The sequence below is a fragment of the Neoarius graeffei genome, chromosome 1, assembly GCF_027579695.1.
Source record: "Neoarius graeffei isolate fNeoGra1 chromosome 1, fNeoGra1.pri, whole genome shotgun sequence".
Classification (NCBI taxonomy): domain Eukaryota; kingdom Metazoa; phylum Chordata; class Actinopteri; order Siluriformes; family Ariidae; genus Neoarius; species Neoarius graeffei.
The window spans coordinates 56,388,089-56,449,261 of NC_083569.1; the positions used below are offsets into that span (position 1 = coordinate 56,388,089).

General features: G+C 41.7%; 1 protein-coding gene across 3 annotated transcripts; it reads left to right on the forward strand.

The window, feature by feature from the left end:
• Positions 1 to 20,124: 20,124 nt before the first annotated feature.
• Positions 20,125 to 57,375, forward strand: ccdc149a (coiled-coil domain containing 149a). 3 transcript variants are annotated; one of them, XM_060935279.1, is made up of 12 exons: positions 20,125 to 20,282; positions 30,138 to 30,299; positions 30,455 to 30,493; positions 33,697 to 33,804; positions 35,816 to 35,932; positions 36,752 to 36,924; positions 38,266 to 38,338; positions 38,442 to 38,526; positions 38,727 to 38,871; positions 40,042 to 40,118; positions 54,388 to 54,510; positions 55,280 to 57,375. In XM_060935279.1, exons 1-12 carry the CDS (start codon positions 20,166 to 20,168, stop codon positions 55,879 to 55,881), a joined length of 1,821 nt encoding a protein of 606 aa, XP_060791262.1. In that variant the 5' UTR covers positions 20,125 to 20,165; the 3' UTR covers positions 55,882 to 57,375. The 3 variants fall into 3 exon arrangements, with proteins under 3 accessions (XP_060791262.1, XP_060791270.1, XP_060791278.1); XM_060935287.1 differs by having other exon boundaries at positions 54,391 to 54,510; XM_060935295.1 differs by lacking the exon at positions 20,125 to 20,282 and adding an exon at positions 20,294 to 20,452.
• Positions 57,376 to 61,173: the final 3,798 nt, after the last annotated feature.

Consider the following 61,173-nt stretch of genomic DNA (forward strand, 5'->3'; position numbering starts at 1 on the left):
GGCACTGGATGCTTATAAATTTCCTTCTGCTTAACTCTGACAAGACTGAAGTACTTGTGCTAGGACCACATACAGCTAGAAGTAAGTTTTCTGATTCCACAGTAACTCTGGATGGCCTTTCTGTTTCTTCATGTGCAGCAGTAAAAGACCTCGGAGTGATTATTGACCCCAGTCTTTCATTCGAAACTCACATTGATAACATCACCCGGATAGCTTTCTTTCATCTCAGAAATATTGCAAAGATAAGAAATTTAATGTCATTGCATGATGCAGAAAAACTAGTCCATGCTTTCGTTACCTCCAGGTTGGATTATTGTAATGCCTTACTGTCTGGATGTTCCAATAAGTGCATAAACAAGCTCCAGTTAGTTCAAAATGCCGCAGCAAGAGTCCTTACTAGAACTAGAAAATATGACCACATCACGCCTGTCTTATCCACACTGCATTGGCTCCCAATCAAATTTCGTATTGATTATAAAATACTACTATTGACCTTTAAAGCACTAAATGGTCTTGCACCACAGTACCTGAGTGAACTTCTGCTCCTCTATGATCCGCCACGCCTACTTAGATCAAAAGGTGCAGGCTATCTGCTGGTACCTCGTATAGTGAAGGCTACATCAGGGGGCAGAGCCTTTTCTTACAAAGCCCCACTGTTATGGAACAGCCTTCCAAGTAATGTTCGGGAATCAGACACAGTCTCAGCATTTAAGTCTAGGCTGAAAACATATCTGTTTAGTCAAGCCTTTTGTTAATGGTGTTTATGAGGTAAAGGAGTAGATCTGGAGGGTCCTCAGACATAGAGTGTTTTGGTAAACTGGGATGTTTGGATGCTGTCAGTCCCCACTCGCTTGCTCACTCGAGTTTGTTGACGGTGTAGTGGCTGGCTGCTTTATGTCCCGGGGCTCCCTCATGCCTGTGTTACCTTCTGGCTCTCTCCTTTTAGTTATGCTGTCATAGTTAGTTGCCGGAGTCCCTGCTTGTACTCGGTGCAATATGTATACTGTTCCTACTTATTCAGGTGACATTGGGCATACCTAACCACCTGTGTTTTCTTTCTCTCCCCCCCACCCCAAATCTGTCCCTCTGAGTTACATGGAGTCAACAGGAAATCTTTTGGTGGAGACGGTGGGGACCTCGACTGGCTATCGTAGCCTGCAGGGAATCGGCCGTCAGACATTCTGTCGCATGTCCCAGACCCGGTGAAACGTAACTGAATTGTCTTGGCCAGGCCTAAGGGTCCCATCTGCATCTCATCATTGCTGAGGAGTGTGCTCCCATCACCCAATCAAGCATCCAGCCAGAGCAGGTCATGATATATTTTTTACCATATTAACATGCCATTGTGTGTTATGCTTGATGTAAAGACTCTCGTCTCTGCGAGCCTACCACACAGATTTAATACTTGTCATTTTTAGGGCATACCTAACAACGTGTTTTCTTTCTCTCTCTCTCTCCCCCCCCCCCCCCCCCCCCCCCCCCCCATCTGTCCCTCTGAGTTACATGTTGATCCTGGGATTGAGATGCTGGCCTCTTCTGCCCCTCGGACCTGCTTGATCCATCCTGGTGCCCTGTGTCTGGTCGGAGTTTTATCGCCCCACTCCTGTGAAGGACGGCCCCATGAGGACAGTTGAGGGTTATACCTGTTAAAACTGTTATTATAGTCAGGCTGTCTGTTGTTGCCCAAATGAGGATGGGTTCCCTTTTGAGTCTGGTTCCTCTCGAGGTTTCTTCCTCATGTCGTCTGAGGGAGTTTTTCCTTGCCACCGTCGCCACAGGCTTGCTCATTGGGGATAGATTAGGGATAAAATTAGCTCATGTTTTAAGTCGTTCAAATTCTGTAAAGCTGCTTTGCGACAATGTTTTTATTGTTAAAAGCGCTGTACAAATAAACTTGATTTGATTTGATTAAAACTACAGGGAGTGCAGAATTATTAGGCAAGTTGTATTTTTGAGGATTAGTTTTATTATTGAAAAACAACTATGTTCTTGATGAACCCAAAAGACTCATAAATATCAAAGCTGAGTATTTTTGGAAGTTGGAGTAGGGCTTTCTTAGTTTTAGCTATCTTAGGAGGATATCTGTGTGTGCAGGTGACTATAACTGTGCATAATTATTAGGCAACTTAACAAAAAACAAACATATACCCATTTCACTCATTTATTTTCACCAGGGAAACCAATATAACAACTCAACATTCACTAATATACATTGCTGGCATTCAAAAACAAACAAACAAAAAAAACAAATCAGTGACTAATATAGCCGCCTTTCTTTACAAGAACACTCAAAAGCCTGCCATCCATGGATTCGGTCAGTGTTTTGATCTGTTTGCGATCAACATTGCGTGCAGCAGCAACCACAGCCTCCCAGACACTGTTCAGAGATATGTACTGTTTCCCCTCCTTGTAGATCTCACATTTGATGAGGGACCACAGGTTTTCTATGGGGTTCAGATCAGGTGAACAAGGAGGCCACGTCATTAATCTTTCTTCCTTTAGACCCTTTCTGGGCAGCCATGCTGTGGAGTACTTGGATGCATGTGATGGAGCATTGTCCTGCATGAAAATCATGTTTTTCTTGAAGGATGCTGACTTCTTCCTGTACCACTGCTTGAAGAAGGTGTCTTCCAAAAACTGACAATAGGACTGGGAGTTGAGCTTGACACCATCCTCAACCCGAAAAGGTCCCACAAGCTCATCTTTGATGATACCAGCCCATACCAGTACCCCACCTCCACCTTGCTGGCGTCTGAGTCGGACTGGAGCTCTCTGCCCTTTGCTGATCCAGCCACGAGCCCATCCATCTGGCCCATCAAGACTCACTCTCATTTCATCTGTCCATAAGACCTTAGAAAAATCAGTCTTGTGATACTTCTTGGCCCAGTCTTGACGTTTCATCTTGTGTGTCTTGTTCAGTGGTGGTCGTTTTTCAGCCTTTGTTACCTTGGCCGTGTCCCTGAGTATTGCACACCTTGTGCTTTTTGACACTCCAGTGATGTTGCAGCTCTGAAATATGGCAAAACTGGTGGCGAGTGGCATCTTGGCAGCTTCACGCTTGACTTTCCTCAGTTCACGGGCAGTTAGTTTGCGCCTTTTTTTTTCAACGCGCTTCTTGCGACCCTGTTGACTATTTTGAATGAAGCGCTTGATTGTTCGATGGTCACGCTTCAAAAGTTGGGCAATTTTAAGAGTGCTCTATCCCTTTGCAATATATGTCACTATTTTTTACTTTTCTGAGTCCGTCAAATCCCTCTTCTGACCCATTTTGCCAAAGGAAAGGAAGTTGCCTAATAATTTTGCACACCTGATATAGGGTGTTGATGTCATTAGACCACACCCCTTTTCATTACAGAGATGCACATCACCTGGTATGCTTAATTGGTAGGAGGCTTTCAAGCCTATGCAGCTTGGAGTAGGCCAACATGCATAGAGAGGGTAATGTGGTCAACATACTCATTTGCCTAATAATTCTGCACTCCCTGTACAGTTGCTACACTCAGAATTAAGAGACAGACATGCAAGAATGTCTTGCTAATGTAGTTTTATCCAACTTTCCAACATTGGAACAATTCAAGAGTATATGGTTTGAGTATCTTTTCCATACACTGATATTGCTTGGGCGTTACGGTGGTGTAGTGGTTAGCGATGTCACCTCACAGCAAGAAGGTCCGGGTTCGAGCCCTGTGGCTGACGAGGGCCTTTCTGTGCGGAGTTTGCATGTTCTCCCCATGTCCGTGTGGGTTTCCCCCAAAGACATGCAGGTTAGGTTAACTGGTGACTCTAAATTGACCGTAGGTGTGAGTGTGAATGGTTGTCTGTGTCTATGTGTCGGCCCTGTGATGACCTGGCGACTTGTCCAGGGTGTACCCCGCCTTTTGCCCGTCATCAGCTGGGATAGGCTCCAGCTTGCCAGTGACCCTGTAGAACAGGATAGAGCGGCTAGAGATAATGAGATGAGATGATATCGCTTGTTCACCACCAATGAGAGGTAAAGACAATATTAAAGGTCAAATGTTTTGATATTTTAATGCCTGTAGTGAGATTATTTTATCCTTGCAAAGTCTAGATAGTGCTCAATATCATCATGAATCCTATAAGCCATACTTTTCATTTATTTCAGCATTAAAGTCAAATTTATGTATTATATTCAGGTATGTGATTCTATGCTTGTCTTTTTTTTCTCTGTGCTGAGGTAGGTGGCACCGAGGTGGCAGAATCACACCAGCAGCTATCCGTTTATTCTTTAATCATCTGGCCTGTGTCAGCAGGGTAAATTAGCTACATGGGTTGAGAATAAAACTGAAAGCTTCCATAAATTACACAAGTTTGAGGTCACTTAAGCCACATCCCTCTCCTGGCATCCTAAACATGAAGGTGGCTTCCCAAAGAAAGTTGCACAAAGGATACAAAAACTGAAAGAGTTGGCGTAAACTTATAGCATTTACAACCCCGATTTCAAAAAAGTTGGGACAAAGTACAAATTGTAAATAAAAACGGAATGCAATAATTTACAAATCTCAAAAACTGATATTGTATTCACAATAGAACATAGACAACATATCAAATGTCGAAAGTGAGACATTTTGAAATTTCATGCCAAATATTGGCTCATTTGAAATTTTATGACAGCAATACATCTCAAAAAAGTTGGGACACGGGCAATAAGAGGCTGGAAAAGTTAAAGGTACAAAAAAGGAACAGCTGGAGGACCAAATTGCAACTCATTAAGTCAATTGGCAATAGGTCATTAACATGACTGGGTATAAAAAGAGCATCTTGGAGTGGCAGCGGCTCTCAGAAGTAAAGATGGGAAGAGGATCACCAATCCCCCTAATTCTGTGCTGACAAATAGTGGAGCAATATCAGAAAGGAGTTCGACAGTGTAAAATTGCAAAGAGTTTGAACATATCATCATCTACAGTGCATAATATCATCAAAAGATTCAGAGAATCTGGAAGAATCTCTGTGCGTAAGGGTCAAGGCCGGAAAACCATACTGGGTGCCCGTGATCTTCGGGCCCTTAGACGGCACTGCATCAAATACAGGCATGCTTCCGTATTGGAAATCACAAAATGGGTTCAGGAATATTTCCAGAAAACATTATCTGTGAGCACAATTCACCGTGCCATCCGCCGTTGCCAGCTAAAACTTTATAGAAGAAGCCGTATCTAAACATGATGCAGAAGCGCAGACGTCTTCTCTGGGCCAAGGCTCATTTAAAATGGACTGTGGCAAAGTGGAAAACTGTTCTGTGGTCAGACGAATCAAAATTTGAAGTTCTTTATGGAAATCAGGGACGCCGTGCCATTCGAACTAAAGAGGAGAAGGACGACCCAAGTTGTTATCAGCGCTCAGTTCAGAAGCCTGCATCTCTGATGGTATGGGGTTGCATTAGTGCGTGTGGCATGGGCAGCTTACACATCTGGAAAGACACCATCAATGCTGAAAGGTATATCCAGGTTTTAGAGCAACATATGCTCCCATCCAAACAACGCCTCTTTCAGGGAAGACCTTGCATTTTCCAACATGACAATGCCAAACCACATACTGCACCAATTACAGCATCATGGCTGCGTAGAAGAAGGGTCCGGGTACTGAACTGGCCAGCCTGCAGTCCAGATCTTTCACCCATAGAAAACATTTGGCGCATCATAAAACGGAAGATACGACAAAAAAGACCTAAGACAGTTGAGCAACTAGAATCCTACATTAGACAAGAATGGGTTAACATTCCTATCCCTAAACTTGAGCAACTTGTCTCCTCAGTCCCCAGACGTTTACAGACTGTTGTAAAGAGAAAAGGGGATGTCTCACAGTGGTAAACATGGCCTTGTCCCAACTTTGAGATGTGGTGTTGTCATGAAATTTAAAATCACCTAATTTTTCTCTTTAAATGATACATTTTCTCAGTTTAAACATTTGATATGTCATCTATGTTCTATTCTGAATAAAATATGGAATTTTGAAACTTCCACATCATTGCATCCCGTTTTTATTTACAATTTGTACTTTGTCCCAACTTTTTTGGAATCGGGATTGTATTACAATATACACAATTCACACGGAAGACACTTTGTAAAGCAGCTTTAATGAGGGGCAAGTTGAACGACAATCAATGTAGTGGGTGGTGCCCAAGGAGTAGTGATGCGTGGGTCAGGGTTTTTTTGTTTGTTTTAATACCTGCATACACCTGAGCCGGTATGAGACCCAACCCCCACAAAATATGCATTAATCGACCACCCGAATCTGTAAACGGCCAACTTTAGCCTCTATAATGATGGCATCCATATCATCGACTAAGAGATCACATTTCCTTAAGAAGTATACTACATTGACTGCAAACCATAGCCTACTCTATCTTAGTCTAATAGCTTCTGGCTCGAATAAATAAACAGGACTTGTTCCAAATGATGTTCTTTATTGTTGAAGACAGACACGATGCATCCTTTACATCTTCATGCTGAATTTGAACATAATAGCAACCTACATGTATGGGTCTATGCTGTCTTTTTCAGCCTGGAGTTTGTCTGCACTGTGTAGAAAAAGAATGGAGTCCACATTTCCAGGATTTCATTTATTTCGATACACTTTGAGCACATGAAAGTGTGCTCACTGTATGCACTTGTTGCTGGAATTCACATCAGTGCTCAGCCAGCATGGGGAGAAGGGGGAGATGGAAGGGTTAGAGGGGAGGATGGGGAGGGGATCTGTAAGGTGATTCCTCCAAAAGACAAGGACACCCTTGTGGTACTTGCGACAATAAAGGGACTCTTCAAGTAACACTGTATCTCCTCTGGCTCCATGAGGCCCGGGGTGTTTCCTCACTCCATGAGCTTTCTATGGCTTTTAAAGAATGTTCTGGCACAATAATGAATGAGTGGCTGCCATCACTGACTCTTCACAGAATATTATGCTTTAAAGGAATATACCTTTGTGAACTACAGTTCACTTTGCTCATTGCCTTCTGTGTCATTACCATTGATATGTAAGTTTAGGGTGCGTCCCTTCCACAGCCGCCTTCTGAGGGATACCTGATGTGCCTGTCTCCTTCATTAATGCTACAAAAGGTGTCCTAAATTAATCAGCTTCTAGTATGTGTATAATGATTATATCTCAACTAGAATCAACATCTCGTTTTGTAAAAAATAAACCTGTGGTAATCTGACTATGCGGCACGGTGGTGTAGTGATTAGCACTGTCGCCTTACAGCAAGAAGGTCCTGGGTTCAAGCTCAGCGGCTGACGAGGGCCTTTCTGTGTGGAGTTTGCATGTTCTCCCCATGTCTGCGTGGGTTTCCTCCGGGTGCTCCGGTTTCCCCCACAGTCCAAAAGCATGCAGGTTAGGCTAATTGGTGGCTCTAAATTGACCGTAGGTGTGAATATGCTTGGAGAGGAGATGGGCGCCACCAAGCAATCCAAGCCCAGAGAAAAGACATGAGAAATGATTGACTATGTCAGCATCTCTCCTGCCTCCCTACGACCACAATGCGGTTACGGGAATAGGAAGGGAGGAATCTGACTACAGAAGTGCTACATGTAGAAAAGAGCTGGAAATCCCATCAGTAGTGCAGACTTGGCAGCATGGTGGTACCATATAGTGGTTAGCACTGTCACCTCACAGCAAGAAGGTTCTGGGTTTGAACCCAGCGACCGATGGGGGCCTTTCTGCGTGGGTTTGCTCCGGTTTCTCCCACAGTCCAAAGACAAACAGGTTGGGCTAATTGGTGGCTCTAAAATTGTCCATAGGTATGAGTGTGAATGGTTGAGAGGAGAAAAGCTCTATGATAATCCAGTAGAGGGCAACAGGAAACCACTACTGTAATGTTCTCTAGACACTTTGATTGCTGAAGTCGTCAGAGTGGCCACGTCGTTGTAGTGATGTGCCAAAATGAATGGATGGAGTGCAGATTCAGGTTGAGGTCGAATCTTATCATGTGACAAAAATCCAGCAATATGATTGGCTGCTCATCTTTACAGTCTGTAAATAGCAGTGAGACTTCCCCTAAAAAAAAATCAGGTGACGGTAGGGTTACAAGAAGTGAAAGTGACTGGCAGGGATTAGTGAGCGAGGTGAGTGTTTACAATCCGCTGGGCGCTCGAGCGCACTGCAGGCTGCTGCTGTGGTAACATGGAACATATGGAGGAACAGGACACACACCACAACCAGCTGCTTTCATGTGGAAACTTTTAACATGCTGTGTTTATTTATTATGCAGTATCCTATATCAAATGAAGGTAGATATGATACATGGTGTCATCATACAGTTCAATTAGACAAGGAGGCTTAATGCAGGTGTGTGTGTTTAGCCTACTGTGTTTACAGTTTGTTTTGGAGTATAGATCTATCATTTATACTCTTACCATTTTAAACCTTTACCTTAAGGTGACCAGATTTCTGAGAAGAAAACTGGGGACATTTTCAGTTTGGCGGTGAAAATATAATTAAATAACACATCTAATGTTTTCAGGTGGCATGGTGGTGTAGTGGTTAACACTGTCACCTCACAGCAAGAAGGTCCTGGGTTCGAGGCCAGTGAGGGCCTTTCTGTGTGAAGTTTTCATATTCTCCCCGTGTCTGCGTGGGTTTTCTCCGGGTGCTCCAGTTTCCCCCACAGTCCAAAGATATGCAAGTTAGGCTAATTGGTGGCTCTAAATTGACGGCGAGTGTGAATGGTTGTTTGTCTCTGTGTCAGCCCTGTGATGACCTGGCGACTTGTCCAAGGTGTACCCTGCCTCTCGCCCATAGTCAGCTGGGATAGGCTCCAGCTTGCCTGTGGCCCTGTAGAACAGGATAAGCGGCTACAGATAATGGATGGATGTGTTCATCTTTGTAATAAAAAGGGGGGACATTTCTGTTTTTCATGTATTTTGATCATGCATTACATAAAAAGTGGGATTCTATTCTGCAACTGCTTTAGGTTAACATTTAATTAAAGACAATGTGAAAATCTCTGGTATAGGTACATAGTTTAGATTTATAGACTATTGAATTGTAGGCTTGTCGAAATAGATGTTTTAGACCCATGAAAGTAAATATATTAAATTAATTACCATATATGCCACCGGTAATAGACAATGTATTTAAAAAAATATACAAAATGCAATAATTTAAATAAACAGCTTACGTGAACCCAAGCAATTTTAAGGCATGTTGACTTATTAATGGTAATAATAATAAATAATATTATTGAGGATAGAAATGATTCCTGATTTCCCATCGCCTAAATTGTAGCCATAGCTGAATTGACGACCTAGCTTAAATGAGTAGTCTTAATCAAAATGTGTAGTCCACTACACATCACAACAAATTATGCAAATTACTGACGCTTTGGTAACATTACCATAAACCTACAGATTTACATAACTAGCTACTCTGTGGGATAACACACCAATTTGTGTGTAAGTTAGCTTATGCCATTGAGATGTAGTGGTTGACCTAACAAACCGTAGCCTACTATGGCCAGTGCTAGCAGGAGAAAGCTCAGTGCAGTGCCAATCAGTCAGCTGAAGTTGTTGCTTGATGTAACGTTGCTGTAACAGAAATCCAGCTAAGGTAAAATTGTAACAGTGTGACAAGCAATATAATGTCATATATAACATCGCAGATTGGCACGGTGGTGTAGTGGTTAGCGCTGTCGCCTCACAGCAAGAAGGTCCGGGTTCGAGCCCCGTGGCCGGCGAGGGCCTTTCTGTGCGGAGTTTGCATGTTCTCCCCGTGTCCGCGTGGGTTTCCTCCGGGTGCTCCGGTTTCCCCCACAGTCCAAAGACATGCAGGTTAGGCTCACTGGTGACTCTAAATTGACCGTAGGTATGAATGTGAGTGTGAATGGTTGTCTGTGTCTATGTGTCAGCCCTGTGATGACCTGGCGACTTGTCCAGGGTGTACCCCGCCTTTCGCCCGTAGTCAGCTGGGATAGGCTCCAGCTTGCCTGCGACCTTGTAGAACAGGATAAAGCAGCTACAGATAATGAGATGAGATGAGATACAACATCGCAAAATGTAGCTTACACATTTAAAGCCTAAATAACATAGATGACAATGTCACTTAGGCCTATAAGAAAAGACTATGGTTCACCTGTCCAGGAGCAGATGAAGCGATCTGTAAAAGCTGAATGAATGACTTTAGTTTCGGCAAAGATTACAGTGCAGGGGTGGATCCAGGAAAATGGGAAGGAGGGGTATCAATCCACTAAGACCGGGGGTCCAGGGGCTGCCAGGAAGCCCTGCAGTTTTTAAATGCCTAAAGATGCATTTTGAGCTGTCAGAGACATGTTGTAAATAAAATCTCTGAAAGAAAATGACCATATCAAAAAAATTTTAAAAGTAGGAACTTTCAAAACCATTTTATTAGTCACTGAAAGTGATATTGTCAGAGTCGCAGGTTTATGTGTAGAACATAATTACAACTGATATATGGTAATATTTATGAAAGGTGCATTGTCATATAACGCATTACCAGATGTGACACTACACTACAGTGAAGTACACTGACCACAAAACACCTTATATCAATAAATTATTACTATTTTAGCAACTGCAATCTGAGCTCCTGCTCAGGACATTCAATGTACATATAAGACAGTGAATATACCCAGGTAAACTGAGGGAATGTACCGTAAGTGGCCACTTAAGATGCAGCTTAATACCGAGATAACTATAAACAAAGCCTGCAGGAGTTGCATGTCTATAATACAAAGTCAGTAAAAAATCAAAGTGAGACTCGCCCCCAAAACAGCACATGTCCCATGTACATACACAGGGTATAGTAAGTACAGGGATACCCTATTAATGAATACAAGCAGGAGCCAGACAGTTGACACGTGTTCACTGTCAGCCTGCTGCAGCATCTTATCATTTTGGCTTGTGAACATGCGTGTTAACGATACCATAAACATAAAAGGATGACGCACACCCTTTACATGTAGTCTACAGTGCAGTCCGGGAATACAGTATGTCGATGCACAAAGTTCCCGCGCCCTGATAAAAATCTAACAGGACTCGCCCAGCTTGCTTTTCACTGCATTCGTGTCATGAGCGAAAAAACCTAAGCTAGGACCTACTATTAAATATAAATTTATACCATAAACTCTTCAGCTCAATCCCATGTAACTGTTTATTTTGTTATTTTTTTAAACCTTATTAATTTTAAAAAATGGCGGGCATATCTCGGTATCTGCAATACAATCAAGTCACAGTTCCAAGTAGCCATGTATGAAAACTTTTTTTTTTCTTTTGAGGGGGAGGTGCCTGCCCCTCCCGCCTTAAGTCCATGCCAGTCGCGCTCTGCTAAAAAGTTGTTCCTCAGCTCCACTAATCAAAATACTGGAAAGGCTATTGCCAGAGAGGTTCTAGAACATCTCTGCTATCGGCCTGAGCCCATCTTAAAGTGATCCACAAAACAATATGTGACACGTCTACTGAAATCTGGGAGCTGTGTTGGGCTGTTGTTTTTTTTTTTCTTTTTACCCCGGGTCTGTCGGTCGGCCGGCCGTCCATCCTGGGAAGGGTGCTCACCTTCTGAAATTAACTCCTCTCACAACTTTTGGAGGAATTTCACAAAACTTGACAGGATTCTTTGTTATATGTCAGTACTATGCATATTGTAATTTCGTTAAATTGGGTCACATTTTACCAGAGTTACAACCCTTGATTAACAAAATTATACTTTGACAATTTCATGAGTGTGTTTTCCTTCTGAAATCAACTCCTCTCACAATTTTTGGAGGAATTTCACCAAACTTGGCAAAAGGCATTGTTATATGTCATTAATACACATATTGTTATTTTGTTCAATTCGGTCACATTTTACCAGAGTTTGTGGCCCTTGATTAACAAAATTATACTTTCACAATTTCATGAAGGTGTGCTTGCCTTCTGACATTAACTCCTCTCACAATTTTTGGATGAATTTCTTGAAACTTGGCAAAAGGCCTTGTTATATGACGGTAATACAGACATTGCCATTTAATTTAGTTTGCGAAAATTTTACCAGAGTTTTGACCCTTGATTATTAACAAACTCATACTTTGGCAATTTCATCAAGGTGTGCTTGCTTTCTGAAATCAACTTCCCTCACAATTTTTGGAGGAATTTCATATAAGTTAGCAAAATGTTTTTATCCCCCGCTGGCTGAAAGGCTCGAAGGGGGATTATGTTGTGGCGATGTCCGTCCATCCCAGGAAGGGTGCTCACCTTCTGAAATCAACTCCTCTCACAATTTTTGGAGGAATTTCATGAAACTTGGCAGGATTCTTTGTTATATGTCAGTAGTACGCATATTGCAGTTTCATTCAATTCAGTCGCATTTTACCAGAGTTATGACATAGTTGCCAGTGGGGGATATTGTGCTCTCAGAGCACTCGTTGTTGGGTCTGCCTCAGAAACTGGGTACTGTGGGGGTACCCCACTAAATATACTCAAAGTTAATAAACCATACGGTTTTGAATGGTGATGTTGGTTTTAATTTGAAATAAAATGATGAAAGAAATAATACAGATAAAACTAAATCTTTGATGTGAATACTCTATTCAGAATTTGGCAAAAATTCTGCAAATTTGTGGAAAAATGGCGGCTTGATCTGGGACATGATAAATGGTTGACTACATCGCATTCCCTTAAGGTTGTAGTCCACTGAAAAGTCTACAGTTATCACTAATTGTATTTTAAGTTGTAACTTTATACACCTAAGGATTGGTGCGCTCATAGAATAATCATAACCATAATAAAACATCATGCAAAATACTTGATCACCATCGTAACTCCGTTTTCTGCATACCCAAAACCAATACAATCGTGTGGTTTGATCTAAATGGAAAGCCTCAGGGTCAAGGTCACTACCTCACCAAAAGTAGTAACTTAAAATCACTACGCCATATAAAAATTTAGTTATAAATCTGCGATTTTGTTTTTTAAAACGAAAGCTGAAAGTAGGTATAGAATATGCTTTTTACAGACTATGTTACAATGGTAGCTGGTCTTGTATGAATTTCTGAACTATAAAATGAGTTGTGGCCTATTTTTTACCGTAGCGTGTTATTTGTGTGCGCGGAAGGACACACATTAACAATTTGCATATGTAGAATGGAATTTTCCACTCCAACTGTTAGATGTTGATCGTGCTTCCATTTGCAGTCTTTCTGTTACGCAGGTAGATCTGTTCCAGTCAATGCTGACTTACCTGCGGTTCCTGCCACTGCCGACTCACCTGCCTCCACGCCTGTTGTTCCTGTCATTGCCTCCTTGTATTCAAAGCCCCTCTTTCATAGATTATAGGTGAAATTGATTGAAATTTCATATCAAGGAAAAATCACATATATTTATTCTATATCTCAGTAGTTCTTTGTATGTAATTGATCAGGATGAGAAAATGGATCGTTTTGACGGTATGCATTATTGAAAGGGTCATTTTTAACAGTATCACTGATACTGCTTATATTTCACTGTCATTTTGTAAGCAAACCGTCCTATTTCGCCATATCAAATACCCAAAATGTATCATATTATTAAGTGAATAATCAATTCAGTCATCATAAGTTGGCATTTTTAACCCAAACAATCAAAAAGAGGAAATGTATTCAATATTTTCACTCATCTGTGAAGGAGGGGCTTTAATTCTTCATGATGTAGTTATTTTATATGTAAATCAATTTTACAAAAACATTTGAATTGTAAACAAAACATAATTTAACTTTAAGTTGTGAGAATGATTACATTTTAATGCAGTGTTTAAATCTTCAACTTGTTCAGATGTGATCTAAGTAATAATATCTTCACTGTAAAAAGAAACTAGTAAAGAAAAAAAACGTTTCCATATTACATTAGTGATGAAAAAAGCTAATAATTGAATAAATCAATGGGATATTGTGTGACAGTTTCAAACTTTTGTCTGTGTATTACTATTATGCTAATTGATAATTTAGTACAAAATATGGGGTGTATCTACATGACATCCTGCAGGCACAACAAAGTAAAGTTTAATAAAATGTATGATAACTGATGAAAATTCGAAACTAAGGAGTAAAATTTAAAAATAATGATAAATATGTTTTTGTTTTTCTGTCCAATAATTGCATTTTAAGAAACAAATATATACAGAAAAAGATATTCCTTGGTTATTAAAGAGGGTTTTTAAATGCGTACATGTTTCCATGTTACGCGAGTGAACTTCAGAACATCGTTAAAATTTTCCACAGTGGAGGCCAGATAAAGCAAGATGCTATCTTTATTCTTATTAAACATGACAAAAGAAACATTGAGTGTTAAGTAAATGCAAAAAAATAGCAAAATTAGAACATTTATTTTTTGACCATAATGTCCCAAATGAGAGACCAGTTTCTGAGACGGACCCTGTTACTTTTAACAGAATATGTCAAAATAGAATATATTTTGTTGATGTGACTGATGAATAAACATGCTTGTGTAACAGTATAGGACCCCGGGGAGTTTAAAGATTTTTACTGAAGAAAAGTATTTGTTCAACAGTCTTGGGGCTCAGTCTGTTCAATCTCCCCTGCCTTTGAAAAAATATGTTTACATGGATCAGAGAAGGCTAGTTTGTTTCATTTGTATCAGTAAAACCTTTTCATAAAAAACTAAAGCACTCAATACTGTGCACACGGAAATGCCTCATGGTGGTTTAAACTAGTTTTAAAGGGTAATGGTACAGCATTTATACACGATCGACATCTATAGTACAAGCCCTAATTATAACAATGCACATAAGTACAACCACCTCATTAGCTATCAGAAGCTTAAAAGTCCAAAAGCACATCAAGTTTTGTTGCACATGGGCAACTAATATGGTGCACAGGATGTGACAAATTCATTCATAGCCAGGTACCGGAAGTTAAGTGTCGCCAATATAAACATACCACTGAGCTCTCCATAAAAATCCGGAGAGCTCATAGCCTATTCCCTGCTGTAGAGACGAGTGAAGCCATCTGGCTGCCATCTTACTCCTCACATTGCTTATGTGTTAAACCATCGTATCCGATCAAATTTACCCCATGAAAAGTATCTCCTGATTTTTTTTCCTTTAGAGGAACCTGTCTGAGTTCATGTTTAACTGAGTTCGAGTGTGTTTAAGGATGTAATTGGTTACTCCCAGGTAGTGATTCCACAGTTGCAGTGTGGCACCACTATATACTCACCATGTAAATGCCATGTTACATAATCTCAGTTCACAATGTAATTCTCTGTGGCTTAGTGATCTAGAGTGCTGTCCAAGAAAGAAGTAGATTTTGCAAAGTAGGTTTGAATCCTGGTGTCAATGTATTTCTGAGTGGGCTATTTTTTTTATTTATGTACTGTAGCTTCTATCTCTCAATCAGAAAAAGGCTGAGCTCAGACCTGCACAGGTCTTTTTTTTTTGTCCTTCATAGCTTCAGCTGAATGGAGATATTTGAAAAGACAGTGCTTTAATGTAGTTTCAAATTCAACATGGACAACATACAAACTACACGCTAAACAGCAGGTCCTTATAGGTGAAAGATTTTCCATGCACAGGAATCCCGCTGGTGCTCCTCACGCTCGTCCTTGACAAACATAATCCATCAGTGATGAAGAGAAAATTACGAGCAGTCGTTACAGTGACTAATGTATCGGTCATAATTATCATAAGTCATCTTTTATAGAAATCCCTCTGTTTGCTGAAATCCAACCCCAGTGAAGAGACGGCAGGAAGCCAGACTGTAAACCATGAGTGCGTGCTTGTGACCAATAAAAATCGACTACACATAATCACCACATTAGCACCAAGCTTTTGACCAGTCACAGTGCGTCTTAATCGGCCTGGTGTGGTGATGTAATTATCTCTGCGTGAACCGAACAATGGCGCAGTCTGGGTTGATGAAGTTTTTTTGGGCGGGATTTTCCAAGCACTGAGGATGATTTAAGGGCCGAAACATCCACGGGGGAGGCACACTCAGAGCCCCTACTGTCCCCGAGCACATTGGACAGTGTCAGTAATACAGGGGTCAGTGTAATTTAAAAAAAAAAACCTGAAAGTGAGGGGCGGCATGGTGGTGTAGTGGTTAGCGCTGTCGCCTCACAGCAAGAAGGTCCGGGTTCGTGGCCGGCGAGGGCCTTTCTGTGCGGAGTTTGCATGTTCTCCCCGTGTCCGCGTGGGTTTCCTCCGGGTGCTCCGGTTTCCCCCACAGTCCAAAGACATGCAGGTTAGGTTAACTGGTGACTCTAAATTGACCGTAGGTGTGAATGGTTGTCTGTGTGTCAGCCCTGTGATGACCTGGCGACTTGTCCAGGGTGTACCCCGCCTTTCGCCCGTAGTCAGCCGGGCTAGGCTCCAGCTTGCCTGTGACCCTGTAGAACAGGATAAAGCGGCTAGAGATGATGAGATGAGACCCTGAAAGTGCTGCCAGCTGGTAAGCGGCAGAAGGCTCTATGTTTCGGGGGGCGTGGCATGTTGAGTTCCTGTGGCGAACATATGACGTAAAACACTGTGCTGTTCTGTCTTCGGTTCGTAAATCGACGGCAAATTCAGATTCCTTCACTGTTGGTTGGTCCAAGACTCTTCTCGACTCTGTTCAATTGTAAATCAAGTTCTGTGTTGAAGTAAAAGGTAAGGGGAGTCCTAGTATCACTTTTGAATAATTCTCTGCTAAAATATTCTGAAATAAGCTCAAACTAAATAACACTGGGCGGCGTGTATGCCTGGCAATTACTAACACTGGCCACTGGGCGGCGTGTATGCCTGGCAATTACTAACACTGGCCACTGGGCGGCGTGTATGACTGATAATTACTAACACTGGCCACTAGGCGGCGTGTATGACTGGTAATTACTAACACTGGCCACTGGGCGGCGTGTATGACTGATAATTACTAACACTGGCCACTAGGCGGCGTGTATGACTGGTAATTACGAACATAGACATATAAACATAGACGCCGCATTGAGCTGGTGGCCCCGTTGCTGGGATACGTCAGAGTGTCCGCCATATTGGATGTGGCAAATCTTCCCCGTAAACCAATGCAAGTAAATGGACTGGACTTCATAAAGCCCCTTTCTACAATAATATTTAACTCGATGCCTTTTATTCACCCATTAAGACACACACGTATATATTTGGGAAACAAACAGGCATCAAAACAACATATATAACTTTTAATGTGATGGTTATAATGTGCGTCATACCAAAACAAAATACATCACTGATTCCTTCACATTCAGAAAGGTTAAAAACATTCATCATACGTTCAAAAACGTTCATCATAGTGTGGCACTGTATTATCTAATTCTCACTGCTTATAACTATACACCTACCCGGTGGAGATGAGCTGGGAAACTGAAGACTGAAGGAACAGCTCCCTCTCTGATCCTGACTGCCTGACCTGTTCTGTCAAAATCCTCCGTTCTGAAGTGTTCACTGCAGAGCATGGATGACGGAGTAGCAGAAAACCCTTCCCGTCGCACAGCTGTCTCCCACTGCTTTTTCATGGCTTTATTTTTGGGAAACCTACATAGTATGTGAAAAGTTAGCTAAGCAACTAACAACAATTAGCGTAGTTACGAAGGAAATACTTCGTTGTTTGGAGACAGGTTTCACCGAGCGGCTATTATGCGCGAGACTTCATATTAGCCACAAAGTCAGAAAAATCTGTTCGTAAAATTACATTATAATGACCAAATACAATGAAAAGTATTTTTCCAGTCTCACCTGTGAAAGGTAATCCCATGTGATCTCGTTTGGACGGTAAACCTGTTGGTACAGTTAAACGCAGCACATGAATGAGGCATCTTTATTCTCGGCTACTGTCTAGACGCTATACCAGAGACGGTTGAAGAATCTCCACTTTGCCACATCCAATATGGCGGCGAGGATGACGTATGATTCTACGCAGAAGGCGGCGTCTATGTTTATATGTCTATGATTAATAACACTGGGCGGCGTGTATGACTGGTAATTACTAACACTGGCCACTGGGCGTCGTGTATGACTGGTAATTACTAACACTGGCCACTGGGCGGCGTGTATGACTGGTAATTACTAACACTGGCCACTGGGCGGCATGTCTCATCTCATCTCGTTATCTCTAGCCGCTTTATCCTGTTCTACAGTAGTCTGGCTAACGCAACTTCAAAGCTCTGCGAACATTGGTCTGGCATAGATATTAAGCCCAACTATTTCCCAAAGCGCATGGTTGACCCGCCTCCCTGAAATGCCTCAGTTTGCTACTGGTCGAAGCCAGAAAAGGCTGTGACGAAGCTTAAACCAATCACATCACTCTTTCCTCTGATGTATGTGACGCGACGATAGGATTCTCGCTGAGCCCCATTGATTTGGCTACCAGCGGGGCTAACTGGTAGATTAAACTCTTACCGAAGCCGGTCGGGAGCAAGGCGAAAACGTCCTTCCTTTCAATAAATACCTCCAGGGCTGCTCTTTGCTCCGTTTTCAATGAGAACTTCCCGTTGAATGCTTTCAATACAGCATCTACCGCTGTGTCAAAGGCTTGCCGCTGCTCCATGTTCGTAATGTTTCTAGTGAATGAAGCGCTTCCGGCATAGATTGTGTAAACAATCTATGGCTTCCGGTCGCAGTTCTACTACGTCACTGCCTTGAACACGCCTCTACCCAGGGCCGTTGGAGATGCTCAAAGTTGATTGGCTCCCGATTTTTCGGGAGCTTGGAAGAGCTGGAGATAGCTTGCCTTGCCAGACTAAGTTCGCAACAGCCCCCCGTGTTGCGTCACACTTAGGATGGGCGGGCCCAGGCTAGTTCTACAGGGTCGCAGGCAAGCTGGAGCCTATCCCAGCTGACTACGGGCGAAAGGCGGGGTACACCCTGGACAAGTCGCCAGGTCATCACAGGACTGACATATATGGCCCTTTTCCACTACCCTTTTTCAGCTCACTTCAGCCCGACATGGCTCGCGTTTCGCCTACCTCAGAGCAGCACGACTCAGCTCGCTTCAGCCCTGCTTAGCACCCTAAACTCGCACGGTTTTGGAGTGGGGCTGAAGCGAGCCAAACCGAGCCAAGTGGGGCTAGGGGCGTGAGGAGACACTCCCCTGTGCACTGATTGGTGAGGAGGAGTGTCCTCACATGCCCACACACACCCCGCGAGCACGCTGGGATCTGTAAACACCGCAAACCCGGAAGAAGAAGAATTACGAGAATTTCTGAAGCCTTATGCGCCTCGCCTCATCTATACGCTCTTGCCAGTATCTGTTGGCGTTGTCGGTGACAACAAGCCACAGCACCAAGACCAGCAACACTAACGACTCCATGTCCTCCATGTTTATTGTTTACCATCCGGGTCGTGAGACTACTGCTTAAAAGATCAATGATGTCACTGTTTGCGCCGCCTAACGACATCACGTGACGTCCACGCACTTTCGCTAACTCCACCCAATGTGTCCACCCACTTCCAGCCAGCACGGTTCAGCGCGGTTGTAGTCGAAATGCAACTCCAACAGCCCCATTCAGCCCAACTCAGCCGCGTTGGTAGTGGAAAAGCGGCAATAGACACAGACAACCATTCACATTCACACCTACGGTCAACTTAGAGTCACCAGTTAACCTAACCTGCATGTCTTTGGACTGTGGGGGAAACCGGAGCACCCGGAGGAAACCCACGCGGACACGGGGAGAACATGCAAACTCCACACAGAAAGGCCCTCGCCGGCCACGGGGCTCGAACCCGGACCTTCTTGCTGTGAGGCGACAGCGCTAACCACTACACCACCATGCTGGGCGTCGTGTATGACTGATAATTACTAACACTGGCCACTGGGCGGCGTGTATGACTGGTAATTACTAACACTGGCCACTAGGCGGCGTGTATGACTGATTACTATAACACTGGTATGATAGGAGGCAAGCACAGGACCGAAACCGTCAGAAAATAACTCGATGTATCTTTATGTATCTACACTCTATGCTTATGGAGCTCCGCTATAATGATTATAGCTCAGCTAGAATCAAAATCTCGTTTTGGAAAAATAAGCCTGTGGTAATCTGACTACATGTAGAAAAGAGCTGGAAATCCCATGAGTTGTGCAAACTCAGGTTGGGTTCGGATCCTATCACGTGACAAAAACCCAGCAATATGATTGGCTGCTCATCTTTACAGCCTGTAAATAGCAGCGAGAGGGCGGGACTTCCCCTGAAAAATAGCGTAAGGTGTGTTTTCGGTGTTGCTGCATGATGCTGGCTAGTAGATCCAGTGAAAGATGCATTAATCCGGTGACGGTAAATGCCGCCGCCGCAATGAACTCCTCTACGAGAAGTGAGAGTGACTGGCAGGGATTAGTGAGCGAGGTGAGTGTTTGCAATCCGCTGGGCGCTCGAGCGCACTGCAGGCTGCTGCTGCTGTGGTAACATATGGAGGAGCAGGACACACCACAACCAGCTGCCTTCATGCGGGAACTTTCAGCATGCTGTGTTTATTTATGAGGCAGTATCCAGGAAATATTCTATATCGAATGAAGGTAGATATGATACATGGCGTCATCATACAGTTCGATTAGACAAGGAGGTTTCGTGCAGGTGTGTGTGTTTAGCCTACTGTGTTTACAGTTTGTTTTGGAGTATAGCTCTATCATTTATACTCTTTTACCATTTTAAACCTTGACCTTCCATCTGTCTTTTTATTTGAAGTTGGCTAATGCTATGCTGATGGATATATTTCTGAGGCAAAATATGAAATTCCTTGTGTTTGTTTTCTAGATAATGTTAAAGTGCCGTTCCACCACTGGATGTATTCTTTGGCATAAACTACAATATATTTTGACAACATATATAAATGGTATCACTAGATGGAGAAATCTTTTAGCTTCAAAATGATATATCAAACACAATTTTTTGACAACAAGTATATTAATTTTGCGACCAAAGTCACCTACCCTTTTAATTTCCGCTCGTGATGTCATCGGCAGGTTCCCCTTCTTGTGTACCACGTGACGTGGCACATATCAGCAATGGCGGATAGAACACGATAATCTTATCTCCTCTCATTATCTCTAGCCGCTTTATCCTTCTACAGGGTCGCAGGCAAGCTGGAGCCTATCCCAGCTGACTACGGGCGAAAGGCGGGGTACACCCTGGACAAGTCGCCAGGTCATCACAAGGCTGACACATAGACACAGACAACCATTCACACTCACATTCACACCTACGGTCAATTTAGAGTCACCAGTTAACCTAACCTGCATGTCTTTGGACTGTGGGGGAAACCGGAGCACCCGGAGGAAACCCACGTGGACACGGGGAGAACATGCAAACTCCACACAGAAAGGCCCTCGCCGGCCACGGGGCTCAAACCCAGGACCTTCTTGCTGTGAGGCGACAGCGCTAACCACTACACCACCATGCCGCCGCGATAAAAATAATACCAATAAATCTAGCTAACTGAAAGATTAACTCAAAATTTTTCGCAATTTTTTTGGCCCCCATATACGAGGAGAAATGACTGTCTCACTTTGGGGGTTTCCTGGTCTAAAAATAGACCGACACGTGGTACACAAGAAGGGGACCCTGCCGATGACATCACGTTTCACTACCGCGGAAATTAAAAGGGTAGGTGACCTTGGTCGCAAAATTAATATACTTGTCGTTGTCAAAATTATGTTTGATATATCATTTTGAAGCTAAAAGATTTCTCTGTCTAGTCATGTTTTCATAAAATGTATTGTATTTTATGCCAAAGAATACATCCAATGGTGGAATGGCACTTTAAAGGAACAGTCCACCGTACTTCCATAATGAAATATGCTCTTATCTGAATTGAGACGAGCTGCTCCGTACCTATCCGAGCTTTGCGCGACCTCCCAGTCAGTCAGACGCAGTCAGACGCGCCGTCACTCCTGTTAGCAATGTAGCTAGGCTCAGTATGGCCAATGGTATTTTTTGGGGCTGTAGTTAGATGCGACCAAACTCTTCCGCGTTTTTCCTGTTTACATAGGTTTATATGACTAGTGATATGAAACAAGTTCAGTTACACAAATTGAAACGTAGCGATTTTCTATGCTATGGAAAGTCCGCACTATAATGACAGGCGTACTAACACCTTCTGCGCGCTTCGGCAGCGCATTGATATGGAGCTCAGATATCAATGCGCTGTCGAAGCGCGCAGAAGGTGTTAGTACGCCTGTCATTATAGTGCGGACTTTCCATAGCATAGAAAATCGCTACGTTTCAATTTGTGTAACTGAACTTGTTTCATGTCACTGGTCATATAAACCTATGTAAACAGGAAAAACATGGAAGAGTTTGGTCGCATCTAACTACAGCCCCAAAAAATACCGTTGGCCATACTGAGCCTAGCTACATTGCTAACAGGAGTGACCGCGCGTCTGACTGACTGGGAGGTCGCGCAAAGCTCGGAGAGGTACGGAGCAGCTCGTCTCAATTCAGATAAGAGCATATTTCATTATGGAAGTACGGTGGACTGTTCCTTTAAGGACCCCATACCCTGATTTAGAGTCAGGCAAGGCAGCTTTTTGTTTCATACACTGAGGCAACTCCGAGTGCTTTACAGAGCAAAAATGGAGAACATGATAAAGGATACAGATTTAAAATAAAAAGGTAAAATTGATTTCTGAAGTGATTTGCAATTTAAAATGCAATTTAAAGTTCATTAAAATGGCAAATGTGCAGACGAGGTGCAAGAATAAAAGATTTTAAAGTGAGATAAACTTTTAATTAAAAAGGGGATTAGAAAAATGCTCAGTATCCTGTTTTATTAAACCAGTACACTTGGGCAGGATGTGCAAGAAATTTCACAGCTACAAGTTTGAACTCTCACATTTATAATACATAGGACCAAATTATTCAATTCTGATTGGTCAATCAAGGAGGGCTTTTTTTTTTCCTTAGCACAGGGCTGTATTTCTGAAATGCTATTGGCTAGTTCGTTGCTTGGTTACGGTTACAAAAATGAGCAAATTTTGTCAACAAAATGGCCGACTCTGCTGATTCAGCAATGCTGTGTTTTGCTATATTTGACAAAGAAATGCTAAACCAATTGAAAACTGCAAGCGAAAATGAAAATACCAAAAAAATACAAATTTTTGGCTTTCCTTGTTTAAGAAATGGGCCGCAGAAAGACAAATAAACACCTCTCTAGTGGCATGAATGCTGTGAGTTAGACAAGGTGTTATTACAGTTTTATGCAGAAGTGAGGAAAGAAAATGGGGAAAACTATGAACCAGACTCTCTCAAAGTAATGCAGGCAGCATTGGATCGGCATCTGAGACAAGAGAAATATCCAGGATCAATCCTGAAAGATGTTACTTTTCAAGAATCACGAAAAGTCCTCGAGGGAAAAGTGAGAGATTTGTGAAAACAAGGAATGCTTTAGAAATGTGCAAGATAGTCTCGCGCCCGGGCGGCACGGTGGTGTAGTGGTTAGCGCTGTCGCCTCACAGCAAGAAGGTCCGGGTTCGAGCCCCGGGGCCGGCGAGGGCCTTTCTGTGCGGAGTTTGCATGTTCTCCCCGTGTCCGCGTGGGTTTCCTCCGGGTGCTCCGGTTTCCCCCACAGTCCAAAGACATGCAGGTTAGGTTAACTGGTGGCTCTAAATTGACCGTAGGTGTGAATGTGAGTGTGAATGGTTGTCTGTGTCTATGTGTCAGCCCTGTGATGACCTGGCGACTTGTCCAGGGTGTACCCCGCCTTTCGCCCGTAGTCAGCTGGGATAGGCTCCAGCTTGCCTGCGACCCTGTAGAAGGATAAAGCAGCTAGAGATAATGAGATGAGATGAGTCTCGCACCCTGATTGGTTCAGAAAACATGAATGACAAATGTTGTGAACTTGAATGGCTTCCTAAGTATGGATTTGGCCCTATATATTATAAACAAGTAATCGTATGGTTCCTCATAAAATTAAGGATCAATTTCACTCGTGATTTCGAAGTTTTGAAATTGCCCTCGTCGAATCACTCGTGAAATTATTCCTTAATTTTACTCTGCCCCATACAATTACCTATATTTATAAGATGATAGGGACACACATCACTGGTGATTTATACAACACAAATTTCCTCGGTACAGAAGTCTTGCTCATATATTTATTGGCTGTAATGAAAAGATCTGCATTGCACAGAAAACCTGCACTTGCCCAGATATTATTATTATTATTATTATTATTATTATTATTATTATTAATTTTAATCAAATACGCCTGACTGTTTTTAGGCACACAGTGGTTAGTTATGTCTGGGATAAAGCATGACTGGAGCTGCTGTTTCAGGACAATAATTACCAATGTAACTGTAAGTGAATAAAAAGTGTAATTTAATGAAATTTCCATCCGTTGTCTGTCTATACAGCTTATAGAACCTATAAGCTAGAGCTAATTCCAGCTGAAGTTAGATGGGTCTGGACCTGGGCAGGTCACAGATCTATTGTGGGCTTAACACAGAGAGACAGATGACCATTCACACCAATGGACAATTTAGATTAGTCAGTTAATTTAATCCACGTGTCTTTAGACTGGGAAGAAACCAGAGCACCCAGATGAAACCCATGCAGGCATGAGAAGAATATAGAAATTCCACAGAAAGATTCGAACCCAGCACTTGCTTGCTGTGAGGCGTCAGTGCTAATCACTGCCCCACTGTGCGGCTACCTTTTAATGAGATTTTAAAAATGCAATTATTGGCAAATTGCTGTTGTATAATTAAGCAGTAGAACACAAAATGTATTGTTAGCCTGAACAGCATTGCTGCTTTGATTTTGTAAAAGAATCGCTAAAGAAGGTGTGATATTGGCAATAAAGCAATGTGTTTTATTGCTTTTATTCACCAGTTTACAAATTAAAGTAGTAAGGCAAAGAAATGACACTTCTAAATATTGAGGTCTCATCCATCACAAAAAAGTAACTTCATCACAAGTGATTTGTTGCAATAAAGTAACCATTATTATTTGGTGAGTAAATGGATTTCGTTGAGCCTGTAAACTAGTGGCTATTCTGGAAGCTTTAACTAGCTGGTGTGTATAACAGCCATTCTAGTTATCATGTTTGTCAGAAAAAGGTCAATTGAGATTGTATTTTATAAACACTGCATTGCTTTACAAGCTTAAACATGGTGGTGGTGTTCCAGTCTCTGTGGAAAAAGGTAGAGTCTTGTGGAAGTTTGGTGTAAACTTGTTGTAGGTTTCCTTATAGTATCGAAGAGAAGTTTTTCTCGTACATGAAATGACATAGTGACCCAACAGCTCACATGACTTGTTTTAATACCTAAACTGCAGTCACACTACCGTTGCTGTTGTTATAACAATCTATTGTCACAGTTGAGAAAAATTAGCCTGGCAAGCCAGACTAAATGTGAATATTTAGTCTGGCCTCGATCCGTAGACATTTCCGACGGGTGTGGGAGGAGCTGTCTTTCAAACTGTCTGTGCGTATAGGCCAACGCTCTGACCAGTCAGCGCAACAGTGACTGTGACGTAGTCAGAGCGACAGAAAGCAGTGGGGGAGGCCTTGAAATAAATAATTTTTCAAAATGCGTATTAATTAATAAACAGGTTCTAGCTATTAAGAAGTTTGGAGATAATGACCACAAGTTTGGAGTCTGTACCACATACTTAACATTAGGGCTGGGTATCACCAGATACCTCACGATACGATACTATGGCGATATTTTGCCCACGATAACGATAATATCACGGTACAGCGATTCTGCGATAATCGATATATTGCAAGAAATTTCAACCACATCACAATATCTGTGTCACTGAAGAAAATCAGAATTTATTGACCACTGTAAAATTACATTTCACATACATAACTACACACTCTTGCCAGACATATATTTGTCTCTATTCCACTGCTGGCAAAACCAAGAGTTGCTTCACTACAACATACAGAAAATTCCCATTTCTGTACTAGTATTATCAACTTTTCTGTAAGCATGGACACATCAGTGCTGCTTAACAAGCAGAATCAAATTGTTTTATGAAAACTTAAAACTTGCACTGCAGACTGCACATACATTTCAGTGCTAACACTAATATCAATTTGTCCTTTGTAAACTTGAGAACATATACCTGAGAACATTTAACTTGTGCTTATTTTGCAGGAACAACACACTGTCTGAAACACATTGAAAAGTGCAGTGGGCATCTTAATTGGAGCATCTTAATTTAATTGGAGTGAAACAGGTTTTGCAAAGTGCATTCTCTTTGTCCGGCTCACTGTGTTTTTTTTTTTGTTTGTTTGTTTGTTTTTTTCTCTTCTCCTTTCCTTTGGAATCCAAAGTGCCTCCAAACATCTGCCTTAAAGTTCGGCGGTGTCTCTAGGTTTACGTTAACAGCCATGCTTGCCTGTTTTTTTTCCTCACTGCAACCGCCGGGGGAAAAAAGAGAAGACGAAGAGTGCCTTGCAGTGAGGTAGCGGCACAGCGACACCTCGCAGAGCGGAGGTGCGGAAGTCGTACTGGATTTACAACCCGTCTGAAACATGATTTTATTATTTGAAAAAATATCGATATTCAAATTTTGAGTATCGATATTGAATCGGAAGACAAAGTATCGCGATATATCGCCGTATCGATATTTTTGCACACCCGTACTTAACATACACTCTTATTTTTTTCAAGTGTTTTTCAAGTGTTTGCTTAAACTGTTTTTGAGAGTTTTTATTTAGTGGTGTTTGGTGAAATAATTTCCCTTAAATTTAAAATAACGGGAAAATAAGAAACAATCAAAAAGTAATGTTTCAAAGCTGTTTATTAATTCTTCGTACTGCACAAACTAGCCCCATCCTTTTGGCTACGAGCGGAGCCAGCTGGTAGATCAGACTTTTGCCATAGCCGGTCGGCAAAACAGCGAAAACGTTCTTCTTGAAAAGGAATGAGCGGAGAGCCTCTTCCTGCTCATGTTTCAACGAAAACTCCAAGTCTAATTCTTCTAAAACTGATTCCAAAGCGGAGTCAAACGTGCGCTGTTCACTAGCCGTAGCCATCTTTCCTGCTGTGCTTTCTCCAGCATCGCGCAGCTTTGTCGTCACTCCTGCAAAAGCCCGTCCAAAGAATCCAAACAAAAACCTTACGTTGTGATTGGCGGGCACGATTTGATGCCCGGGGTGTTTGTTTATATGGTGCGAGGCTAGACCCACTCGCTAGGCAAAAATATTTTTGGCCGCTAGGCGGGTGGGTCTAGTTTACTAGGCTAGAGAAAAATGCCAGTCTGAACATTTTTCAACCACTGAGATTGCATGAATGGAAAAACCTTTTGTCTAATTTCCTATACAAACGCACCCTGTTATGTTGTATTCCTTACATAGTTATTTCATGTAAATTTTGGGCCAAAAGCTGTCCAGATAAAATATCCCATACCTAAAGGTTTCAGAACATTTGTGCCACAAGTGCTGAATGCTACCAGATGTATGTAATGGACCATTTTGGTTTTAGTGGCCCAACTGTAATGCAGTAATCCACATCATGCTGCAAATGTAGTTTTGTTCTGAGATTGGTTTCATTTCATGGTGTTGTGGGATAAAAGTGGTAAGTGTGGCTGAGCACTGTGGGCCATCACTCTGGTTGCTTGTCTCTCTAAATGAGATGCAGAAAACAGTGTCCAGTTGCCACATGCGCAGTCGTCTTATTTCTCATGACCTTGAGTGCAGGCTGTTCAGGCACCAGATGCAATCGATCACAGCATTTGTTCATTCACTGTGAGACGTCAAACATAAACTTTGCATTTTATATTTGTATCGTGATTGTAACAAATATTTGCAGTACTTGCTGTCCTTCGAGTCCGTTTGTAATTCAGAACGGCGTTACGTAAGCAGGAAGTACTCCACTAAGAAAAAGAAACAGGCTGACTCTTATCTCCTCCCCTCAAACAAAGTGGAATATTTACTTTTCCAGGAGGGTCAAATTAAACCTGGGCCTGAACTGTGTTCTGACTGCGGCTGTAATTGCACAGAAGTTTACATACCGTATACGTGTCATGAACATGAACATCTTGGCAATATTGGGCTTTCACTGATTTTCTTTGAGCTGTCTTTTTCTCTCGGGAAGAATGACTGTACAACATACAGCTTTAATAGGGGAAAAACAATTTGGTGCACGAGTTCTAATTTCTTTTGGATTTTCTGAAATCAACACTGGGTCAAAATGATGCATATGTACAGGACAGCACACCTAATATTTGGTTAAATGTCTCTTAGCAAGTTTCACCTTGAGCAGATGCTTTTGGTAGCCATCAACAAGCATCTGGCAGAATTTTGGTTGGTGATTTGACCACTCTTCTTGGAAGAATTCATAGAGTTTAATTAAATTTTTTTGTTTCCTAGCATGGACTCGACTTTTGATGTATAGTCCACATATTTTTGATAGGGTTGAGCTTAGGACATTGCGAAGGCCATTCCAACAGTTTCATTTTCGCCTGCTTTACTCATTCTGCAACCAGTTTTGATGTGTTTGGGCTATCGTTGTCCTGTTTGGGACACCCAATTGTGTCCAAGTTTCAGGTGGGGTTTACATTAGACCGTATCAGCGGATCATCAGATTAACGTTTTTAAAACGATTCGCGTGCACACAGCAACGCCAATACACGATTCGCCTGCACACAGCAACGCCAATACACGGATACGCTCGGCTCCGCAGGCATCCTGCGCTCCAAATCACTCCACCCTGAACAGCGAGTGCCCTCTGGAGGGTGCGCACTCCGGCCCTGCACAGCTCACAGAGCGCGCAAGTATAGCGCACGAGCAGTAATTCGGGACTGAGCCGCTGTGTGTGTGCTCTCAGTGCATATCGGGCATGCGCGTCACTTACCACTTGCAAGTGGAAGGATGGCAAGCCTAAAGACAATCATAACTATACAATGGGCAGTATTTGCATCAGTATTTGCAGTATTTTCATACTTTTATACTCTTTAATGAAAGGTGATACAAGGCGGAAGTCCGCGCCGTTTTTCAGCAGTCGCATCACATGACCAATGCCAGTGAATCAGGAAGGTGGATGTCACAGTGACGTTGTCCAATGAGACGCCAGCTAGAGCTCAGCACAGCGTATCCGCGTATCTCAATGTTTACACAGCACCGGACCAGACACGATCTGGATTGAATACGTGGACGCTGGCGGATTCCCGTTTCCAGGCGTTTTAATGTAAACGGACAGTGCATCCGCGAAGAAAAGGAGACAGATACGGTCTAATGTAAACTTGGCCTCAGCCATCTGGCTGATGGTTTGAGGTTATGCTGAAGAATTCTGAGGTAGTTCATTATTCCATCCACTTTGTTTTACCATTCTTAACATTTGCTTTACAGTGTTCTCTGTGTTGAATACCTCAACTTTACACCGCCAAAAATACCTGTCCATTTTGGCCAATCTTCTCATCTGACCATAAAACTTTCCTCCAGAAGGCTTTACTTTGTCCATGTGATCAGCTGCAAACTTTATTCAAGCTTGAAAGTGTTGATTTTGGAGCAGGGACTTCTTTCTTGGACAGCCTTTCAGTCATTGGAAATGCAAAACCCGCTTGACTGTAGACCATGTTTCGGCAGCTTCCAGTTCATGGGAGGCCTGTACCTGGATGGTTCTTGGGTTGTTCCCTACTATCTGAACCCATTTCCTCTCAGCTGAGGGTGCCAGTTTGGGTCGTCTTCCAGACCTTGGCAAAGTCGCTACACTCCCTTGCCAAACAAACCCTTTTTATCTTGGCACAGAGAAGCTACCAGCTGTAGTCAATCATGGTCACAAACAAGAAGTTAAGAGGCCTTGGCCTTCACAAGTTAAGACAGTTTTGTAACATTCAGCACCATTTGAATTACTAATCTGAGTATATGAATATTTTTGACTCCATGTATAATTTTGACCCTGTGTTTATTTTAGAAAACCCAAACTAAATTGAAGCATGTGTGCCAAGTTATTTTTTTCTTTTCTATTAAAGCTGTATGTTGACCAGTCATTCTTCCCCAGAAAAAGAACCGTTCAAAGAAGTCTTTGAAAGCCCAATAATGCCATGACATTCATGTCCATGATGAGTGTATGTAAACTTCTGACTGTAACTGAATATATCTTGAGGGTAGTTAATATCCGGAATACGAGATGTAACTAAAATTGACTGGTGAATTATCCACTGTAAATGGCAAAGTAAGAATGGTATCTTTATTACTATACACAAAAATGCACCTGAATAATTTTTTCTTTCTTTTTTTATTTCCAGTTTCTGATCTGCAAGCGTAAGCTGGAGAGCAAGAAGGAGGCTCTGCTGATTCTGTCCAAAGAGCTCGACACATGCCAGCAGGAGAGAGACCAGTACAAGCTGATGGCCAATCAGCTGCGCGAGAGACATCAGGGCCTGAAGAAAAAATACAGAGAACTTATTGTGCGTCCTATGAAGCATGCTTCCAACAGCTTAATTTTTGCAGTGTTTTTATGTTGAAGAAAGTATTCCTGAAATATTATCTTTTAACATTAAAGGACTGAATGTTGACCGTTACTAGAACTGTACTTTGCTTCCCCTTGTACTCTGTGTTTCAGGACGGCGATCCGACATTACCGCCAGAGAAACGCAACCAGGTGGGTCTGTGATCAATAGTATAATCATCAGAGCAGTTTCAGTAAGACAGGGTTTCTCAATTCCGGTCACGAGCACGCCTCAATAAATTATTATATGATGAGCTACATATATTGTTTTGGAAGCAGGGAACACTTGATACTCTGCAGGGCAGTGGGCCTTTAATGCTTGGAGTCAATATTACCAAACTTGTGATGTGAGATAAATTTGAAATAAAAACTTAAAACTAAATTAAAGATTTAAGATTAAAACTAAATAAATGGTTAAAAATCTTGGTGTTTTCATTGACAGCGAGCTAAACTTTGACAGTCACATGAAAGCAATCACTAAATCACGGCATTTTATCACCTAAAAAACATTTCCAAACTAAGAGGACTTATGTCAAAAAATGATGTGGAAAAACTGATACATGCCTTCATCTCTAGTAGGGTTGATTACTGCAATGGCCTTTTCATAGGCCTGCCAAAAAAGACCATCAAACGACTTCAGCTGGTTCAAAATGCAGCGGCGAGGGTTCTCGCACGAACAAAAAGAACAGAGCACATTACTCCAATTCTAAGGTCCCTTCACTGGCTTCCAGTAAGCTACAGAATTGACTTTAAAGCATTGCTGCTGGTGTACAAATCTCTAAATGGTACAGGGCCCAATTACCTCTCTGATATGTTGCAGCGGCCTAACCCAATCAGATCTACCAGATCGCAACAGAAAAATTTACTATTAAAACCAGGTGTTAAAACAAAGTGTGGTGAAGCAGCTTTTAGCTACTATGCAGTACAGCTATGGAACCAACTGCCAGAGGACATTAAAAATGCTCCTGCTGTTGGCAGCTTCAAATCTAGGTTAAAGACCAAGCTGTTTTCAGATGCTTTCTGTTAAATAATTAATATTTTTACATTTTTTATAATCTTTCTCTGCATGTTTTAAATTTACTTTAACTTTATTCTATTTTATTCCGCTGGTTTCTTTTTCTCCTTTTTCTTTTTGGCATTTTATCATTTTATTTCTACTATTGTTTAATTCTTATTTTCTTTTAATTCTTTTAATTCTTTTAATTAATTGTTTTAGAATAAAATAATTTTATGTAATTTTATTTCTCTATTGTTTACTGTTTTTGTTTTTGCTTCTGTAAAGCACATTGAACTGCCATTGTGTATGAAATGTGCTATATAAATAAACTTGCCTTGGCTTGGCTTGAAATCTGTGGACAGACTGATCCAAATCAATGTGCAAGCAAAACAAAATACAATCCAAGTGTAGAGCGATTAAAGGAAATGGCAAATGCTAAAGGACGTGTGCGATGTAGGATGAAAATGGCATGTTATTTAGATAAAACTGCAGTTACAACACAATGCTGTTAAATTCTCTGATCTGACTGGTCAAAAGGTGGTGTTTAATTTTTTATAGCAGCTGTGCTGAATGTAGTGCCAGCTGCAAGGCAAATCCCAGGATTTATACAAACACTATATATTGCTATAGGAAGTTCATTGCTATAGGAAGAACTGACAGTTGCTGTGTCTGAAATCACTTATTCATTCACTACTCACTATCTAGGGAATTCTATATAGAGGACTGTATCGTGAGCTCATTGGTAAAGTGAAAAAACACTTTTGGACACTACTCCGCCGCACCGTTATTTACGCCGTTACTGTCGCACAATTAAAGCGTGCCAGATCAATCGGTTGGTGGGTTTTCAAAATAAATGCACGCATGTATTTTTGTGCTCAGTCCATATTATACTTGGCACATTTCCCACATTTTAATAAATGCAAAGTACTTTGTGTCTGCTGCATCTTTCAGTTCTTTTAAATCAAGGCTGAATACGTTCTTCTTTGCTGCTGCCTTTTATTAAATCATATTTGAGGCTTTTGATTAATTTCTCGCTCTGCACTGTAACTTTTATTCTGTCGTCTGCCATTTTTCTTTCAGTGCGACCGCAACGCATGATTTACGTATTGCTTGGTTGTACACTACTTTTCACGGTGTGTTGTGGGATACTATGAAGTCCACGATATAGGGTGTAATAATTCTCACTATCCTTTTGGACAGCACTGCAAAATGGCGAACTCGCTATATAGTCCATGATATAGTGAGTGATTTCGGACACCACGAAGGACTTAGAAAAGTGGACTTTCTACATAAAAGCGTCATCAAAAAACATGTAATTGTTTGTACATGTATGTTTGTTTAAAGTTCTGTGTAAGGAGATGTTTGTCTTATGATTTTGGAAGGATTTTCTCCAGTTTTGTGGTAACATTACTAGCTGCATTTTTAACTTCAGCAGAGAGGTTGGTGAGGGAATGACTGGTTATAGTTATCACAGAAGTGATAACAGGAAGTAGTTTAATGTTTTGGAACAAATATAAAATAAATGTAGCTATAAGTGGATGAAAAGTATGATGTTTCGTTCATTCATAAATTTAAAAAAAAATTGCAATCATTGGCAAATTGCTTTGGAATAAGCGGAATAATGCACTTCGAGACATGCTGTTATAGGAAAAGAATTAACTTTGGGATGGTAACAGTAATGGACATGGTCATAGATTATTTTCATATAACTGCACACGGTCATGTTTTATTCCTTACTTATTACAGGTCTGCACTCACTGACCGCTTTAATAGGAACTTGTTCTTGAGTCTAAGATTCTTGTTCTTGGCTGGCAGGAGGGGAACCCAATGTGTTCTTCTGCTGTTGCATGCTGAGATGCTTTTCTGCTCACCACGGTTGTAAAGAGTTGCTACGAGTTACTATATCCTTCCTGGCAGCTCAAAACAACCTGGCCATTTTCCTCTAACCTCTCTTATCAACAAGGCGTTTCCACCCACAGAACTGTCGCTCACTCAATGTTTTTTTGTTTTTCGCACCAGTCTGTGTAAACTCTAGAGACTGTTGTGTGTGAAAACCCCAGGAGATCAGCAGTTTCTGAAATACTCAAACCAGTCCATCTGGCACCAACACCCATGCCACAGTGAAAGTCACAGAGATCACAAATTTTCCCATTCTGATGTTTGAAGTGAACGTTAACCGAAGCTCTTGATTTGTATCTGCGTGATTTTTATGCACTGTGCTGCTGTCAAGGGATTGGCTGATTAGAGAACTGCATAAAACAGCAGGTGGATGGGTGTTCCTAATAAAGTGGCTGGTGAGTGTGTATTTCACTTGCACAGTACTGTGTATATATAATCTCTCTCTCTCTCTCTCTCTCAGGTAAATCTGGCCCAGCTGTTGAGGAATTCACATGACAGGAGTAAGCAGTTAGCAGAGGAAGTGACGGAGCTGACTCAGAGACTAACTGAGGCTCAGGGTGATAACAAGGTACACAAACGTTTTATATGCGCACGCGCACACACCCTTATAGCACTTTTCTACCAAACAAGACCAGTGGCTGCGTTAGACTTTTTCATTGTCCGTCATTTTGACGGACAAGGTCGTAAAAATTCCGTCATTGTCCATTATTATCTGTCATTTTATTTTAACTTTTAAATGACAATGTATATAGGCTATAAATGCTATATATTTAATAACTTGTGTTTTCATGGACTCATTTTCATTTAAAAATTAATTCACAGAACAAGCTTGTATTATTTAATCATTTATTTATGTATTTATGATGCAAAAAGATGAACAGAGATTCTGACGTTCGGTCACTTGTGAATCCATTTTCCCTCCGCTAAAAACATTGCGGCTGTTGTGCCTTAACGGGCATATGAACAATGTTATTTTACAACGTAACAAGACAACTGCAGTTAAAATATGAACAGTCCACTACAACGATTTAAGTGACAATCTAATTTGACCTGTTTGCGTGAGCTCAAACCTTCCTTCTGGCCCGCATGGATTTAAATTGGGAGCTCGCTTGTGCATAATCAAAGTCGTTAACGGAGACTGCTGCCGAGGCAATTGTCATTAAATTTTGCGTCTTTGCCTCGGACAGACGACTTCTCGTTGACGTTTTAATTTTATTCTGAAGGCTGAACCCGGGCTCTGCTGCGACACTGGAGACTGGAATAACCAGCGCCACTTCAGCCAAAGTTCTGAAGTCGGGAAACATTTCTCCCAGGGAAGTGATCAGAAGCCGGCAAGAGCCTCTGAAAGTTGGGTTTCCCGACCCTGCTAGTACTCTCTTCATAGGGAGGAAATCCTGCAGCATGCGGTCTTTCTGCACCAGTGGTGCAGCTGCACCCCGCGTCTCGGCTCGGCGGAGCCTGGAACCTGACACGGAAGGTCTTAAATAAAACGAAGTTATGTTTAAATGTTAGTTTGTCTAGCCGTGCTCTCATTAAAATGATAGTTTAGCAGATATTCGAGCAGTGATGTTCCTAAGCTTCCTAAGCTTGCTGGGGAAGAATACAATAAATCGACATTTGTTTCATTTTAAAAACAAGAAAACAACTAGCCTAAATGAGCGCTATTGTACAGGCAGGGAAACGACACAAACAACCCAATGCATCTCTTTTTTTAATAATAGCAAAAATGACGTGTCTTCTGCAGAGAAGGGAAACATTAATACATCTCACTGTGCTAGTGGTTAGAAAAAAGTCAGCGCGCGGTCAGGAGCGCGATGGGGGGGGAACAGCCTTGCGCAGTGGCTACAGTGTATACATGATGCACTGAACATCAAGACTGACGCAACGTCGGCTCAGATTGAAAGTGACGGCAGTGAAGACTATGTATACTGTATGTAAGAAAACTCTGCCACAACTTGCCAATCATTTCAATTGTGCGTTTCATTATGTTTTATTATTGTTATTATTTGGCTATTATTGTTATTGGTAATGGTAACGGTAAACATCCGTCAAAATGACCGACGGCCTTCAGATTTTTCCGTCATAGCTAAAAAAAAATCCGTCAATGACGGACAATTGTTGGTTAACGCGACCTATGAACAAGACCCAGATCTAGAATTTGCATGTTCTCATGTCTTGTGTGGGTTTCATCCCACAGTCCAAAGACATTGCTCATAGGTGTGAATGTGAACGTGGTTGTTCATCTCTGTGTCAGTCCTGTGATAGATTGGCAACCTGCCCAGTGTGTACCCCGCCTCTCGCTCAGTCAGCTGGGATTGGCTCCAGCTTCCCTTGTGACCCTGTAGATAATGGATGGATGGAAGTCATCAGGAAAATTCTGTGGTGATTGTGTTTGACCAGTTGATGGTCTGCACTATTTGTAGCTATGTTCCAGCTTTGTTCTTAAGGATGGCTTGTGTGGTGATGGAAATGGTGACAAAATGCAGGATCGCAGTTAATTTGCTGAGCCATACCATCTGCTGGAGAAATGCAAATCTAGAGCTTTTTGTTCTTGTCTGACATTTCTGCTTCCTCTACAGCTTCTGAGAATGACAATCACTAAACAGAGGCTTGGGGATGATGAAGTTGGAGTCAGGCACTTCCCAGCCCATGAGCGTGAGGATCTAGTCAGGCAGCTGGAGGAAGCAGGATTGCAGGTAAAGAGTCACTGATGCCTAGAAAGCTTAATCCAAGGCCAGCATTATTCTCAATTTTGATTTGCTTCTGAATATAACACCACATTTCAGCCTAACAGCAAATTTTAGCTCCTGTTTTTCCAATCCAGGATAACTTGAACATGTTCTTCATCAGAATGTGATGGCACCAAGTGTAATAACGCTAAGTGGAGTGTTGAACAATTATATGTAACATGATATGACCTAGGCGGCACGGTGGTGTAGTGGTTAGCGCTGTCGCCTCACAGCAAGAAGGTCCGGGTTCAATCCCCGTGGCCGGCGAGGGCCTTTCTGTGTGGAGTTTGCATGTTCTCCCTGTGTCTGCGTGGGTTTCCTCCGGGTGCTCCGGTTTCCCCCACAGTCCAAAGACATGCAGGTTAGGTTAACTGGTGACTCTAAATTGACCGTAGGTGTGAATGTGAGTGTGAATGGTTGTCTGTGTCTATGTGTCAGCCCTGTGATGACCTGGCGACTTGTCCAGGGTGTACCCCGCCTTTCGCCCGTAGTCAGCTGGGATAGGCTCCAGCTTGCCTGCGACCCTGTAGAAGGATAAAGCGGCTAGAGATAATGAGATGATATGACCTAATACATTATCTCAGAACTTTCACACTTCATGACTGCTGAGACGTGTAATAATAGCATTACTTATTCACTGGGAGTGATCAAACTGTACATCATGGGACCTGGATAGTGTTTGATGATCCAACTGTAACAAGACTGATGGTACTGTATAATAAAATTAGAACAGTATTGAAGCAGTCCTGAGTGTCTGACATCAGTGCAAACTTGTTCCTGTTTCAGAGAGAAGAACTGGAGAACAGCCTGAAGGCAGTGAGTGATGAATTGGAGGATGTGAAGGCAGAAAGGACTGTCTACAAAGAGAAAGCTGGTCGCCTCAACCTCGAGCTTAACCATATATTGGGTGATGGAGGCAAACGCATCGTGGACGTGGATGCTCTTTGCATGGAGAACAGGTCAGGCAGTGTTTTTTGTAGCTACAGCTAGGTACGATATAAACCGTCAACAGTTACAAATTGCTATAGTGATCCAGGCTAAACATTTTTATTTGCAAGTCTTTTTAGTCCTAGCTTATTAATGTGAAGCCTTTCAAAGTACGCTTGGTTTACTATCTTGATGAAGGCTCGATTGATGACCAAGTTTAAACCTCCTGGCAGAGGCAACCAGGTTTTAGGTTGTAATGAAATGGCATTTCCGAAAGTCCCCAAAATGGCAACCACAAAGCGGCTCCAAATCCTCATGGATCCACCACCATGTTTTACAGTATTTATCAGGTGCTTTTTCCCTGTATGAGGTCCCCTTTTGTCACTAAACCTGCTAATGTATCTGACCAAATGTGTTGATTTTGGCCTCATCAGACCACAACACATGATTCTATTTAGTTATAGCACTAATTGTTCTTTTATGGGTTTTTTTTTTTCCGTATTAAGCATTTTTTTTTAATATCCATTTCCTGATTTCTGCAGGTTAACACCATTCTTTACATTCCCTTCCCCCCCCCCAAAAAAAAGTGAATTAAAATTTGTGCACCAAATTCTTGCCCCCCCCCCCCCCCCCCCGTAAAGATATGTTGTACATGCTGCTCCCCAAAAAAGAACAGTTCAAGGAAATCGCTGAAAGCCCAATATTGCCATGACCTTCATGTCCCAGTATGTAGAATTCTGACCACAACTATGCTGTATTTTTGAGAGAAAAGCTAGTATTAAAAAAATTTGTTCTATTAAGAATCGATTATTGCAAACAAAATTCATCCATTATTCATAACCACTTATCCTGTACAGAGTCGCAGGCAAGCTGGAGCCTATCCCAGCTGACTATGGGTGAAAGGCGGGGTACACCCTGGACAAGTCGCCAGGTCATCACAGGGCTGACACATAGACACAGACAACCATTCACACTCGCACCTACAGTCAATTTAGAGTCACCAGTTAGCCTAACCTGCATGTCTTTGGACTGTGGGGGAAACCGGAGCACCCGGAGGAAACCCACACAGATACGGGGAGAATATAAGGCCTCCTTCAGCCACTGGGCTCGAACCCAGAACCTTCTTGCTGTGAGGTGATGGTGCTAACCACTACACCACCATGCTGCCCTTACAAACAAAATGTTTTCTATTATTTGAATGAAAAATTTGAATTGTCTGTCATTTAGTTAAATTGTACAGTCATTTCTCTAATAATTATGGGGGGCACTGTATGTTCTAGACAAATGCTTACAGTAACCTAATGCACTCCCCTCCCTTCAAATTGTATTTGTTTTGGTACTTCACATTGCCACATATCATTTAACTCCTCCAGGTATTTGCATGAGAGGCTGAAACAAGTCCAAGAAGAAGTTAGTCTACTGAAAGCAAACATCATGAAATACAAGGTATGAATGAAAATTAAGTATCTAAAAGGGAAGTTTATGCTTTTCAATGGAAGCAAAATATTTTCCTCTAGGAAGCTGCATCTGTATGTATTTTTGTTTGCAGAATGCCTTGGACCGGAGAAAGAACTCAAAAACAAGTGGCAAATCTAACACTAGTGCGCTTACTGGTGTGCTCTCTGCCAAACAGGGTAACCGGACAGTAACACAGAAGTGAATATTTTAATGCTGAAAATGGAAGATATGAGGAGTTGGTGAATTATTGAGGTTGCACTGTGACAATGTCTTTAACGGAAATTTTTTTTTTTTTTTAATCGAATTGCTTTCTCCTGTCTCCCCTGTATTCTTTTTCTCATTCACTTTCTCTCACACACATCATGTTTCTCTGCAGTGCAAGATTTATTGTCGGAGGAGAATGGATGTGGTCTTCCAGTCACGCCTCAGTCTCTCTCTGATCTGAAGTCTCTGGCCATGGCTCTGCTGGAAACAATTCATGAAAAGAACATGGTTATTCAGCACCAACGCCAGACTAACAGGTGTGTGTGTGTGTGCGTGTGCCTTTTGCTTGCTTTTTTTGTTTTGCTCTTTTTAAACTCTCCATTTTCTCATGCAAAGAAATTGTGTAAAGCATGGATGTCTTCACAAATAATTAACTCATTTTCTGCATAAAAATGTACCATAAACTAAACAAAGTCAGTATTTCGGGTGGCAACTATTCGTTTTAAAAACGTACCAGTAGTCTCAGGAACACTTTGTGCAGTTTTATGAGGAAATTGGCTGCTAAGTTCTGAGCATCTTGGAGAATCTCCAGAGTTCTTCTGGAGACTTTGACCATCACACCATTTTTGCTTGTTTGTTTACTAAAACCCGACAGTTTTTATTATTATTATTATTATTATTATATGAGTGATTCCACGCTTATGGGTACTGAAATGGGGACATGAACTTATTTTTAAAAATTCACCTAAAACCATTTCTTTTTTTTTACCATCAGGTCACAAAACATGTAATCTTTAATGAATGATATGGTAAAAGATAACTTTAATTTTCTGAGATGTAATAAAAACATTTATATGCCAAAGTCAAGCCTATGAGTTCCAAAATGATGTCTGTTACATTACTTCTGTTACGATTGTCCATCTCGCGTCTGTTACAAATTAATTACAATCTAGCTATATACCATGTTAATCTTATTGAAAGAATGTGTATGTTTATTCTACTACATGTTTATTAATTATATTTGCTAAAACATCACCTTCCTATGTTTCAAAAAGTAATTCTACATTGTTAAAATTGAGAATATATATGTCCACAACACTTCTGTTACGTTCTGACTTTGGCATATAAATATGTTTTTATTACATCTCAGAAAATTAAAGTTATCTTTTAACATATCATTCATTAAAGATTACATGTTTTGTGACCTGATGGTAAAAAAAAAGAAATGGTTTTAGGTGGATTTTTAAAAATAAGTTCATGTCCCCATTTCAGTACCCATAAGCGTGGAATCACTCATATTTTTTAAATGCAGAGGTCATGAAATATTTTGTATTTTAAAAAAAAATTAGGGTGGCAAAGACTTGTACATATTATGGAATTTCTGGACTGATCACACTTAAAAATGCTGACTGCATCTGTATGGTGAGTTTTGCACGGATGTCTCGAGGCTGACTGTTCCAGCTGTGGTGTTGATGTTCCTTTAACAGGATTCTGGGGAACAGAGTTGCTGAGCTTGAGAAGAAATTGAAGACTCTGGAGGTATCTGGGCTTTGGAGTTTACCAGGTCGGTGCTGTGTTCTGCTAACTATTTACTAATTGTCATGCAGTGGTCTACATTAAGGTGCACGAATATCACATGGATGTTAATTGCAATTTTACACTCATTTCGTTTTATATTTTTGTTGCTATATCTGTTTAACTAAAACCCCACACACGAGCACGTTTATTAATGTATGTGCTTGTGGAGGTACAAGGAATGAATGTAGCAATGTTAAATAATAGCTGTATCTTGCTAATCATTATCTGAAACTGTTGCTATGTAACTAAAACTTGAACATCTGGGTGAAAAACGGGTCCTCTGCACTCACTGGCCACTTTATTAGGGACACAGTACTAATACTTTGTAGAACAGCCACCGTTGTTTGTGGCATTGATTCCACAAGGTGTTTTGGTAAAATTCGTTTGAGATTCTGGTCCGTGCTGACATGCTTACATCACATAATTGCTGCCGATTTTTTTTTTTTTTTTCCAGCTGCACTTTCATCTCTTGCTTTACCACATCCCAAAGGGTGCTCTGTTAGATTCAGATCCAGTGACTGTGGAGAACAACTGGTGTAATCTGAACTCATTAACATGTTTATGGAACCAGTTTGAGATGACTCATGTTGGAAGTAGCCACAAAGTGCACAGGGGGATATCGGAATGGAGTCTGTCCATCCATCCATTTCAATCTGGTCAAGTTTTCTCAGAAACTCCATAAGCTACATCAATGAAACTTTGCATGCTCAGATTACTATTCAAGATCTTAGTTGAGTTCAAAGATCTTTTACGATTAAGTATTCAGAGTTATGGCCCTCGATTTTCGTTATTGGACTTTGTACAAGTGGACTCAACCTGGACGAGTTTGCTCAGAAACTGCACAGGCTACATCAGTGAAACTTTGTGTGCTCATACTACTGAAAAAAAGCTGGGTAGCATTTTATGAAGGTGTCCTAGTACTTATGACATAGGCCAATATTAAAGCAATGGGCTTATAAGGGTGTAAGTGTTAAGAGATCTTCATAAGATGCTCATGGTGGGGGATAGTGATGGCCATGTCTTCTTTGTTCATTCATTCATTTTCTGTACCATTTACAGTGGTGCTTGAAAGTTTGTGAACCCTTCAGAATTTTCTATATTTCTGCATAAATATGACCTAAAACATCATCAGATTTTCACACAAATCTTAAAATTAGATAAAGAGAACCCAGTTAAACAAATGAGACAAAAATATTATACTTGGTCATTTATTTATTGAGGAAAATGATCCAATATTACATATCTGTGAGTGGCAAAAGTATGTGAACCTCTAGGATTAACAGTTAATTTAAAGGTGAAATTAGACTCGGGTGTTTTCAATCAATGGGATGACAATCAGGTGTGAGTGGGCACCCTGTTTTATTTAAAGAACAGGGATCTATCAAAGTCTGATCTTCACAACACATGTTTGTGGAAGTGTATCATGGCACGAACAAAGGAGATTTCTGAGGACCTCAGAAAAAGCGTTGTTGATGCTCATCAGGCTGGAAAAGGTTACAAAACCATCTCTAAAGAGTTTGGACTCCTCCAATCCACAATCAGACAAATTGTGTACAAATGGAGGAAATTCAAGACCATTGTTACCCTCCCCAGGAGTGGTCGACCAACAAAGATCACTCCAAGAGCAAGGCGTGTAATAGCCGGCGAGGTCACAAAGGACCCCAGGGTAACTTCTAAGCAACTGAAGGCTTCTCTCATATTGGCTAATGTTCATGAGTCCACCATCAGGAGAACACTGAACAACAATGGTGTGCATGGCAGGGTTGCAAGGAGAAAGCCACTGCTCTCCAAAAAGAACATTGCTGCTCATTTCCAGTTTGCTAAAGATCACGTGGACATGCCAGAAGGCTATTGGAAAAATGTTTTGTGGACGGATGAGACCAAAATAGAAATTTTTGGTTTAAATGAGAAGCGTTATATTTGGAGAAAGGAAGACACTGCATTCTAGTATAAGAACCTTATCCCATCTGTGAAACATGGTGGTGGTAGTATTGTGGTTTGAGCCTGTTTTGCTGCATCTGGGCCAGGATGGCTTGCCATCATTGATGGAACAATGAATTCTGAATTATACCAGCAAATTCTAAAGGAAAATGTCAGGACATCTGTCCATGAACTGGATCTCAAGAGAAGGTGGGTCATGCAGCAAGACAATGACCCTAAGCACACAAGTCGCTCTACCAAAGAATGGTTAAAGAAGAATAAAGTTAATGTTTTGGAATGGCCAAGTCAAAGTCCTGACCTTAATCTAATCAAAATGTTGTGGAAGGACCTGAAGCGAGCAGTTCATGTGAGGAAACCCACCAACATCCCAGCATTGAAGCTGTTCTGTATGGAAGAATGGGCTAAAATTCCTCCAAGCCAGTGTGCAGGACTGATCAACAGTTACTGGAAATGTTTAGTTGCAGTTATTGCTGCACAAGGGGGTCACACCAGATACTGAAAGCAAAGGTTCACATACTTTTGCCACTCACAGATATGTAATATTGGATAATTTTCCTCAATAAATAAATGACCAAGTATAATATTTTTGTCTCATTTGTTTAACTGGGTTCTCTTTATCTACTTTTAGGACTTGTGTGAAAATCTGATTATGTTTTAGATCATTTATGCAGAAATATAGAAAATTCTAAAGGGTTCACAAACTTTCAAGCACCACTGTATCCGTTGTGGGTGGGCTGGAGCCAAACCCAACTGCCAATGGGCGAGAAGTAGTCATTTTGTGGTGGGTAAGTTGTTTGGGTACGTTTTGTCAGCATCAGTACTTGGATTGAGGCATTCAAATTGGGGGCCAAATGTGTGCCGGTAAAACATTCCCAACACTATTACACCACCACCAACACCAGCCCGAACTGTTGGTATAAGGCAGGTTGGGTTCATGCTTTTGACACCAAATTCTAACCCCCAAATTTCATGTTGCAGCAGTTGAAATCAAGATTAACCAGATCAGATGTTTTTTCCAGTCTTCAACTGTTCTTGATTGACAGGAGCGGAACCCAGTGTGGTCTTCTGCTGTTGTAGCCCATCTGCCTCAAAGCTCACAGTGTCCTGTGCTTTTGAGATGTGTTTCTGCTGGAAATGGTTGTAAAGAGTGGTTATTTAAATTACTGTGGCCTCCCTGCCAGTGTTAACCAGTCTGGATAATTGCTTGAATTATCAGGAGTAATAAAGTGGCTGGTGAGTGTACAGTGGGGCAAAAAAGTATTTAGTCAGTCACCAATTGTGCAAGTTCTCCCACTTAAAAAGATGAGAGAGGCCTGTAATTTTCATCATAGGTACACTTCAACTATGAGAGACAAAATGAGGGGAAAAAAAATCCAGAAAATCACTGTCTGATTTTTAAAGAATTTATTTGCAAATTATGGTGGAAAATAAGTATCTGGTCAATAACAAAAGTTCATCTCAACACTTTGTTATATACCCTTTGTTGGCAATGACAGAGGTCAAACGTTTTCTGTAAGTCTTCACAAGGTTTTCACACACTGTTGCTGGTATTTTAGTCCATTCCTCCATGCAGATCTCCTCTAGAGCAGTGGTGTTTTGGGGCTGTCGCTGGGCAACACGGACTTTCAACTCCCTCCAAAGATTTTCTATGGGGTTGAGATCTGGACACTGGCTAGGCCACTCCAGGACCTTGAAATGCTTCTTACGAAGCCACTCCTTCATTGCCTGGGCGGTGTGTTTGGGATCATTGTCATGCTGAAAGACCCAGCCATGTTTCATCTTCAATGCCCTTGCTGATGGAAGGAGGTTTTCACTCAAAATCTCACGATACATGGCCCCATTCATTCTTTCCTTTACACGGATCAGTCGTCCTGGTCCCTTTGCAGAAAAACAGCCCCAAAGCATGATGTTTCCACCCCCATGCTTCACAGTAGGTATGGTGTTCTTTGGATGCAACTCAGCATTCTTTCTCCTCCAAACACGACAAGTTGAGTTTTTACCAAAAAGTTCTATTTTGGTTTCATCTGACCATATGACATTCTCCCAATCCTCTTCTGGATCATCCAAATGCTCTCTAGCAAACTTCAGACGGGCCTGGACATGTACTGGCTTAAGCAGGGGGACACGTCTGGCACTGCAGGATTTGAGTCCCTGGCGGCGTAGTGTGTTACTGATGGTAGCCTTTGTTACTTTGGTCCCAGCTCTCTGCAGGTCATTCACTAGGTCCCCCCGTGTGGTTCTGGGATTTTTGCTCACCGTTCTTGTGATCATTTTGACCCCATGGGGTGAGATCTTGCGTGGAGCCCTAGATCGAGGGAGATTATCAGTGGTCTTGTATGTCTTCCATTTTCTAATAATTGCTCCCACAGTTGATTTCTTCACACCAAGCTGCTTACCTATTGCAGATTCAGTCTTCCCAGCCTGGCGCAGGTCTACAATTTTGTTTCTGGTGTCCTTTGACAGCTCTTTGGTCTTGGCCATAGTGGAGTTTGGAGTGTGACTGTTTGAGGTTGTGGACAGGTGTCTTTTATACTGATAACGAGTTCAAACAGGTGCCATTAATCCAGGTAACGAGTGGAGGACAGAGGAGCCTCTTAAAGAAGAAGTTACAGGTCTGTGAGAGCCAGAAATCTTGCTTGTTTGTAGGCGACCAAATACTTATTTTACTGAGGAATTTACCAATTAATTCATTAAAAATCAGACAATGTGACTTCCTGGATTCTTTCCCCCCATTCTGTCTCTCATAGTTGAGGTATACCTATGATGAAAATTACAGGCCTCTCTCATCTTTTTAAGTGGGAGAACTTGCACAATTGGTGGCTGACTAAATACTTTTTGCCCCACTGTATATGCGTTGGTCTGTATTCAGCCCAGCTGTAGTAGTGCCTGCATGTCAAAGTTTTGCTGAATGAATTTTACATTCATATGTAAAAATTTGTTTTTTTCTCTTTCCTTTGCTGTCTTGTTAAGGACTGACCTACAACATATCAGTGGGATTAGGGAGTATGTTTCTGCCTCTCTGGCTTTTGCATCATTATTATGTGTCGGCAGGAAGCCGGGCATCTGCCCACTAACCTGACCCTCATTTCTTTGTCATAAGCACCTCCCATAAACACTCCATCCTTAATGTGACGTGTGTGTGTGTGTGTGTGTCCGTCCCCAGAGCTCACACTACAAGCTCTAATGATGTACATCCCTAAGTCAGAAAAAGCTGGGACAGTATGGAAAGTGCAAATAAAAAAAAGAAAGCAGTGATGTCAAAGTAAATGTAGAATTGTATTTCATTAGACTGTATGAACCCAAGATATTTCATGTTTTATTGTCTGGTCAACTTTTTCATTTATTAATGTACTGTACATCCATTCCTCCATTGTAGGCCTGCAACACATTCCAAAAAAATTAAGACAGGAGCAATTTAGGGCTAGTAACGAGGTAAAATAATTTAATCATGATGTGATTTGAAACAGGTGATGTTAACAGGTGATTTTGTAATCATGATTTGGTACAAAATCAGTATCCAGGAAAGGCCTAGTCTTTGAGGAGCAAAAATGGGCTGGGGATCTCCAGTTTGTCAACAAATGCATGAAAAAATTATTGAAGTGTTTAAAACCAGATAGGAAAGGGATTTGGATATTTCACACTCTATGGTGCATAATATCATAAAATGATTTAAGGAAACTAGAGGAATTTCAGTGCATAAAGGGCAAGGGTACAAGCCGAAGCTGAACACCCCGTGATCTCCGATCATTCAGACAGCACTGCATCAAGAACCATTATTCATCTATAGACCCTTTTCAGTCACGTGACCTTCGTAAACGCGACCACCATTTTGGACATGTAGCGGACTTCGGCTCGAATTGGTTTGAATGCGAGGAAGGCGACAAACGGAGAACATACAAGAAAAAGGAGCGAGATGCAGAAAACACCTTCGCTATCCAGCGACGTAGGGCATTTACAGGGCGAGCAGAGGGAGAAATAACAACAGTAACGACACATTAGCAACGCCGTACAGAAATAACGGTTTATGGCACAGACCCTTTCGGTTCTCGCTCATCTAGCTGCTACAATGACTGCTTAGACTGCAACAATAATACCTAACACATATTTAAGTATCCGTCGTAAAGACGTGAAACTCGTCGAGTGACGAGTGTGTTCATTGATAAGCTAACACAATCTAAAAGTAGACATACCATCACACTGCCCTGGCGCTGTGTACAGTTTACCTTCTATGGCTTGTGCACTCACTATTTGCCATTACTTTCTCCAACCCAGTGTTACAGATTACAGGGAACGGCCTGGATTTAAGAGACAAATACCTGTTCCTCTTGTTTTGAACACTTATTTGTAGGCAGTGCTTAATTTGTAAAGTGGGAGGTCCCGGAGCGCAGAGGATGAGCGGCTCCGGTGCGGAAAAAAAGGGGGCGGGGCGGGGCGCTGCGCTGCGCTTCTGGGCATGTTTTGTAATAACACTGCAAATTAAGTTCATCTGCAGATATTTTGTGGATGTCGTTTCATGAGATAAATCACCAACAAGGCAGATATCAAAATCAGACATTAACACTAAATAAACTTGCATTTTTTTTATTTAATTATTTGGGTTGTTTTTTTTTTTTGTTACATAGTCAAGAGAGGTGTCGGATCACCGGATCCAGTGTAAATAGCTGCCGGAGCCAACGCCCGAGGTTCCGGAGCGCGCTCTGGCTTGCTCCCCCTCAAATTAAGCGCTGTTTGTAGGACACTGCCTCTGATCTGTCCTACAGTCTACCAACAGCAAAGGAACACAACGCTAGCTAATGTCGTTAGCTAATAGCTACTACAGAAGAACAAAGAGGTTACAATGGGTTATTTTAGCCTATTTGGTTACACACTCGCCGCCACAGAATGTTAACAGCAATGTAATGCCTTTTCTGGCTAATTTTATTCGTCTTACCTCTAACAAAGTGGTCACTACACAAGCGCTGGTATGCCGAGGGCTGCCAATCTGTTAATTTTTTTTAATGGCCGCTATCCATCTTCTCCGTCGGGATCCGATAAAATGATAACCCTTGCCTTGTTTGTTGATGGTTACTACATCCAGGTGCACAACAATATAGTGGCATGATGGAAGTCTTGCTGAAAATAAACACTTTTTTTTTTTTTTTTTTTGCTGCCGTTCCTCAATGTTGGCTGTGGTAAACTACTGGTAGTACATGTCCAAAATGGCGGCTGCGTTTGTCGTGACGTCACGTGAAAAGGGTCCATAGCTAATAATAACCACATGAGCTCAGGATTACTTTGGCAAACCTTTGTCAAGCACTATAACATGGCCTGACCTCCACAAATGGCAGTTAAAACTTTACTGTGCAAAAAGGAAGCCTGATGTTAACGGTGTCCAGAAGTACTATTGATCTCTCTGGGCTTGGAGGCATCTGGGATGGACCATCACACAGTGGAAACATGTATTGTGGTCAGACAAATCAGTTTTCCAGGTGTTGGTTTGGGGTGGGGCTTTTTTTTGGGGGGGTAAGAAATGGTAGCCATGTGCTTCAGGCCAAAGACTGTCATGGTATAGGGTTGTTTGTGCCCTTGGCAAAGGTAACTTACACTTCTATCATGGTAGAAGTGTCTCTTTAAGGTTTTGGAGTAACATATGCTGTCCTCAATTTTTTTATTATTTTTTTAAAAATATGTGTTGTGGAAATTAAAGTTGAAAAGTTTTTGAAAAACAAACAAACTAGAAAAGCACTCGGAGAGCGCAGACCTCCGCCAAGAATCCTTTAAAAAATTCCGGGATCCAGACGGTGATCCGGATCACCGCCAAAATTTAATGGATTGTTACTTGCGCCCAGTCTCACACCTGGAAAAAAAATTTCAGAGCAATCCGTTCATCACTTTTTTTTTTTTTTTTTTCCGTAATGTTGCTAACAGACAAACCAACAAACAAACCAACGCTACCGAAAATATGATGACCTTGGCGGAAGTAACAATAGAATTCCTGAGGTAAAACATCAAATGTGCTGTTGTATTGTTTTGAGTGCAGTACAGGTGAAAGTTTATTTACAAATCATTGTTTTCAGTTTAAACATGCTGTCTCAACTTTTTCCAGTTTGGGGTTGTGGCGTTTAATGCTTTTTCTGCTCAAACTCACCATATTCATAAGTCTTTATAACTAGCTGATATGTTTTAGTAAATTTGTGTTTACTGGGCTAAACGGTCTGTACTGTAAATTTTAAGCAAAAAAATAAGTGCACAAGCACATGCTTAATATCTGCAGCGAATAAATTAAATGGCACTTAGCTTTTCTGTAACAAGATGATTGGTGATCTCAATAATTCAAATGTCAACGAGTCAAAGATTCTCATTCAGGCTACATCCACACGACAACGGCAACGAGATGTTATTTAAAAAAATATCGCGTCCAAATGGGCAACGATCAGTAAAATATCAGGTCCATATGGCAACGCAACGCTTGCTGAAAACGATGCAATACACATGCCACACCTCTAGGGGCGCTGTAAGACTGTCCCTTCGGAGACACCAGAACAATAGAAGTAAGGACTCATGCGCATAAACTATTATGCGCGAGACTTCATATTAGCCACAAAGTCAGGAAAATCTGTTCGTAAAATTACGTTATAATGACCAAATACAATGAACAATATTTTTCCAGTCTCACCTGTGAAAGGTAATCCCATGTGAGCTCGTTTGGACGGTAAACCTGTTGGTACAGTTAAACGCAGCACATGAATGAGGCATCTTTTATTCTCCGCTTTGACCTATCCAATATGGCGGCGAGGATGACGTATGATTCTACGCGGAAGCCGGCGTCTTTAATGGTCCGGAATAAATTGAATGCTACACGTTGATGGATTAATTTGTTGTTCTACGCCCTTTTTGAGGAACGTATTGTAGGACTTAAACCAACATCTGAAGAGGTGAGATCGCTCCTTTTTTTTCCCTATTTTTGCTGGCGGGATTGACTCTGCCCTAAGGGCTATTTTCTCTCTCTCTCACTCACTTTGCACCATTACACAATAAATATTCACAGTGAAAATATTTTGTAAGCGTGTTTCATGAACCAAGTTATAGGATTTGTTGACAACTCGCATCGAGTTTGTTACACTTCTACCCGGCGTGAAGCACTGACGGTCATGTGGTTGTGATGTCATCGTAAACAAATCCGTTCTACTCATCCAGACGACTTCGCAACAGCAACGTTGCCAGATCTTTCCACTCTGGAACCCGTTCTCAAAAGATTGCGTTTTGGGGCACCCAAAACGCCGGTGCCGTGTGGACGCCAGGCCTAAACGATAAACAATTGTATCGGATTCACCTGAATCCGTTGCCGTGTGGACAGGGCCTCAGTTTCAGGCATCTGATATCCCTTTTGTGAACATGGGTGCCTTGAGTGTTACTACTGTGCTAAATGGGGTCTGAGTGGGCAGATTTGTTCTGTGCAGGTAACGATGCAGTTATAGAGATGATTTAAGAATAGCTCAGTGTGTTCATCTGCCCAGTGACAAAGAAAGCTTCTGGGGGAAAAAAAAGGACTCAACTTTTTTGATTCACTGACAGTCCTAAAGTGTGTAGAGATGCGTTCAGTGGTGCGTTAGGAATAGATGTTCTTTAGATATTTTCACGCTGCATTTTTCAAAATGACGCATTTGACAAAGTGAAAGTACATGCAAGTAAAGAAAGAAACAAGCCTGAAATGCATGACTATGGATTTATTTAACTGAAACCTTTCAGTTGCTACTTTATATATATATATATATATATATATATATATATATATATATATATATATATAAAGTAAATTTTGGATAACCAAATTAGATGAGTGTGGCATAGTCATGTTAATTGTAGTGTAAATGGCCCCTGTGGGGGTGGGGGGAGCACTCTGTGTTGGCCTAGGGTCTCACGAAGGGTTTTCTGGATAGCCTTTGGCTCTCTGACCAGGATAAAGCAGTTACTGAAAATGAATGAGTTAACATTAACTAGTATTTTCTTAACAGCACTATGTGGAATCGGTTGCTTTTGACACTAGTCCCTTTTTGATTGATCAAGTTTATCAAAGCATGACAGATTTTTAAATGAACCTGATTATTAAAATGTGTTTATTCCTATTATGCCTTTACCCTAATGGATGTAATGCATTTACCAGCAAAAGCAGTCATGCTATAGGACACGACTCCCATTCTCCATCCACAAGAGGGCAGTGTAGCTCTTTCACTATTTTCCATGTCCAAATCTGATGCACTGAGGCCCAATGAAGCTCACCTGTCGTAAGACTGTCTTTCTACCACCATAAAGCTGACAAGCATCCATTACAAAAAATGATTGCCCACATTACAAACACATTTGGGGAATGTGTTGTTAGTGGAATTTGTAGATGAGACAGAGGGGCTCACGGCTCACCCTACGAAGGTAAATGCAGCAGGGAGGGAAGCAAGTGGCCTTGTGAAAACAGACAGCCTGTACCAGTTAGTGCCATGGAGGAATAATGTGACCATGAGGGGGGAAATGTCAGCATTTCATTACATATTAGGAGCACAATCTGCCTATAGTGAATAAATTTGGTCAGTTCAATTGTATAGAAATATTTAGTTGTAAAAGCATGTGAACCATTTTTCCAGTCTGTTCATCTCGTTATTGTCCCTTTGAGGTGACAGCTTGTGTTTAGGCACTGTGTTTGCGATGACAATGTGACAAACTCAGTCGTGTCAAAATATGAGCTCAGACATGTTTTCGCTTCCCTGCTTTTGTATGCATACAAAAGACAAGCAGGTGCACATTTGCTTAGCCAGTGCAGGCACTTTTAGTCAGGAACAAGTTGTATTAATTGTGAGGAATTGTGTGTGTGTGTGTGTGAGGGAGCACATGTGTATTATGTGTGTGTATACGAGAGAGAGGGTTCTGTCAAATCTGTTTTTTTTCTAAGTGCTTGTGAGAGAATGACAGACCCTGAGAGAGACAGCAAGCGAATGGATGGATGGGCAGCTGCCAGGTGGGAATAGCCACTCATCCATCCATTCTGCTTTGCGCAGCAGGCTGTGCCAAACGTCCATCCTGCTCTGCATACCAAATTAGCCCAAGTTTTTAATTGGTTCTGAGGTCCCTTTCTACATCACATCAATGACCTTTTCAAACCAAGAGAACTGAATGTGGTATTTTTAAAGCATCACTCCTTCACGACTAGAAAAAATAATAACCGCATTTTATTGTGTATGCATGTGTGAGTTAGAGACGGAGAGGAACAGGGAAATGCAGAGAGACAGACAGAGAGAGCAAGATTTACCATCTTGTAAATAACCACATTCATTGTGTCTAGGTCTGTCAGAGAGAGAAAAATTTACCTTACAGCCTAAATCAGGATGCCTTTACAGCCTTGCTAGCCATCTTCACCTTTGGATATTTCTTTAGAATTGCTGTCACCAAACTACCCTCACTGACTGTGTGTAATGTGACACACACACACACACACACACACACACACACACACACACACACACACACAGTGGTGCTTGAAAGTTTGTGAACCCTTTAGAATTTTCGATATTTCTGCATAAATATGACTGAAAACATTGTCAGATTTTCACCCAAGTCCCCTCAGAGTAGATAAAGAGAACCCAGTTAAACAAATGAAACAAAAATATTATACTTGGTCATTTATTTATTGAGGAAAATGATCCAATATTACATATCTGTGAATGGCAAAAGTATGTGAACCTCTAGGATTAGGAATTAATTTGACGGTGAAATTAGTCAGGTGTTTTCAATCAATGGGATGACAATCAGGTGTGAGTGGGCACCCTGTTTTATTTAAAGAACAGGGATCTATCAAAGTCTGATCTTCACAACACATGTTTGTGGAAGTGTACCATGGCACGAACTAAGGAGATTTCTGAGGACCTCAGAAAAAGTGTTGTTGATGCTCATCAGGCTAGAAAAGGTTAGAAGATCATCTCTAAAGAGTTTAGACTCCACCAATCCACAGTCAGACAGATTGTGTACAAATGGAGGAAATTCAAGACCATTGTTACCCTCCCCAGGAGTGGTCGACCAACAAAGATCACTCCAAGAGCAAGGCGTGTAATAGTCGGTGAGGTCACAAAGGACCCCAGGGTAACTTCTAAGCAACTGAAGACCTCTCTCACATTGGCTAATATTCATGAGTCCACCATCAGGAGACCACTGAACAATGGTGTGCATGGCAGGGTTGCAAGGAGAAAGCCATGGCTCTCCAAAAAGAACATTTCTGCTTGTCTGCAGTTTGCTAAAAATCACGTGGACAAGCCAGAAGGCTATTGAAAAAATGTTTTGTGGATGGAGGAAACCAAAATGGAACTTTTTGGTTTAAATGAGAAGTGTTATGTTTGGAGAAAGGAAGACACTGCATTCCAGCATAAGAACCTTATCCCATCTGTGAAACATGGTGGTGGTAGTATCATGGTTTGGGCCTGTTTTGCTGCATCTGGGCCAGGACAGCTTGCCATCGTTGATGGAACAGTGAATTCTGAATTATACCAGCGAATTCTAAAGGAAAATGTCAGGACATCTGTCCATGAACTGAATCTCAAGAGAAGGTGGGTCATGCAGCAAGACAACGACCCTAAGCACACAAGTCGTTCTACCAAAGAATGGTTAAAGAAGACTAACGTTAATGTTTTGGAATGGCCAAGTCAAAGTCCTGACCTTCATCCAATCGAAATGTTGTGGAAAGACCTGAGACGAGCAGTTCATGTGAGGAAACCCACCAACATCCCAGAGTTGAAGCTGTTCTATACGGAGGAATGGGCTAAAATTCCTCCAAGCCGGTGTGCAGGACTGATCAACAGTTACCGGAAACGTTTAGTTGCAGTTATTGCTGCACAAGGGGGTCACACCAGATACTGAAAGCAAAGGTTCACATACTTTTGCCACTCACAGATATGTAATATTGGATCATTTTCCTCAATAAATAAATGGCCAAGTATAATATCTTTGTTTCATTTGTTTAACTGGGTTCTCTTTACCTACTTTTAGGACTTGTGTGAAAATCTGATGTTTAAGGTCATATGTATGCAGAAATACAGAAAATTTGAAAGGGTTCACAAACTTTCAAGTGTGTGTGTGTGAAATTTACACACAAAGGGTTAGTCAAAATTATGTTAACACTAATAGATTATAGATTGTTTTTCTCCTGCAGATAGACGTATGCCATGGGTGACATTAAACTGTTGCTTGCTGGTTTGTGTGTTGAACATGATGGCGAACAGGTTGAGACCGTCCTGTAAATCATCTTGTACATATGACGTATGTTTTGTGAATAAATGGTTTCTCCCATTTGTGTTAACATAATTTTGACTAACCCTCTGTGTATATAAATAAAATATACAACACACGCGCACACAAATGCATACTATGGCCCATGCCCCAAACTTGTTTTGCTGTATAAAATACTTTACCTGCATGGTTTTACATTGCTGTTCCTCCTTGACATGGTAGTCTTCTTATATCTCATGTTTTGATGTTCCTAGGACCCTGGTTTCAAGACCAGATCAAACATGTAAGCACTGGCAGTTGCTATTTGTGATGGCAAGAGTGTGTAGTGGAAATTTGCCTGTGAGCGGCATATGGCTTTAGACTCTGATGCATACAGCTAGCACTAATTAAGACAGATGACAGTGTGTCTGTCTGCAGCTACTTCGTGTGTGTGTGTGTGTGTGTTTTAGTATGTTTTGTTCCAACATAAAGATATGTAAACCAACATAAATGGCCACTTGGAGTTACCAGAACAGCAGCAGAGTTTTGACACAGTGAGGCTGAGGTTAAGGCTGGGTATAGTGGATTTGATGGTAAGGTTGGGTGATGCTGAGCATGTTGGGTGAAGTTAGGTCGAGGTTTGGGTTGGGTGTAAAGAGGTTGGATAAAATGAGGTTGAGGGTTGGATTTAGGTGCAGTAAGGTTGAGGCCCAGGTTAGATGTAGTGAGGCTGAAGTTGGCTGTAATGAGTTTGAGGGCTAGTGATGGTGAATTTGTGGGTCGGGATAGTTATAATAAGATTGGGTGTGGTGAGGTTGAGGGTTAGGAATAGTGACGTGACAGTTTAGCTGTAGTGAGGATGATGTAAGGGTTGGGTGTAGTCGGTTTGGGGTTGAGTTTAAGGGTAGTGTGGATGGTGATGGGTCCAGAATCAGTCTGACACCTCTGTCCTCATAGCCCCCCCCCTTTTTTTTTGTGCATGTCATCTTATCACCAAATCCTCCTCAGTCATTCTGAACCACTTCATGCTGTCAATGTAGCTTTAAAAGAAACTGAATGATAACATGTTGCCTCTTGGTCTTTGTGTTCAGCAGGAGGTAAAGATGCTATTATTTTGAATGAGAGCCAGCGTGCCACACCCCCCTCCTCCTTGCTTGGCCTTCCCTTACAGCCTGTGCCCACTGAACGGCTGACTGATTCACAGCCCCCTGCAGGTGAGGGAGTGTAATTGTGTGTAACTGAAATCACTGTTCTCTAATTGTGCCCTGAGCTCAACACTAAAGAGCCATAATTAGCTTGATCGCTCTCTATAGCTCGTCCTGCATGTGTCCCTGTGAACGCACCTCTGCTTCACGCACACTCTTATCGCTGTGGTGGCTAAATGGCTGATCCTTCTCAAATGCCATGGCATTTTGCAAATGCTAGCAAATTCTTGCCCGCTGACATTCACCAACTTTTGGGACGTCTTTGCAGAAGGGATGGTCCATAAATATGGATACCAGCCATACTGTGAGCTGTTTCTCTTTTCACTCGTACTGATGAAAGCTGTGAAAGTGTTTAACCTTTTGCTAGTATGCATCCAAACATGGCTCAGTAATCCAGGAGAATGGGTGTCATTTGCTTCTCTGTATGGATGACTTCACATCAGAATGCTGATTTTAATAGGCTGGTGTGAAAGCACTTCTGTAAATAAATCTATTTCTGCTATTAAGAGGCTACTTGGGCATTCTAAAATATGCTTTTGAGTTTTCGTAGACTTATCAATGCGTAAGATTTTCTTGACTTTATTAGTATCAATACCGGTCCATTTTATATTAAGGTCATTTATTTAATATAGACGTTTTATAAGACGAACTGTCTTGGAGTTGTTGAGATCCTTCCACTGTCTCCACATTACACACCTTCGCCCACAGGGCACTGCTTCATTAGCAATGGCACTAAAACAATGACCATTAATCATCTTTGTCCCCCTGAGTGGTTCAGATGACAGGACAGGAAGTGGAGGGTTATTGCCATGGGAACTGGACACAGCTGGCGATGACAGCTTCCTGAACGTGTGGCCTCGCTCCCGCCCCAGTCCAGATGGAGGTGGAGACAGAGTGGAGACATCTGTCACCTCTGAGCAAGGGGAGGAGACGCAGTCTTGCGGGCTGGAAATCGTGAAGCAGACAGAACAGCGGCTAGGTGATGAAGTGGGACCAGCTGCAGACATGCAGCCAATCACGAAGCAGCATCCTGTTGTAGAGGAGGGCGAAGTTGTAGAGGTGGACGGCAGCTTGACTGTGGAGGAAGGTGAAGACGCTGCAGTGGCACTGGCTTCTCCAGGGTCTGATAGCTCTGGTTATTCTCCACATCTCAGTTCAGGGCACATCTGTGATCAAAGCCAGCATGATGACCGTATTCATCATGATTTTAGACAGATTTTAAGTGTAGCTACTGACCCTGAAGATGTCTTGGAAGAGAATTTCTCAAGTCTTGTGTCCATTTCCAAAAAGCCCATCCCGGCTTCACCGCTCACACCAAGATGGGAACTGGATTATCAGTCAGGAGAGACTGATAGCTGTCACAGTGAAAGTGTGGCTTAAATATTGACCAAATTCAAATGTTCTTTATAACAGGAACTTGTACAAGAATGACATCTCGAAAGGAGTTTTCAGTTCTTGTCGGTCTGCCCTGCGTATTTCATGTTTTCCCTCAAAAGACCTTAATATTTAGTTGATGACCTTGATCAGGTGTAGATAAGACCAAATATGAAGCGTGAAACACACAGGGCCCAGCTCTAAGTGAACTAAAGGGTGTGTACTTTTAAACTTGCATTTCAAGATATGGGAATATTCCTGCAGTCTAAATCTAGTGCATGTATTAGTGATTCTTTGTGTTGCTTTGTTTCTACTTGTCTTTGTCTGTTGAATTATGGTTATGCTAAATTTACAATGAGTATAAATTAAGTTAATCATTAGACAAGCAACAGTGATTCATCCTCTATCAACAGGGACAAGTTGTGTGTTCACTCTGAAGTTTATTTAAATGCATGTATGTCACATATGTACTGTACATGTATTATGCCAGTGTCAAGAATAAGGGGTCACTGAACCTCTCAATATCGTACATGTTTACACTTTTCATCAGCTTAGAGTTGTTAAGGGGTCATATTTGTACAATCTTGAAACTAGTCTAAGAAACTTTCTGCACTGATGTATAGTTTTTGATTTTGTTTTCTTGCTGTTACATATATTTTGTTGTCCTGATAGCTCATCTCATCTCATTATCTCTAGCCGCTTTATCCTTCTACAGGGTCGCAGGCGAGCTGGAGCCTATCCCAGCTGACTACGGGCGAAAGGCGGGGTACACCCTGGACAAGTCGCCAGGTCATCACAGGGCTGACACATAGACACAGACAACCATTCACACTCTCATTCACACCTACGGTCAATTTAGAGTCACCAGTTAACCTAACCTGCATGTCTTTGGACTGTGGGGGAAACCGGAGCACCCGGAGGAAACCCACACGGACACGGGGAGAACATGCAAACTCCGCACAGAAAGGCCCTTGTCAGCCACAGGGCTCGAACCCGTCCTGATAGCTGATACCATATAATCTCTATCGTCTCTATTTCCTGTTGATTCTGTAGTATACTTATTTCCTTTAGCTCCCTTTTTTCTGGAGAAACGGTCTGGCAAGACTTGTTCATCATACAAATGATGTAATTTTCCAAGAACTGCACACAGATCTCGCACAAATTACATTTGCATCACAAATGATTCAGAAAAGATATCAAATTGTTTCAAATCATGATGGTATTGCTGTTTACACAACTAATTATACACTCAATGTTTACAAATGTAGATTGTGGCTGCCCTTTTTTTTTTTTTTTCTGCATGTGCCTTATAATGCAAAATGAACTGTGCTTTCTCTGTTGGAAGAGAAGAGATAAATATGGGATGATACGCAGGGGTTTTTTTTCTTTTTCACTTTGTTGGCAGTACGTTCATGTCAAATATCTGTCTGACATGTCTGTGTACTCTGATATGGTCAACCTGTTTAATTAAATATAATTATATTTTCTCAAAATGTCAAAGTATCAACTTCATATTGTGGTTTTTTTTTTTTTTTTTTTTTTTTTTTGGTTCTTGAACGATATTCCATTTGTAACTTTTAAGTGTGCAATGTATTTCATCAGTTGAAGCAGAAATTACAGTTCTGTATGTTTAGTCAATTGTATTATCTTTGTAAAACAAATATTAGAAACAGACAACATTGAAGCTACGATCATACAATTTTTCCCATAATCTCCAATGTCATGGCTTTCTTAGAATTTTCTAGAATCCCTGTGCATGTAGCTAATGTGCTGTGAAGGCCACAAGGGCAGCACTGTTAGAATGAACACGCGTGTGCTGAATTAACATCCTGTGAAAACCTGATGTCTCTTCAAAAGAAGTCACTACTCTTATGTAAACTCTTGCTTTGCTTATTTTTAGGATACAGATACTACTTCCCAGTGCAATTCAGGTCTCTCTCTTGCGCTCTCTCTCTCCTTTCTTTTTTTCTTCGTCTCAGCATGGACTCAGCTGGCAGTTGGCTTTTCTGAGCAAATACATGATCCAAGCCAAAAACTCAATTGGGTATTCTGCAGAAGGCATAGCTTTTCTATTTTTGATCTCACTTTGCTATATTCACACACGTGCGTGCACACTCCATCTCAATCATATGGGCAGAAATTCTACAGAAGCCATGCAGAGGGGTGAGGCAGGATGCCAGCTGATGTATCTGATGCGTCGTGTTGGCGGGCTGTGTGGAACGGCAGGCTGGATTATGTTGTGTGGAAGCCATGCACTGAGCCACTGCAGTGCCAGTTTAGCCCACAAGTGATTATGAGAAATTAGCCACACAGATCACTGCTAGACCCCTTGCCTTAGGAGGGTTTGTGTAAGTGTATGTATTGGAAATGGGGAAAATGCACAGTACAACAGAGGGAAGAAAATGTGTGTGTGTGTGTGTGTATATACACACAGTGTCTTGCAAAAGTATTCATCCTCCTTTGTGTTTGTCCTGTTTTGTTGCATTACAAGCTGGAATTAAAATGGATTTTTGGGGGGGTTAGCTGATCAGCCATAACATTATGACTGCTGACAGGTGAAATGAATAACATTCATTATATCACAAACTGCTGAAAAAGTTAATGGTGGCTAAAACAGCAAAGTATCAGCGGTAACTTTTTCAGCAGTTTGTGCTATTGTAGCTCTTTTGTGAGACTGGACTATATGGGCTAGCTTTCCATGCCCCATGCAAATCAGTGAGCCTTCGACACCCATGACCCTGTCACTGGTTGTCCTTCCTTGGACCACTTTTGGTTGGTACTAACCACTGCATACCAGGAACACTCTACAAGATGTGCCATTTTGGAGATGCTCAGGCCCAGTCATCTCGCTATCACAATTTGGCCCTTGTCAGAGTCACTCAGATCCTTACGCTTTCCCATTTTTCCTGCTTCCAACACATCAATTTCGAGAACTGTCTATTATTTTGCTGCCTAATTCAGTGCCTTGCAAAAGTATTCATCCCCCTTGGTGTTTTTCCTGTTTTGTTGCATTACAAGCTGGAATTAAAATGGATTATTGGGGGGTTAGCACCATTTGACTTACACAACATGCCTATGACTTTTTGCTACAGTTACAGCTGCAAGTCTCTTGGGGTATGTCTCTATTAGCTTAGCACATCTAGTCACTGGGATTTTTGCCCATTTTTTCCTCAAGGCAAAACTGCTCCAACTCCTTCAAGTTAGATGGGTTGCTTTGGCATACAGCAATCTTCAAGTTATGCCACAGATTCTCAACTGGATTGAGGTCTGGGTTTTGACTAGGCCATTCCAAGACATTTAAATGTTTCAGTTTAAACCACTCCATTGTAGCTTTAGCAGTATGTTTAGGGTCATTGTCCTGCTGGAATGTGAACCTTCGTCCCAGTCTCAAACCTCTGACTGACTCAAACAGGTTTTCTTCCAGAATTGTCCTGTATTTAGTGCCATCCATCTTTCCTTCAGTCGTGACCAGCTTTCCTGTCCCTGCAGATGAAAAATATCCCCACAGCATGATACTGCCACCACCATGCTTCACTGTAGGAATGGTGTTCTCGGGGTGATAGGTTTACGCCACACATGGCATTTCCCATGATGGCCAAAAGGATCGATTTTAGTCTCATTTGACTAGAGAATCTTCTTCCATGTGTTGGGGGAGTCTGCCACATGCTGTTGGGCAAACTCCAAACATGTTTTCTTAAGCAATGACTTTTTTCTGGCCACTTTTCCATAAAGCCCTGCTCTGTGGAGTGTACAGCTTAAAGTGGTCCTTTGGACAGATACTCCCATCTCCGCTGTGGATCTTTGCAGCTCCTTCAGTGTTATCTTTGGTGTCTTTGTTGCATCTCTGATTAATGCCCTCCTTGCCCCCTCTGTGAGTTTTGGTGAGTGGTCTTCTCTTGTCAGGTTTGTAGTGGTGCCATATTCTTTCCATTTTGTTATAATTGGATTTAATGGTCCTCCCTGGGATATTCAACATTTGGGATATTTTTTTTTAACCCAACCCTAATCCATACTACTTCACAACTTTGTATCTGACCTGTTTGGAGGCTCCTTGGTTTTCATGTTGCTTGCTTAGTAGTGTTGTAGAGTCAGCATCCTTCTAGAACGGGTTGATTTATACAGATATCATGTGACGGATCATGTGACACTTTGATTGCACATAGGTGGGTCTTGATCAACTAATTGTGTGACTTATGAAGTGAACTGGTTGGACCAGCTCTTATTTAGGGGTTTCATACGAGGGAGGGGTGAATACTTATGCACACTCCAGATTTCTGTTTTTCATCTTAATTATTGTTTAGGTCACAATAAAACAACAATTTTCACCTTTAAAGTGGTGGGCATGTTGTGTAAATCAAATGGTGCTAACCCCCTAAAAATCCATTTTAATTCCAGCTTGTAATGCAAAAAAACAGGACAAACATCAAGGGGGATGAATACTTTTGCAAGACACTGTATAACGTACAATAATGAATGTTATTTGGTTTCTAATCAAATAACATGGAGGGGAGATTCTTGGAGTGAGTGTTAGTGTTATACTGCATCAAGAAGACACAGGGTTATAGCTACAGGTATGGACCTGATTAGAATTCTAAAGTTTGGGAACAGCTTGTCTGAATAGTTTGCAGGCACAGAGGGAGTTTCTGCTTTGAGTCATCCTTTCATTGCTCCCACAGATCATCTGAGTCACTGTTTATGACAGAAGAGAAGCCCACCTAATTCATTACTCCTTTCCCACCACTGCTTAACTTGTCTTGGCTCCAGCGAGCTCAGGGGGAAATCGAGGTGTTGATGTGATGCCGAGTGGAGTTGACAAATCCCCTTCACACCCTCCATCCCCCACATCAGCCCAGCATCCCCCCCCCCCCCCACTGTCTCAGTGTCAGATCGTCAGTCTCCTTCCACAGCTACTCCACAGGAACGAAGATATTCCCAACTCACACTTCGGTTGTTTTAGACAAAGAACAGCACATTGGTTCAGGAGAATGCACACAGACACTGTTCAATTATTCATAGAGGAATAAGGAGACGCTGTCAGATCTGAGTGTAGGTAGGAGTTTAAGATGAGTTGTGAATGTGCTTTCACTTAGGAGTATTCTTGCCAGTTATGGGTTTTGCAGTATTAAGAGATTCTTTATACTGTATCTATAATTGGATAATTGGTGCCATATATTTGGTAAGGCTAGGCCTTTGTGCCAGTGCAGCTGTGCTGAGTCCAATATGCTATTCAGGACTCGATGAGCCAACAGCATCCCTGACTGACAGGTACTGGTGCTCTTCTCTCAGTGTGAGATGATT

Coding starts and splice junctions, on each gene's coding strand:
- ccdc149a (XM_060935279.1), top strand. CDS start 20,166: ATGATGCTGGCTAGTAGATCCAGTGAAAGATGCATTAATCCGGTGACG. Junction 36,925..38,265: donor GCTCTTTGCATGGAGAACAG/GTCAGGCAGTGT, acceptor TAACTCCTCCAG/GTATTTGCATGAGAGGCTGA. Junction 40,119..54,387: donor TGGGCTTTGGAGTTTACCAG/GTCGGTGCTGTG, acceptor CTTTGTGTTCAG/CAGGAGGTAAAGATGCTATT.